A 72,089-nucleotide genomic window follows, 5' to 3' on the forward strand; every position below is an offset into this window, starting at 1 on the left:
CTGGGTAAAAGTTTGTACTAACTGGTGTGAGTCATTACCTTGCTGAGATTTTATTCCTTTTTTTTCCTGCTTAACAATCATTCCTTTAGCAAAAGGGAGTCGGTGATGATGAGCTGCATCTGGAAACAGGGTCGAGACGTTTGATCCTTGGTTATTCTGATTCTCTGGAATCAGCAGCAAATGAAACCAAAGAGGTGACAGAAATCAAGGGAAAGCTGACACTAAAAAGTACAAGGAAGCGATTTCAGAAACAAAGCTTTCAATCTAAATTCAAATTAATTAAAAACGTTCTAGGTCCAAAATCTGCAATGAAATAACCCAGGACAGATGCATCGGGCTATTTCAGCTGAGATTGCTGTTTTCCTTAAAAAAATAGCATGATTTTTTTTTTTAGAAGACTTTGTTTTTTTAAAGGGTTTTTTCTTGATATATTTATTTATTTATTTTTGGCTGTGTTGGGTCTTCGTTGCTGCGCGTGGGCTTTCTCTAGTTGCGGCGAGCGGGGGCTACTCTTTGTTGCGGTGCATGGGCTTCTCATTGAGGTGGCTTCTCTTTGTTGCGGAGCACGGGCTCTAGGTGCATGGGCCTCCGTAGTTGTGACACGTGGGCTCAGTAGTTGTGGCACACGGGCTTCGTTGCTCCGTGGCATGTGGGATCTTCCCGGACCAGGGATCGAACCCGTGTCCCCTGCATTGGCAGGCAGATTGCTAACCACTGCGCCACCAGGGAAGCCCTGGCATGTGATTTTTTGAACTGCATAATACATCTTGCAGGAAGATGACACGTTAAATTTCATGTTTGTTGCGAGGAACTAGGAAAAAAAAGAATGGAAGGAAAGCATGGGGAAGTATCTTAGCAAAGCTAATCCGTAGGATACAGAAATAATAATGTTTGCATCAAATCCCTTGTGTCATAGAGCCATGGCTATTGAAGACTTTTAATCGGCGTTCATGTTGAGATGCAACCATTAGTAGTAGTAGTCAGTAAAGGTAGCAAGGAAGTAAACGGATTTCACAGCTCGTTTTACTTTTAAGCATGAATAAGTTCATATCGTCTTCCTTTCCTCCTGGGGGTGTGGGTGGGGTGGAGGATGAGGAACAGAGGAGAGACATGGATGTGGGGGCCCATTTGAACGAAGCTGAATTTAGCTTATATTTTAATTCAGTTGTGTGGGTGCTCTTTTTCCAAGAAGACAGAATCCAAATGATCTCCGGGGAAAACTTCAGCCAGAATGAAAGCAAAGCACGTTCTAGAACCAACCAGAACAATGAAGCACTTGAGCTGCTCATTTCCAAATCATATCCCCTAATATAAAAAGGGTGATGTCGTAAGTGGTTTTTATGCACTTTCCTCCTTTGCTGCATGATCCCTCCCATCAGCTCTTTCCGATTAGATCTTCCACCTCCTTCAGGACTTCACTGATGGAGTCCTTTAAAGAAACTCTCACTGAAAGCATCTGACATGCTTTTCTTGGACATTTTCTTACAAATAATATAATGACCCTTTTCTTGATTCTCCCTAAGCAATTTCCATCCTTGTGACAAAAAGCTCTCTTGGCAAATTCAGAACAGAATACAGATTAAAAAGGCAAAACAGCAGACTTAAAATCTGCAGCAAAGAAGAGCCAGTGGCTTATGTGTTCAGATGGTTGTGCATCTGAATTGCCTACTAGGAAAGGATGGAGGCTAGCATATGGATGTCAGAGATTGCTGGTGCCCAGAGATACCCAGCCCCCCATTCTGCTTTGCACCTGGGTGGAGCCATGTGACTAATTCTGCCCAATGGACTGTGAGAGGAAGAGAAGGCTGTTTCTTCCAGACTGAGGCAGTAAAGCCTGCAGGGCATCCTCTCTTCCCCTGACCTACAGCCCTCGGACTCATGGGTTCCAAATATTAGACCTGCAAGCTGGGAGTGGCCTGCTCCGTGGCCCGCTTGTAAGGAAGTGCCCAAGAAATTGGTTGGATACAAAACGGTTTTCTATAAATGAGAAATAAATATTTACATGTGAAGCCACTGATATTTTGGGGTTAGTACATCCACAGCATGACCCAATCCCTCGTGACTTATTCAAAGCACAAATATAAAGTTATACAATTTGCAAATTCAGAAATAAAATTAGTAAACCATATCCAATACGACCTGTTAAAAATAAATGTGCAAATTAAAATCAGACATTTTAATTTATTGTTTAACAGCCTTCAGGAAAAAGTCATAATACCCATATGTCACTCGGTGTAGTAAAATAGATGCTCATGTGTGGCTGCCGAAAACTTAAGGGAAATATTTTTGGAATTTTTCACTGAAAGCATTCATAGTTTTGATCCCATATGTACACTTTTGATAATCAAGACAAAAAAAAAATAGCTACAGAGAAAGTGTTATATAAAATGTTACTTCAATGTTAATCAGGGCAGTGGGAAAAAAATCTTAAATGTAAGGTAATAAAGCATTTAAGTAAACTATAATAAATCAGTGTGATTAATATTAATCAGCCATTGAAATACGTTCACCTTCCCGACTATCCACCATTTAAGATCTCGTTCCTTAAATATTTCAGCTCCAAATCTAAGATGATCCCATTTAACCTTTGCTTTTAAAAAGGCTTATGGTCCACTTATTTTCAAAGGCAATTTTAAATGACAGGCAGTAAAACATATTTAAAGCAGGACACTTAAACAGTCGATGGTTGAGTTCAGAAACCATTAATGACTAGGCGGGTATAAAGATGTGTGTGTCTTCCCATGTCACTCCAAAACTCCTTTTTCTGTTATGTCCCTTTTTCATAAGAGGTGACCCTTCATTGGTGCTGCTTTATTATGTGACCTGACCATAACTGAGGGGACCACATGCAACTTCTTGACCCAAACTGGGTCAGTCCATTTCTCTCTGTATAGAATTTGGAATTGAGACCGAGAAGATGTCCATTTAGCTGGAATTATCACATGTAGAGAACACAAGAAGAGAGAAATAAACCTGGGGCCCAGGGAGGGGGTCAGGGGGAAGAGAGAGAAAAAATTTTATTAGAAACTAGAGAAAAACAAAGTTCTATATGATGCTGGCTTAATTGGCAGCTTTTACAAAAGAGAAAAAAAGACATGAAAGTATTTCTCACCTCATACGAGAGAACATACAAATTAAATTTAATATAATATTAAACTATAAATAAAGTTATGGGTTGTTATTGTATTTATTAGCTAATATAATACATTTATAATGTAAACTTTCATAAATGAGATTCTGGGTTTCAATGATCATTTCAATATGCACACAACAAAACAAACCAAAAATCTCCAATGATATTCAGCAGGTATTTTTAGAGCTTGTTTCTGTCTCTTATAGCATTGCATCTATTGCTTTGCTTATAACAGTGAGAATCCAAACTGCAATTTTCCTAAAGCACTAAACATTTTTTTCAGAAATTAAACAGGATTTCATTATGTTTACTCTACTGAAATAGAGGTATGATCATTTGTAAATAACTTAACATATTTTCACAAGAAGGAAGCCAAACTGTTTCTTAATTCTTGTGAAACAGAAAGTTTCATTTCTGTGGGCATTCTGATTTTATCATATCTTATTCCAAAGGCCCAGATATTTCATCAGAATAATTCCATTTTTTTAATGGAAAATTGAGTAAAATGTGTTTTATGTTAGATCACTATAAATAGGAGAAAAATAAAAATTATTTAAATTTGCATTAAATCTGGAAACATTCCTATGTCCTTTTCAACTTTCTGTTAGTCCCATCAGGTAGAGAGAAGATGCTTCGGGATAAGTAGAGAATTTAAGGGGGCATTTTTAAAGAGTGCAAGAATGTGAAGATAACACTCAAATGAGATTTTAATACTGGGATAACTCAGATTTCTTTTTGGAAATGGTGCACTTTACAACCAATCATGTTTCAACCCAAGGATGGCTTTGCTCCAGAACCACTTGGCACTTGAGTACCTTTTAGTTACTCATTCTAATTCATTTATGGATTTTCCTTTTTATGCAGGGTGTTGAGTACTCTTCATTTGTCTTATAATTTTAGACACTTGTTCCTTTCTAGTTCTTTCTGGTCACCATTTGCTGGCCCTTGTCCCTTAATTTTCTGTCTTGTTTTTAGAGTTATTCACTCCCCCCATTATGAGGTCCTCTACAAATCATTGTGGATTTGGAATAAAACTTGGATTCAACCCTTTGCGCCTAACAGTCTAGTTAATTTTGGATAGATTATTTAATTTGCCTCTGTTTATTCAAATGGAAGGTGGGGAAACTAAACAAAATTTGTTTTCATTAGCTGTTCTGAGAGTGAAATGAGACAACACGTAACTAGCAATGTTCAGGGAAAGATAACACATAAGTATGAAACTGCATTTGCTCCATTGGTATTAGCTAGTATCAGGAGTATGTTAGTATTATTATATTAATAGGATATGAGTCAATCGGGGACAAGGCTGAAAACAAATGGGGAAATGGAGGAAAGTTTAAAAAAAAAGGAGGGGGGAGTATTTATGAAAATATATGAGGTTAAGAGAAAGCCCCAGGGATGGTGAAGCACCCTGGGGCTGACTACAGCATGAAATCGTTACCATCCCAAGATGAAGGACTGGTTACAGAAAATCAGATGGAACTGTGGGGTAGAACTGACAAGAGCTAAGGCCCTTGGAAGAGGAAACCAGCTACTCTATCCACAGCTCAGCAATGAGCCAGCCAAGGGAAGAGCTGACCTCATTCTCCTTCACCCTCTGAGCACCAGCTGACGACCCCATAGGCTGAACCCAACGGGACCTTGGAGGACGCGAGAGACTTGTAGATGAAGGCTGCACCCTCCGAGGCTCAGAGCAAGGTGTGTCCTGAACAAGAATGGATCTCGGCAGCCAAAGTAAGCCATCCAGCCCATCTACCTGATTCCTCCTCAGCATCCACACTTATCATTTTCCCAACGAAAACCACGTGGCCGCAATAAAAGGAACCCACAAAATCCATTCCGCAGTCGTCACTGGTGATGTTCATTTGGCCGTAATACCATTTAAATCCCAAACTTCAGTCATCACCAGTTTTATTCACATAAAAGAGAGGAAAGAAACACAAAGCATACCTGCTACAATTCTCACTTCTACAGCTGGTCATGGGTGCCACACCGATAACTCCCTCAAATGTTCTCAACAGCTCTCCTTCCCCAATTTCAGCCAGTGAATTTCCCATCTCATTCTGCCATCGACGTGTATTTTGCAAATATAAACCCCATCATCATAAATTGATCATGATTACTGTGCAACAATTAAATCCCTAGACTCACTGTATCTATCCATGTATATTAACTATGCATAGATAACTCGGGGACTACATCAATATTAACATTTTTCATAAATGCTCATTTTAGCATTACATTACCAGAAACACTGCATCAACCCAAAGAAGTGTTTTTGAGGTGGTGATTTTTAGAGCTGGACAAATAAGTGCAGAAGCTATTTAAGGACAAAAATGATCAGATGCTTCCCAAATTAGACCTCAGGCAGCCAACTGTGCTTTTAGTTTCAGAGGAGCTTTTGAGAAATTCAGATATTCCAGGCTCTAATTTTAAGTTGGAAAGGTAACATATTTAGTGTTGTCTTTTTCTGTTAAATATCTGCGAGGATATATCCCCACTGTGAAATGATGAATGCACTACATCAGATTTTGCAAACTCCTTAAAAGCATGTATTTTTTTTTCCTATTGTGTTAAAAACTCTAACCTCCATCCTTACAACAGTGCCTGGCACACAGGAGGCCCTCAATAAATATTTGTTGAAAATAGAGGCAGGATAAGTAAAACAAGAATGATGAAAGGCAGCAGGGTATATAATAATAAGAAGTGACCATGAGGGCATACAAATGAAGATTGCATACTCTGACTCAGTGTTGAAACAGAAATTTGTTTTTTTTTTTAGTTACTATATAGCAACTATATTAACAGAGTTAGGATTCCAAAGAACCAATAAAAGCATGCACTCTTTTTGACTAGTTTTGTTTATGCAACCACAGTGGAGCTGGGGTTGGGACTATTTCCACTAAAACATGCACATGTTCGCACACATCATGGGTGGGAGAATTAAGTGATGTCGATGTGACTCAGAAATATTTTTATTTGTGAACCAAACAAGATGCATCCGTGGACCAGATGTGTCGTTTACAGAAATGTGACTCTACAGCAGTGGGACCAATACCCTCCCGTGGAATGACCATGGGCAAGCTACATAATGCTGTACACCTCAATTCTCTCAGCTGTAAAACTGGAAAAAAAATGTACCTACATCATAGGCGTTCCTCAGAGATATTGTGGGTTCAGTTCCAGATACCCACAATAAGGCAAAGATTGCAATAAAGCAAGTCACGTGAAGTTTTTTGGTTTCCCAGTACATATAAAAGTTATGTTTACACTATACGGTAGTCCATTAAGCACACAATAGCATCATGTCTTAAAAAAACAATGTACATACCTTAATTTAAAAACACTTTATCGCTTAAAAATGCTAACCATCATCTGAGCCTTCAGCAAGTCATAGTAGTAACAAAAATTAGTGATCACAAATTACCGGAATATAATAGAAGTTCGAAATATAGAGAGAAACACCAAAACATGACAACAGAGACCTGAAGTGAGCAAAAGCTGTTGGAAAAGCAGCACTGATAGACTTGCTCGATGCAGGGTTGCCACAAACCCTCAGTTTATTAAAAAAAAAAAAAAAAAAAAAATGCAGTATCTGCAAAGTGCAATAAAGTGAAGTGCAATGAAACAAGGTCTGCCTGTACAGCGTTGTTGGAAAGGTGAAATAAGACTTAATTTAACTCCTGGCACACAGTTGGTGTTCAATAATAGTAATAGTGTGACTACAGTCCTCCATATCCATGGATTCTGCATCTGCAGATTCAACCAACTGCAGGTGGAAAAAAATTTTTTTTTAATTCCAGAAAGTTCCAAAAAGTAAAACTTGAATTTTCTGCGCAGCGGCAATTATTTATATAGCATTTACATTGTATTAGATACTGTAAATAATCAAGAGATGAATTAAAGTATATGGAAGGCTGTGTATAGGTTATGTGCAAATACTGTGCTATTTTATATAAGGGGCTTGAGTATTTGCAGATGTTGGTAGCCACAGAGGTCCCAAAGTCCCAATGTCCTGTAGATACCAAGGGACGACTGTATTAATGTATTTAAATTGAACACAGTGTGTTCCCAGGTTAAAAACTTAGACTCCTTAACACTATATTTAATAAATACAATTGTCTGGACTAAACCTTTTCCTCTAAACCATTATACCAACATTCAAATCTCTTAAGGGTCTCTCTCTAGCTGGGCTGTGGGGAAGCTGTTCCTGGAGTTTTCCTTTTCTTTGGGGAAAAAAAATACCCACACTTAATAGAGATTGTCATTTGTGGCAGCAAGGTGTGAAAATTCCTTGGCCTTCCCTGGCTTTCTAGCCCAGCCACAAAACCTTTAAATACAACCAAAAGGAAGAGAAGGGGAGGGAAAAGGAAGAGGGGAGGGGAACCAGGTCTTCTGCTTGGGTAAAGTCTCCCTGGAGTGATGCAAGCTCTAAGATGCTTCCTCTTCATCTCCCTGGGTCGGACTGCTGAGCCAGGCAGATTTCCTTATTCTAGAACAAGTGATGGAGCTTCAGGCCTGAAATCCTGGTTGGTTTTGTTTTTCTGATGAGGACACTAAAGTATTTGGAGATATTTGATGTAAGACAATTAAGAGCCTAGAATGCCATTAGCTAGACAAAGGAGCAAAGCCCTTTCCTGGCAGAAACGTAGGCTGTAGAAGATGTTTATTGCCAGCCTTCTGCCTCTGTAATGAGATGTTTCGTGCAGCTTTGCCCTGCAGTTGGGACAGAGTGCCCAGGAAGACCGATTAGGAGCAAATGACTGCAGTCTTTAGTGGAGGTGATGAATTGGAATTCTCTGACATAAACAGAAATGGAAGATGGATTATCATCTTTTGAAAGGAATTTTCATCATGGTATTATAATTTTCAAAGCAAAAATGTCAATTAGAAGGCTGTATACCAGCTTCAGAAAGTCTAAATCTGTTTATGGAAAAAATTAAGTAATCAAGCTATCTCCTGTGTCAAAAGTTTCCCTCAACTCATCCAATTATTCTCATAAAAACTACGCTATAGAAATAGTTTGGAGTAGTGTATGTGAATTTTACATAATGTTTATTTTAAAATCATTGAGAAGTCAAGAACCCTACCTACAGGTGCTTAACCATGTGTGATATAATAATACTAGAACCTCCCAAAGAAAAGGGAGGACTGAAGCCAAGCAAGATCCTGGGGGGCCCTCCTGGGTAAAAAAGTTCCTCTGTGTCCCCCATTTCTTGTTTGTAGAAAAAAGGCTTTAGTCTCCTATGCTTTCCCTGAGTTCCAAAGAGCAGACTCAAGCATTTAATGATTAGAACAATAGAGTCACAGAACTCCTGGTTCCTCCTGAAGGGATGTAGATAACAATCTGATGCATATCTTTGACTTGTTCTGCAAAAACTAAGACCCCCCCCCAACTGGTGGAGGATGGCAACTACAAGCTGATCACATAGACCCCAGACTGGTTAGAACCAGAGGTTGATGATTGAGATTCCTGAAACATTGTTACCTCACCACCAGCCAATCAGAAGAAGGTCCACAAGCTGACCAGGCATCCACTGATGCTCTGCCCTAACACTGTCTTTAAACACTCTTTCCTAAAAAGCCATCAGGGAGTTCAGGTCTTCTGAGCATGAGCTGTCCATTCTCCTTGCTTGGCACCCTACAAATAAACCCTCACTTTGCTGCAAACAGCCCTTGTCAGAGTTTGGCGTTCTGCGCCTCAGACACAGGAGCCCTTGTGTAAGCAGATAGGATAGGGGGTCCCCGGAGAAAGAGAATCAGGCATGGCTTTCTTGACATGAGAACCCATTTTGGCCTAAGCCATTTTGTGACCTAAGCCTGGCCACAATGCTTGCCCTTGAACAGGTCTCAGTAATTAATGATCTTAAGGGAACAAAGGAATGCAGGAACAGAGAAAAGGCAGTCAGACAAGAGTGTGGTGATGAAGCGGAATCCTAGTTCCTCCTCAAGGGAGATACATAATAATAGACCTTTGAGTTCTGCAGGAACTAAGGCCCACACCCAGGTGGAGGACAGAATGATGTTGACCCTCCTGACTTCAGTCAACTAGAGCTTGGACTCTGTCAACCTTTGCCCCAATTCTATGCTGAGTTCTCCTCTGCTCAAGCCCCTTCATGAATATGCATGTACCCTTAGCTTAAAACTCCCCCGATTTTGCTGTTGGGAAGACACTGCTTTGGGAAGGATCCCCCAGTGTTTGCCTTAATTGCTGCAAGTAATAATAAATCCTAGTAATAATAAACCCTTCCTTCTCCTGATCTTCGGCTTGGTTGTGTCTTTTGGCTTGACACCCACCAAGAGGCGAACCCAGTTTTCAGGTAAACTTGCTCGGTTACATAAGTAAATTATTTGGCATATTAGTTTTTAATAGCAGTGGTCCTCTTTAAAAAGGTGACATTTGAACAAAACAAATTTAAGGACAGAGAGACAACAGTAAAGGTATCTGTAGGAAGCACATTCCAGGTGAAGAAAACCATGAATGCTAAGGATCTAAGGTGAAAACATGCTCCCATTGTTTGAGGAACAGCATGGAAGCCAAGGTATTTGGACCCAAGGGAGAGAAGCAGGAGATAGAATCGAAGAATGAATGGAGGGTCAGATCATATAGACTTGAAGGCCATTCGCTGGGGAGGAAAAATTATCCTTCTATCCATCTAGGTTCTTTGGCTGGTCTGATAATTGACGTAAAACAGGTTAACAAGAGAAAAACAAATTTTATACACATGGAGCCCCATAAAATATGAGACCCAAGGGCAAATTGGATAATGAGGCTTACACGCCATCTGAGCTAAGGAATGGGATAGGGACCTGGGACTTCAAAGTGGAGGAGAGTAATTCTCAGGGCAATCAGAGCAGATGTTCGGTGATTAGATGTTTGCCCTGCCATACAGATAGGTCATTCAGGTAAGAGTTATCTCTGGTAATAGCTCTCTCCCTGAGCCAGGCCCCCAATCCAAATTCTTTTGGGTAGTGAAGGGAGAGGTAAAAGTTTTTTCTTGAGTCTGCTGGGTCTTGCTTGCCTTCAGCTCAAAATAATCCACATGCCAGAGCGGCATATTTTGGGATCATGTATTCTGGTCCCCTTGACCAGTGAAAGGACTTTGATTTTACTCTAAGTGAAATAGAAAACAATCACAAGGTTTTAGCAGAGCAAAGGCATGATTCCTCTGATTGTTTTGTTGATAATACACCATAATAGAATAGGCTGGGCAGAAGCAGGGAACATGTTGGAAACTGGTATAGTAATTCAAGAGGTGATAGGCAACCAGTCCAAAGTGGTGATATGCAGACAGAACTGACACCAGAGAGCCTGGCCTGAAATTCACACTTCATAAGTATCAGCTCTTAGTTACTATCATTTTAAGGAAGTGGCTGATGAAATGACATCTCCCATTCATTGTCTTTCCCAGAAAGGCTGGTACAGTCTGTGAATAATATGGAGACATTTACTGGACTGCAAAATTCCTCTTTCCCTGTGAGACTTAGTTCAGTTCAATCCTGAATCTAATCAAGGTAAATGGTGTTTAGATTTTTTTTTTTTCCCTCTAACACCTTTATGATCACTAGTTTTTATGACTCGCTCATAAATCTGCCAGTCTGGGAGTCTGTTTTATATGATATTTTGGCTCTAGACCATTGAAAAATAATGGTTTCACTCCCATCCATATTTTTGGCATCAACTACATTTTTCTATATCTGTTTACACTAATTTATTACTGTTTCCATCCCTTCCTATACACAATTTGCTTTTTCATCATTCTTTTCTCAACTATAGCCTCAAACTATTTTAATTCATTCATCACTCGGTATCTTTCCTTTACTTTAAAAAAAAAAAAAAAGACATGCTGTCTAAAAACTCACTTTAGCCATAACTTTTGGCATAGATAAGGTGAAACATGCAAGTAGTTAATACCAGCTAACATAGGCTAAACTGTGACTTTAAGGTCGATTTTAAGAATTGAAATGCATACATCATTTTATACAAATATAGTTAACAGACATATGAAATGAAGCTAATTATTAAAATTTCCATTCTGGGAAAAGTTATTTGTGGCCAAATTTAAAAAGCAAGGACTTTGTTCTAGGCAAGTATTACCAGTTTAATAAATCTCAATAAATTATATACATATCTCTGAACTTAATGCATTTTCCGGGGCAGGGGTAGAGTGGGAGATGTAATGTTACCCCCTAAATTCAAGTTAATTTTATTCATTCATTCATCCATCCATCCAACAATTATTTGTTGAATGCCTATTACATTTCAAATACTCTGGCAGCACTAACAATAAAATGCGGGACAAACACAGGAATAATTCCTGCTTTCATGGAGCTTCAAGTCTAGTGGAGGTGACTGGGTGGCCGTTAAGAAAATAATCACACTAATGAACATGTCATTAAAAGTGGAGGAAAATACTTTCAGATGGAAAAAAAAATAAAAAAGCCACCATTCTGGGAGAATGAATTTCATAGAAAATAAAACGAGATAAATCTTTGTGTCTGTTCTTATCTAAGAAGTTGGTTGTTAAGGTTAATTTACAAATATTTAAGAAACTGAAAGTGACGAATATATTTAAAATCTCCACTATATTCAGTAGCCTATGATAAACCATAATGGAAAAGAATATATTAAAAAAATGAATGTATAACTCAATTGCTTTGCGGTACAGCAGTAATTAACACAACGTTGTAAATCAGCTATACTTCCATATTAAAAAAAAAAAATCTTGCAAATCTATAGATAGACGGTCATTCAGGATATCATTTCCCAGGTAGGAGACTCCACTCCCATGTACTGGTAATTTTCTTTTAATAATAAGATAATGCCGAAAAGAAGAGCTTACTTTAAGTTTACATTAACATGTATTCTATTTGGGGGTTTAGGGGTTTCCATTTCATTTTGTCCATTTCTGTGACCATTTGCTAAGCTGTCATCCGCAGAAACCTGTGAGAATGCCTCAGATTTCTGTTCATTTTTTTCCCCCTATAGACAAAATATGCAAGGAAATTAAAATGTGCTTATTACTTCTGCCCCAAATGTCCTTGGCAGATCGAAAGTCCTTGTATTAGCGAGACCGCTGGGCTCTGTGATGCACAATGTGCTGAAGATTAAGGGTACAACATAAGTAAGGTAACGTGTGGCTCAGAGAAATAAAGTGATTTCTCTAAGGACTCACAGCTGGTAAAAAGCCAATCGGAAGTTCAAACCCAAGTCTTCCTTACTCCGAAACTCACGTATGTTCCATATTCAGCCTGACATCTTTGTAACAGAAGTACCATCTTTTTCTTTCCTGACTTGAAGTATCAGTAAGGAGCATCTACTCTGATTAACAAACAAAATGACAACTTAATAGGACACATACGATGTACACCCCAAAGGGCACCATCTCTTTTCATCTTAAAAAAAAAACATGCTGACAAGTCACAGAAACTCTTTAAAAATACTTTGTGTTCCATGACGCACCATGGAAGCACTGGATAGGGAAAGTACTAGTTTGACTCAGGAAGGCCTCAGACAAAACTTAGAAAACCATCCAGTGTCTCGGCAGTGGTATCCATCTCTCATGCCTGATCATCTATGCATTCTTTTTTTTCCTTTGAAAACCAGCTTTTTCTTTTTTAGTACTCCCATGATTAAACATGGCCACTCTTTGAGATTTGGGGTTTGCATCTTCTGCATTCTAGCAACCATCACTGACCAACTAGCTGATCACAGTAAAATTCAGATTTTCCAGGGAGAGAATCTAATTGGCCCGGTCTTGCTCAAGGGTCGACTTCAATCCAGGCAACTGTAGCTAGAGAGTAGAAGACGTCCTGTATCACGACGAATAGGGATCCAAGCCCTACAGGAGCAAGGATCGGGAGAGAAAAAGGATGAGAGATGGATAGATACTCCAATAGGTGACAACATGGGGCAGAGCTTAAAAGACAAGTTTTAAAATGTATGAAATAAACAACAAGGTCCTAATGTATAACAACAGGGAACTATATTCAGTATCCTGTGATAAACCGTAATGAAAAAGAATATATATGTATAATTGAATCACTTTGCTGTACAGCAGAAATTAACACAACATTGTAAATCAACTATACTTCGATAAAATTTTAAAAAATAAAATGTGGGAAATAAAAATGAAGAGCACAGCATACAGTTAAACTGTGAGGTCTCAAAATTGTTACAGACATTGCTGTGTGAAACGTTTCCAAGAGTGCAGGAGAATACGAGGATTTGATTAAAGAGAGAAGTAAAATGAAGATACTGCTATCAGGGCATGATGGGAGAAAAATACGCACACGGAGATGCAATGAGCGATCATGGGACCGTGAGAAAGCTAAAGGGAACATGTTAGCGTGAATTAAGTACAAAAGGTTCACTAAAGACATAGCTGACGTTTTTATTTCTATAAAGGAAAAGTATGGCAGATATTAAAAGCCCAATGGAAAACTTAAAATCTTACAGGTTAATAAACAGAACTTGTTCTAAGTTTTGAACTGGAATTAGACAACGCAAATAGAATTTAAAGAAAATAAATCTGGGGAAAAGTGTCCTAATAATAGTGTAGATAGTCCTGTAACACTGAGCTGGAGTCTAAAGTGTGCAAAATCTCAATATTGGAAACATCAGGGCATGGAAAAAAGTTGTCGGAAACTATGTGTAACACAAGCTTGAAATGTAGGACTGTTTGTTAGGATTGTGATACATTTAACTGACCATATCATTAAACGGTAAATTGATAACTTTGAGTTTAAAGAGAGTTTGTGGAAAAATAAATGAGGGAACAAGGAGATCACTGAGAATTTCCAAACTTTTTTTTGTCTTTTCTTAAAAAAAAAAAAGAAAAGGCAGTACCTTTGTGTAGCATACCTTTTGCATAAGCAGAAATGTCTACTAAGATTACCAGGGATTAGGTTGGTGTGTAATTATGAGCTAGTTTGTATATAATTAAGAGAACTGGTTTACCACCTGTTTAGTCCCAAGAAGCATGTGTTTCAAGATACGGAAAATCTTATGTAAATTCTCTTCCTTGAGGCTAAGTATTTTTTGCTTATTTACTCCTAACCCCAAATTTTCCATCAAATGTTGGAGGGTGGAGGCAGTGGAGTGCTGCTCAACGCTCCAAGAAGAAATATGTCTGGTGGAGGGAAAATTCTAATACACACACACACATCCACATAGGATTCCTGTAATATAGTGTGTTTCTGTAATATACAATATACATTCCTGTCATGTATATTTTGATATACAATATAGGTGCCACTGTAATTCACAGCCTGTTCTAATATGTGCACATCCTTTGCCCAGGATCTTTTTCACAACCCTTTCTGCTTACAACAATATCTGGAACATCCATCTCCAAAGAAAATCTCCTGTACAATTCTCTCCAATTTAGTTATTTTTTATCTCCCCTCTGATCTCCTTGGGAGAGAAGAGGTCTGCCCAGGTCCTATTCCCACTTGTGAATAATTGTTCCCCGGCCCCAACCCAATCTTCTTGTGAAGTCTACAATTTCTGCTAAAATATCCTTCAAACTTTTGATGATCAGGAAAGGCCGGGCTCCAAGACCCATTTTCATTTTCCTCCATTGTTTCCGCATTTAGCTCGTATTTTCCTTCTATGCCAAGTCCTCTAATCATCATCTGCATTATCTTTGAGAGTCACGGCCACGAGCTGCACCCAAAACTCAGTTCCTTAACTCAGTTTTGAAACCTCTAGTTCTATTCTGTGTGGTTACACAGTACAGTAGTTAATAGCACAGACATTGGGGCCAGATTTCCCGGTTTAAAATCTTGTTTTTCCTTTAGACTTAGAGATACAATTGATATCTAATGTGTACAATTTGATGAGTTTGGACATGTGCCAAAAATACCTGTGATGCCATCACTACAATCAAGGTAATAGACACATCCAACGTCTCCCAGAGTTTCCTTGTGTTGTGTCCCTTTGTGTGTGTGTGTATGTGTGTGTGCGTGTGTGTAAATGTGTCAGTGAGAGATAAACACAACGTGAGATCCACCCTGTTAGATTCTGAGGTGCATGGCACCATATTGTTAACAATGGGGCACTATGTTGTGACCTTTGGCATGTATTAACCTCCCTATATGGTCCTTTCCACATCTATTAAATAGGGATATTATTATTATAGAACTCAGTGAGCTATCATAACAATTCTCAAAGTTTGGTTTGCAGACTCCTGGGCATCCCCAAGACCCTTTCATGGAGTCCAAGAGATCAAAATACTTTTATAATAATACTAAGATGTTATTTGTCTTTCACTGATGGCGGAAAAGCCATGAGGGGTAAAACTGCTGATGCCTGAGCATGAGGTAAGGCAGGGGCACTAAATTGTATTTGGAGTCATTGCATTTCCATGACCATGCGTGCACATGCAGTTAAAAAAAAAAAAAAAAAAAAAGCCAGTTTCAATTAGGAACATCCTTGAGGAAGCAGTATCATTTATTAATTTTATTAAATTCCCACCACTCAGTATACATATTTTTAATTATTGTGTGTAATGCAATTGGAAACATTTCTAAAACACCTCAGCTGCCTACTGAACTACAGTGGTTGTCTTAGGCTTATGCAATTCTTTGAGTGACGAGCTGAACTAGCTCCTTTTTTTTAAAGAACACTATTGTTACTTGAAAGAACAATTGACAACTATGGTTATTCAGACTTTGGTATTTGGCAGAAATTTTCTTGAAAATGATAAAAGTAAGCCTGTCAGTTTAAGTAACTAAACTGACAGTATTTACTGCTAGTGATAAAATTTGAGCTTTTGTGAGAAAACTAGTATTTTGGAAACCTTATATTGGCCACTATGAGCTTAACAACAGTTAAGACATGTGTTGATTTTGATGGCAATCAACAAATTATGGAACAATAATATCTATGTAACTAGATTTCTCTGCAGTGATATCTTATTCTCCACTGAATGTTTTTATTATTAGTTTGTATGAACTCTATAAATATTGTAATATTTCTCATTGCCCTACATATGGCCAAAAAAAAAAAAGGTTCCCATTTGTTTACCATTTCAGGTGATCCATCCTTTCCTTTAAGTACAGAATGGAAACCTTGCTGCAGAAATTTGATAAATAATTATCTTTAAACATCCACATCTAAGTTTAGATAGCTTATTCTTTATTTCAACTTTATCTTGGTATATAATGTAATATTTATGCTTATTTTTGCCCCTACCAACACTATACTAATTGTCCTAGAATGCTGTATAAAAAAAATCCTTTCCTGTTATCTGACATTTGCTTTATCATATATACTCTTTTACATTATGACACTGATTTAAAACAGATACTCACTCATGCATACTTATTTTTTCATGGTACTTTCTTGAAGAGTTGAACTTATGTTGGCACAATTAAAGGCATTGAAAAAGTGGAATCAACACTTCGCCAGATTTACAGCAGTTGCTGTTATAACACTGAAATTTTGTAGGGTCTTTACACTATACTTCACATAGTTAATTCACTTCACGTAGCTTTCCTAGGGCACTATGCCCTCTGAGTAAAACTATTATTCATACTAATAGCTCAGGACTTAAAATTCTTATATGGTTCAGTAAATATGTACTTTTCCTTTGGCCTGACAGATGTAATAGGCATTGCCCTGGGAGTATGTATATTCTGATACAGCAAAATTATTCTTACTCACTGATCAAAATCTAGATCACCTACAAAAGCTATATAACATTTAACAACAAGAACAAAGCTCTTGGCGGTATTCAGGAAGTAAGCAGTGCAGAAAGGACTTGAGGATTCAAGATGCTGAGAAAGAATAGACATTGAGGTGAGTCAGACATTCTCTGCCTCTTTTCCATCTGAGGCTCATGCATAAGCAGTGGAGTGGCTAAGAGGGAAAATAGGAGCGGCTTAGAACTTTCAGAAGTATTATAATAGGAGCCAAAGACTGGGGTTCAGGGCTACCAAGACAGCAAGGACTTGAGGGACCAAGATTCCAGAGAAAAGGGGCAGAGAGATCTAAATCTAACATTCTGCATTGATATGCCTTTTTGGCATTTGCTTACACCAAATATGTGCAGGGGGAGAGCCTAAGAAACCAAGCATAAAGTAGCAGTTTCAGGCTAAATAGCACAGCTATTGGTAGTCACATTACCATGTGAAATAAAATTTGGGTTTAATTTTTTTTTAATTTTATTTATTTTTAAACAGCAGGTTCTTATTCGTTATCTATTTTATACACATCAGTGTATATATGTCAATCCCAGTCTCCCAATTCAACCCACCCCCACCCACCTTCCCCACTTGGTGTCCATACATTTGTTCTCTACATCTGTGTCTCTATTTCTTCCTCGCAAACCGGTTCACAGCCAGGCTTTCAGTGGAGACCCCATTAAGGTCTACACATCAGGAAAACAGGCATTCTGGAAATAGACCAACTCTCATAAATGCTAAAAACTTGGGCTGCCATAAGAAAAGTAAATATTTTCTGTAAAAGGAGAATATCTTCCAAATCTTCAATAATTGCTCATACACAACAACTGATATCCAATAAAAAAAATCAAGAGGCATGCCATAAAACAGGATCATAAAACAGTCACAGAAAAGAGATGATCCAGTCACTGGAATTTCCAAATAGAAATTTTAAGTTAATGATAATTAATATATTTAGAAAGCTAGATGTCAGGCTAGACAATTTCAAAAAAGAGCTGGGACTTATTTTAAAAATCAAATAGAAGTCCCCAAACTGAAAAGAAAATGTAATTGAATCCAACAGATTGCAGTAGATTAGATAGGACAGAAGAGAATGATTCAATTTTAAGATAGGTAAAATATCAGACTTAGTCAGAAAGAGAAAATATAGAAAAGGACATAAGAGATAAGAGGAACATGGTGGAAAAGCCTAAAATATTCCAAGAATAACAGGTGAAAGAGAATGGGTCAGAAATGACATTTGAAGAAATACTGGCTAATTTTTCAAAAATGATTAAATACATCAACCCACAGATTCAAAAGTTTAGCAGCATTATTTATAATCACCAAAATATGGAAGCGATCTAGGTATCCATCAATAGATGAATGGATAAGGAAGATGTATTTGTATTATATATACAATGGAATACTACTCAGCCATAAAAAAAGAATGAAATTTTGCCATTTGCAACAACATGGATGGACTTGGAGGGCATTATGCTAAGTGAAATAAATCAGACAGAAAGACAAATACTATATGATATCACTTATATGTGGAATCTAAAAAATACAACAAACTAGTGAATATAACAAAAAAGAAGCAGACTCACAGATATAGAGAACAAACTAGTAGTTACCAATGGGGAGAAGGAAATGGGGGAGGGGCAATATAGGGGTGGGAGATTAAGAGGTACAAACTATTATGTATAAAATAGTTACAGGGATAAAAGCTACAGGGATATATTGTACAACACAAGGAATATAGCCAATATTTTATAATAATTATAAATGGAGTATAACCTTTAAAAATTGTGAATTACTATACTGTACACCTGTAACTTACAAATTTGTACATCAGGTATACTTCAGTAAAGAGAAAAACCAAGTTTAGCAAACTCCAAACTAGATGAATAAGAACATCACCACACTTAGGCATATCAAATGAAAACTGCAAGATATCAAAGACAAAGATACATTTTTTTTTAAGATTTTTTTTTTTTGATGTGGACCATTTTTAAAGTCTTTATTGAATTTGTTACAATATTGCTTCTGTTTTATGTTTTGGTTTTTTGACTGCAAGGCATGTGGGATGATCCTAGCTCCCCAACCAGGGGTTGAACCCGCACCCCCTGCATTGGAAGGCAAAGTTTTAACCACTGGACCGCCAGGGAAGTCCCAAGATACATTTTTAAAGTCACCTAGAGAAATGGACAAGTTCCTTTCAATGGAAACACAGTAAGTTAGATATTTGACTTTTCAACAGAAAAGATGACATCCACAAGACCCTCCCCCAGAAGTTCACCTATAAATCTGTATTGAGCAAACTTTTTCACAAATGAAGGTAAAATGAAGCTATTTTCAGAAAAACAAATGCCAAGATAATGTGTCACCATCAACATTAAAGTAAACATCAGGAGTCTTCTTTGAACAGGAGTTCTTTGAAGGAAAAAGATCCCAGTTGCAAGCACTAAGCTTAAGAAAGAAAGCACAAAAGAGTAATTATATGGATAAGTTTAAATAAATATTGACTTTAATAATGTCACATAGGAGATAAAATGTAATTAAAATAAAAACATATGGGACTTCCCTGGTGGCGCAGTGGTTAAAAATCCGCCTGCCAATGGAGGGGACACGGATTCAAGCCCTGGTCTGGGAAGATCCCACATGCCGCGGAGCAACTAAGCCCGTGCGCCACAGCTACTGAGCCTGCGCTCTAGAGCCCGCGAGCCACAACTACTGAGACCATGCACTGCATCTACTGAAGCCCGCGTGCCTAGAGCCCGTGCACCGCAACTAGAGAAGCCACCGCAATGAGAAGCCCGCTCGCCGCAACTAGAGAAAGCCCACGCACAGCAATGAAGACCCAACGCAGCCAAAAATAATGAATAAATAAAAATAAATAAAAATTAAAAAAAAAAAAAAATGATGGGACTTCCCTGATGGCACAGTGGTTAAGAATCCACCTGCCAATGCAGGGGACACGGGTTCGATCCCTGGTCCTGGAAGATCCCACGTGCCGCGGAGCAACTAAGCCTGTGCGCCACAACTACTGAGCCCGCGAGCCACAACTACTGAAGCCCGCGTGCCTAGAGCCCATGCTCCGCAACAAGAGAAGCCACCACAATGAGAAGCCCATGCACTGCAACGAAGAGTAGCCCCCCGCTCGCCGCAACTAGAGAAAGCCCGCGCGCAGCAACAAAGACCCAACGCAGCCAAAAATAAATAAATAAATTTATAAAGTTAAAAGTTAAAAAAAAAACCCAGCATATGATGAAGTAGAATTGAATATGGAAGAGAAACAATGAAGTCAGGATTCTGGAGCCCTTGCATTGCCCCAAAAATGATAAAAGCACTAATCCATAGTTATAGATGTTATTCTCTGCTAATAGAGGGGGAAGATAAAGAAGTATTTGATCACTAAAAGAAAAAAGTAAAACATGGGAAACATATATTAACAGTAACATAATAAATATATAAAATACTCCTCCAAACTGGAAATACAACATTGAAAAACTGGAAGTAATTCAAATTTCTATCAGTAATATAATGGATAATTCAATTAGGTATATTCATAGAATAGATTATGTAACAATGGAAATGAAAAATGATAACAATAATAAATTATAATTTTGAGAAAACTTGCCTGACCTAAAAGATCCCATTTGCCTAAGATTTTTAAAAACAAGTAAAATTAATATGTGAGCTACTAATTAAAATAGTGATAATCTTTGTGCAGAAGTAATTATACAGAGGCAATCAGGAAGTTTCTGAGGCACCAGTATGTTCTATATTTTGATCTGGGTCATGGTTTCGTGGCCTTATCTTATAAAATTTTATCAGACTGAACTTGTGATTTGTACAATTTTCTGAAACAACTCTATACTACAGTTAAAAACAAGAAATTTTACTGAAAAAGAAATTGGTGGTGTATCTCTAAATACTTCACATTCCTTCAAATTATTGCTCAAAATACTAAGAATCAATGTTGTAGATAGCATCTCTCGACAGCATAATCTGTTCTTTTTTTCTGCGTATTTATCTTATCACTCATACAGGTTCTATGATATGGTTTACTGTCTGGCAGACCAGTCCCTTCTTAAATCTCTTTAATTTTCAAAAATGTCATCAGCAAGGGAAAATACATTTACATCTCTTTTAAAAGCTGGTAATTGTTTGGTTTATCTGATAAGCCAGGACATATTTTATTGTTCACAGTGAATGATGATGATCATGAAGATCATGATGGCTACTTTTTTTAAATAACATTTATTGAGCACTTAATGTATACCCACATTGTTCTAATCACTTACGTATATTAACTTGTTATCCTTGCAACCATCCTATGATATATGAACATGCTTCAGAAGATATCAGTGGCCCTGCTCCTTGCTAGTTTTGTATTGATTTAATGTTTTTAGGGCACTTAAAACATGATGTACAGCCTTAAGTAAGAAATATATTTCTATGTGCAAAAGTGATTTTACCGTTATGAAAATTGTTTTCTGAAACTTCTTTCCATTTCTTGGTAACCATTTCCCTTTTTTTCTTAGAAAGTAGATTTTTAAAATTTATTTGTTATCTTCATTATTTTTGGCCACACAGTACGGCAGTGAAAGCGCAGAGTCCTAACCATTGGACTGCCAGGGAATTTCTGGTAACCATTTCTCTTATCCTGCAGTAGCTTCAAAAATGCTTTGCTCTGAATATGAGTTCCTTCATTGGCTTTTCTCTTGTTAGCCCATTTATTTCTTCTTGGGTATGTTATTTTCTTTTTTGTTTTGGGACTAGAGAAGGCATTTGCACATTGCAGGAGTTTTTTACATTGTAGTTATAGATGATAATAGGTGATGCTCTAAACCTCACTATCAGCTGGCTTCTCTCCCCAGCCCCACGCCCAGGATCTGTTGAGAAAACCTACTGCTTAACAAAGCTATTCATAGTGATCACTTTTATAATAACCTTTGCTCAAGTAAAATATTTGCTCTCTGAAAGTACAAAGGAATAAACAAGGGCTTTTTATCAAGACGTTAAAGTTCGTATAATTAGGTGGCTGTGGCTCCCTGGCGCTGGGGACAGATGGGAGAAAAGCCATTAGTAAATTCACAGCCATTGTCACTAATCATTAGCTCCTCCTGTTTCTCTTGTCACCACTAATGGGAATTTCCCAATGGTGACCTTTTGTGATTTTACCTGTGCTTTGTCCTTCTGTGTTTTTCTTCCTGATACTCTTTTAAAAGTATTCTTGCCAGACCTCTGGCCACTCTTAGCTGTCCTTAAATCCCTCCCTTCCCCTTTTTCCTGTGTCATTTATTAATGTACTTAAATCATCTGATTGTGTTTATGATGAACTGAATTCTGGAAACAAAGTTTTGCACCTGTTGTCAGCTCTTTCCTTAATGATCTGACTACATTTCGTGAATGGAGCACTTCATGGTTGTTAAGGAAACCAGAATTTACTACCACATAAAGAAAGACTTATTGTGCATTACTGCTTCCATTTTACTCTGTTAGAAGGTGTGGGAGAGGCATGGCTGGGCTTGGGAAATATTTATTTAACTATTCCAGGAAAAGCATTCATAGATGTGCTGATAGACTGACTCTCCTGAAATCAAGTTGTAGAGTTTATTCCACGTCTATAGAACATTCAAGTCAGTCCTTCTGTTTAGCCAGTTCGATCTGTGCTGTGACAATACACGTACACATTCACTCAGACACGATTTATAGGAATCGGTATTGCAAAACTAGAAATAAGGAAGGATCTTAATTAGTGAATACTTTAACAAGTTCCAAAGATGAGTCTGCCTTGGTAAGAAATTAAGCATATGGTCACCAAACCAGTGGTATCAGAATCATCTGGGGACTTGATGGAAAGGCAAATTCTGGGTCCCTTGAATCAGATTCTGGGGTTAGGAGCCCTTGACCTGTGCTTGAATATTCTGCATGATTCTGGGTACACTTAAGTCTGGGAAGCACTTGTGTTAAAACAAAAAAGGGCGGGAGGATTTTTAGAGAGCAGGTTAACATACAGGGAGTTTTACTGATGGCAGCATACGTTTCCAGAGGTCAGAGTGAGTCGGAGCGTTTGAAGGGTAATAGAACCAAGAAAGACTGAGGCACGTACGGGTGTCTGGGGGACTCGGATGTCTACTGGTGATTGGCACGGATGCCGTTCATCGTGATAGACTCTTAGAGGAAGACAGGAAATTGATTATAATTAGAGTTTTAGGAGAAGCAAGAACTCAGCTTATAAGGAAGATATGATGCTCTGTTCCCTCCCTCGAGTCTGATGTCTTCTGCGACTCAGGAGAATCGGTTAGAGGATGGGATAGCAAAACGAAGAAAACATCGATGAAGAAAACCAAGACTTCTAAGTTCAATGACCTCTTTTGTATTGTACTGATCCTCTCATTGACTTAACCTTTATCTGCAGAATAATGTGGCTGCTTTACCCAAACATTCACAAAATATATGACAAAGCTGGTTCATGGAGTTTCTCTAAACTGGGCATTAGAGTAAATCAATCATGTTTCTTCTTCTAAAAAAGGGGAAAAATGATTTTCAAAGATCAGACTTAGGAATCCCAGCCCTTAATCAAAAACAGAATGCACATATCAACAGTAATAAAACTATAACAGATGGGCCCTATGATAACTCAGTAACTAATTTGTTATCTGAGTAAAAATGTAATTTCTTTGAAAACAGTCAGTGCATCAAAGCAGCACTTAATGACCCAAAAGAACGTGAACCTTTGTCATATCGTTTACTTTTCACTGCTGTAATACCGATTCCTAAAGTGGCTAGCGCTGTTAGTCAATGACTTCCCAGGTGTCTTTTAATTGTGTATCATGATGACTCTAAGTCATACACTTTCATCCTAATTAATGATATAGAGTTGACCCTTGAACAAAACAGGTTTGACTGCACGGGTCCATTCATATGCAAATTTCCCCAATAAACATGTGTATTACTGTAAATGTATTTTCTCTTCCTTATGATTTTTAATAACATTTTCTTGTCCCTGGCTTACTTTACTGTAAGAATACAGTATATAACACATGAAAACACAAAATGTGTGTTGATCGATAGTTTATGTTATCAGTAAGGCTTTCAGTGAACAGTAGGCTATTAGTAGTTAAGTTTTGGGGGGAGTCAAAAGTTATATGTGGATTTTTGCCATGCAGCGGGTCCACGCCCCAATCCCTGCATTTTTCAAGGGTCAGCTGTAGTTTGATTTCCTAAAAAGGACTTTGCTTGAAGATACATTCAGAATGAGAGACAGTTCTATTTAAATGTCTTTCAAGAGCAAAAAGCTATAGTGTTTAAGAGGAACAAATGGTAGAAAAATATCAATAATCTAAGATAGGATGAACGCTGGGTAACGGACATTTTAACAATAAAAACTGAGGATAATGTTTATATACACCTGGTTTCCAACCATGCCAAGTGTGTTCTATGGCAGCTAATATGCATTCAAACCATCCACCAGAACGAGCTTTGAGAGGGCCTGTTTAAAGGGGTTATGCCTATAGGTTCTAGTAGACAAGGTATGTCAAGTCTTTGCCTTATTCTTTGATTTTCTATATGCATATGTCTCTTTATATGTGCACGTGCATGCATACACACATACACACACACTGGATTTACTGTTAGCATGCAAAGCTTTTTCGTGACCATACAGGCAATCTAAATACAGAAGACAATATTCTCAAAACAGATGATTTTACAAAAGGGTGAAATACACTTAAATAGCACAGATCAGGTGACAGTAAAAAGCTAATATGAAATTAGAATTCCCCAATGGCTCACAATGTTTAAGATTCCATTTCTGTTGATTTATTCCTCTTTATTTCAGATGCTATACTATACATTTCCACATAAAAATGTACATTTACTATTTTCCAAATGATTATTTCCATTTAGCAATTTTTTAAAAGAAGCAAAGTAAAGGCCCAAAAGAACTTCTCAACTTGGTCACAGTTACATAGCTAATTACAGGCAGTGAAAGTATGCAGGGCAATTCTACTTGACTCCGAAAGCTTTGCCTACTCTGCCCACTACATCAGGTTACCCTACAATGCACATGCCACAGGGGAAAATCATCATTATCATTAGGGGTAAAACTTATTGAGAATTTACGATTTTTCAGGTCTAAATGCCTCCTATGCACTAATTCATTTAAAACCTACCTATAGTGACTTCCCCAGTGGCGCAGTGGTCAAGAATCCGCCTGCCAATGCAGGGGACACAGGTTCGAGCCCTGGTCCAGGAAGATCCCACATGCCGCAGAGCAACAAAGCCCGTGCGCCACAACTACTGAGCCTGCGCTCTAGAGCCCGTGAGCCACAACTCCTGAACCCGCGTGCTGCAACTACTGAAGCCCGTGCGCCTAGAGCCTGCGCACCGCAACGAAGAGTAGCCCCCGCTCGCGGCAACTAGAGAAAGCCCGCACGCAGCAACGAAGACCCAAAGCAGCCAAAGATTAAAATAAAAAATAAAACCTACCCATAACCAGAATCAAGTAGATCCATCTTATAGATGGTGCAGTGAAGCACAGAGAAAAGAACCTCGTCCAAGATCACATACCTGGAATTAGCTGAGATGGAAGAAAAATTCAGCATCTCCCACAGGAGGATGCTGCAGTTCAGAACAAAGACTCTGAATCCAAACCATTTAGGTTCTAACCAAGACCCTACCACTTACCCCCAGGTGACCACAGGACCACTGATTAACTGCTCTGGTCCTCGGTTTCCTCATCTAGAAAACATCCATCGGACTAGGAACCACTTCAATAGTGTAGTCGTGGAGTTCATATGAGAAGTGCTTACAGCAGTGGTCACCTCATAAGCAGCACTTTGTTTGGGATTAGTTGTTGGTGTTGATGTTGTAGCTATTGTTACTTGAAGGGCCCACTGTGAGTATGTTTTACCTGCAACAACTGTGGTCCCTAAAAGCAGAGGGTGAGACCCTTTAGGAATGTTCTTACACACGGACAAAAATCACTCAATTATACTCAGGGCTATCCCTGCACACTTATCACCTCCTCTGTCAAAGATCAATATTTCCTTCTTTCAAAAAACAACCTGATTTAGAGAAATGCCAGATGTTCTTTCCTACACCACCCCCATTGTTTGTGGAGTTGTTTTATGCCAGGTTTCCTCCACCTCATTATTACAGACATTTGGGACCAGATCATTGTTTATTACGGAGGGCTGTCCTGGGCAATGCAGGATGTTTAGTAGCATCCCCGGCCTCTACCTGCTAGATGTCAGTGGTACCATCCCCTCCCCAGTTGTGACAACCCAAAAAGCCTCTAGACATTGATAAATGCCCCCCTCCACACCACAGACGAAGTCCTTTCCTTGTTTACAGCCCCTTAGATGGATCCAGTAGGTTTTGGAATATTTTCATGTTCCAAATATATGAAATATATTCATATATATATGAATATATTTCTATATGAATATATTCATCCATGGATATTTTTCAAGTTGAGGACACGTCAGACTCACCCATGTATTTGTCAATAGAGTCCAGCCCAATGACTGGCATATAGTAAATACTAAGTACTGGTTAAGTTTTAAATACTGAAGTTGTATTAATTATACGTCAGAATAAAAGTGTGGCTATGTTGACATTAAAATGGAAAGAGCATATTTATGTACCATACCCAGCTTTCTGATCAAAGGTCAGATAAAACGCATTGATTCCTATTTGCAATAGGTGCAGACCTCTTTGGTTACCTATCAGGATTACCGTAGACCCATCCCAGAATTGTGGGAAGCATACATGTAATTTTATTCCTAAACCATCATACCACTTCCCATGATTAGGAGGAGAAAAGCAGCTGTCCATTTGAACAGCTGTCAGTACTTCTGGACAGAATAGCTGAAGGGGAGGGAGAGAAGTTGGTTTAACTATCTGCTACATGTGTGCATTTCTATCCTGGAGACCTGAGTTGAGAGCAGTAACTGTGGTAAACTAAACCTAACACGTGATGGGCTTTACAGTCACCCATTTCAGAGCTAATTGGTTGTATAGAAATTAATTGACAGGAGATGACCAGAATATACCTTGTAATATCATTACACTTAATGATTATGCACACTATTCCCCCCATTCTTGGAATGGTTGGCTGAATTATTGACCCAAACACTCCTTCCCCTCCTGCTCAAGAATTTTATACAATTTTCAACTAGTCAGAAAGTGACTGGGTACAGGATCAATTTTTCAAGGGGCAGGGAGAAGAGGAAGAAAGGCATAAGATGTGTTATCATGAGTCACACTTGATGTGAGCTCTGCTCTTTTTCAGAAGTTAAGAAATTAGAACAGATTTTTTTTTTTTTTTTTTTAAAGAAGACAGGCTGAAACATTTGCTGCTTTGGAAAGGTAATCTAGCGCTGTCAAGCTTATGACATGTCAGGATTCAGTATAGGCATTTTGTTTTTATAATACAAAGATCAGAGAGTCAGGCAGATTTTGGCAAGATAATAACAGGAAGAGTCCCTGCCAAACTTCAAAGTAATTTACATCAACAGTGTGATCGGCCCATACAAAAGGCTCCCCACCCCCTGTGCAAAGCTCAATCATAAAAGGACTTGGTCAATCATAAAAGTGTTTTGAGGAAAGCGAAACTGAATAGGTTAGGTAAGTGATGATCTGAGATATAAAAACCCACTCTGGAAGAGTCTTGAGATTTGGTTCTCTTTGAGAACAAAGGAAAAAATATCATACTTTCAATTTCCAATAATGTGTTGAAAAATTAACACATTATCTCAGTAAAATGTGACTCATCTAGTGTTGGAACTCAAAGAATTACGGAAATGGCTCATAAAGCAGTGTATGTCGAATAAGGAAACACCAAAACCCGTAGAACTTGCATTTTGAATTTTGGTTAGAAACTACACTCATTTAAATGAACTCCAGTTATCTAACTATTAAAAGTCACTTGCGGGCCCAAGTTCTACCGTCTTGCAGGCAAAGTAAATACTTTTACATTTAGTTGTTTTAAGATCAACATCGCTTTATGGTTTTAGAGTTTCACATATATTTGAATCCATTTGAAAATTCAAAGTGGATCATCATACTGTCGCTGTGCTTCAGTGTCATGGAAAGAAATGAAAACGGTGCTGGAAAAGACCAGCCCGGAGGAAAATCATTTCTTGGTGCAGTGCTTTTTCCTCCTATGCATCGAATGAATCCCACCTCCACATCAGGAAACATTCACTATTTTTTATGTTTTTTCTCTCTTGGCTCCAAGGAACCCATTCAGTGTGCCTCCCCTTTCCAGAGAGCTGTTCATATTCTAACCCATTCTGCCCTCTCCATCTCTCCCCGTCCCAATTAAATCCTATTTTGCTATGCTTTAGTCTCCCAAGGCAATGCTAGGTAATTTGATAATTCTAACCTGAGTATCAATGTCTTAGCATGAAAATAATTAGCAAACATTTATTATGTTCAACTAATTATTTAGTGAGTTGTCTTTTTTATTGGTATTTACTCTTGCTTGAGGACTCCTGGTAACCAGGACCTTATGTATTAGCTGTACAATCTAGTGAATAAGAGGCTGCTTGGTATGAATCCTGGTTTTATCTGTGTTAACCCCATGACTTTGGATTCATTACTGGGTCTCTCTGGATTTCAGTTTCCTCATCAGTGAAATGAGATGACGCTAAGAATGCCCATCTTACAGGGTTATTTCATTGAGATAATTCATCTAAGATATTTATAACAGCAAGTGACCATTAATATACACTAAATATGCATCATAGCTAACATAAAATATACACTAAACAATATACCTGATAACTAAAATATACTAAACACTAATTATTCCTTATAACCTGAAGAACTAGGTCATTAACGGTACATTCCAGTCTCTAGGGCTGACAATTCAGAGATATTTTTGCAAAGGGGAGAGTTTATTCCCCATTTCATAACATGCTTATGATAACTTTCTCAACTCTGTGTAAGAATGGTCTCAGCTGTAATCTTCAGAAATATATAGTAGTAACAAACTGGGATAAACTAGATTATCTTAACAAACAACCAAACCAGGCTTCAGTGGCTGTAATTCCAAGAGCAACCATCATATGAGATTGTATGAATAGAGTTTTAAAATCGTGGTAAAGACAAATACTTAAAGATATATTAGATCACTTCTGCCTTATATTTTAATATACAGTCATTACAGGGAGAGAGAAAGAATTAAACCAAAGCATAGATCTAAGTAAAAATGATTCTCATCAACATCTATGGGCTCAAGTTTTTTTTTTTTTTAATAAAAAAAATGAATGAATGAGATGCAGATACACCATTTATAGCTATAGACTCATAATTTCTGACAGCCATAGGCTGCATTGAATTAGTCACCTACTTTCCTTTCCTCCAGTGGAATAGGGGAAGAAAATAGTATCCTTTGCTAGAAACTACTTAAAAATATGTTCCGGTGCCTTAGTTTGTGAAGTGTAGGGAAAAAAAAAAAAAAGCTGTCAAATTTTGAAACAGGACTAAGAATCTCCAGCTTTCAGCCCAGAGCAAGCAATAATAGCCTATGGCTGATCTGTGTGTCCTCTGGTGGAGCAGGAGTTATATTTAAATTTGCATTTTTAAATATACATCTTCTGGTCAGTTCTCTAGGCCCTCAATTGCCTGTGTCAAAGGTTGGGTTCTCCAGAAGGTGATGCTGGGATGGAATTTGGGGTGAGTGATGTTTTTTAGGGATCTGCCTCTTTGCAAAGGGGCAGGGGGCAGGCTTGGGCAGAGGGAGAAGGCAGGTGGGATGTGTCCGGACACAATCTCAGCCAAGGCCCCGGGGAGCGGGCCACTCCGGCCGGATGGGTCATTGGATGAAAGACCTTCAGGCATTGCCGGGCCATGGGCAAGGCAGCTGAGGCAGACACTGCAGAAGCCCATGGCTGGAGGGCTTTGCTGATCACGTTCCCTTCAGCTGGGCTGCAAGTCCTTCCTTGAAGGGTCGTCTGGGTGGTGCAATGCCGTTGGCCACAGGCTGTTACTGATTTGATTCACAAGAATCCTTTTTATCACAGAGTTTTCGCAAGCATTTGCTTCTTCTTGTGAGCATGCAAGGGACTGAACAAGAGCCTTTAAGCCGTTACTACATTAAGAATGGGAGCATTTGGGGATGTTTTTTGTTTGTTTGGTTTTGGTTTTTTTGGCCACGCTGCGGGGGCATGTGGGATCTTAGTTCCCCGACCAGGGATCAAACCTGCGCCCCTTGCAGTGGAAGCACGGAGTCTTAACCACTGGACCGCCGGGGAAGTCCCTGGAGCATTTTGATTAATCTAAACATTTGCTGGTCTCAACAATAGGCCATAATGTTCTTCTAACCATGGACAAAAGAAATGCTTCTAAAAATAACTTCACATTATAAAGCTCCACAGCTATCTTTTAAAAGTTACGGAAGAGGGAGGAAATACCTCAACTCTTCCACTTGGAAAATGCACGCAACAAGTAGTCACTTCTACCCTTGGTAATGATGAATTCTCTGAACGAAGCCAGGTTAGCTTCTTAATGCTTTCTGAGTTACCTCTGTTTCCGTTTAGATAATCTAAATAGTGTCATGACTTACCCAAATGTTTTACTGTAATAGTCTGTGTTCTAGTTTCTTCATCCATATAAAAATCCAAAATGACATGCTAACCTTTTAGTTCCAGGCAAATAGATTCCCAGAGAAGAGATGTATCGGTCAGGGTAATGACCACTAGCTGCTATAACTACAACAATAACACAAAATAACTCAGCGGAAAGTTCAGCTGGAACTTAGCTGCTGGGCTTGGACCAATGATCTAGGAATCCTGGCTTTTCTCTTCTGGAGGTGCCATTCCTTTCCAGGGTCCCCTTGGAGTCCTTTCCTGGATCCTCTACCTTCAACCAGACAACTAGCAAACAGAGAGCAAGAAAAGTCACGTATGGCTTTAGCCCTGGTGTGCATTTAGCACATGTATAGCCATGGTGTGCATTTCTTCTTTCCTAGCCTGAAGCTTAGCACAAGGGAGGTTGGAAAGTGTAGTCTTCTAGTGTGTCCAGAAAAATAGAATAAAACGGATAAGCATTTATTTATCCAGTCTCTACTACAGAGGATTAAACAGTCATCATATGTGCCTGAGTGTTTACTTATTCCCAGCCTGTCCTAAAACTGTCATTTCAAAATATTATTTGGAAGAGAGTGTTAGGAGGAGGTTAGCTGAATCCAAAAGAGAATTTGGTGTCATAAAAACATGAATGCTTCAGTCTGCTTCGGGGCACTATTTCTAGTGGAACTAGCTAAATTTGGGATCAGTGCTTATTTCAAAAGGAGCGAATCGTAGGGTTTGGAAATGATGTAGTTGTTGGTATAGGTCATGCGGCAGCAGGTTTAACATCTTCCTCTTGGTGGATGCCAGGTTAAGAAAGATTCATACTTAAGGACAGAAGAGATCCTAATTTTAGTCACTACAGTCTTGATAAAGTGGGGTACATAGACATCTCTATTATCCTGTTAATATTGCTTCCCCAGGCTTCAAGCTCAAAGAAACCAGTGAGTCATCTATTTCCCTCACGACTGTACACCCGGAGGCAGTGGCGTACTGGAGCCGGCCTCCTACTGACTTGTCGGAGCTGATTTTGTCCCTCTTGTCCCAACTCTACATTCAGGGCTGCCATGTCAGCAGCTTGAAATCAGCCCCAGTGTATCTGCACCATAACAACCGCCCAGCGTTACAAAGGAAGGATTCCTCCTCCCTGCCAGAGATGAGTTACCGGCACACGCCTGCCAGTTTACTATATATTTGGCAACAGCATGATGGTCTCAGGAGAGACTGGCTTGTGCTGTGGTTCCAGACATTCTCCAGATCTTATTGTCTTAGCCACCCAAGTGTATTTTTAGGTCACATTTCGTGCACCGCATAAGATGGGTTTGCTCAGTGTGGTCTGTTCCGGTAACACCTGGGTTCACAGAGGAATCAGCTTGACATGACCTTCTGTCATCCCTGCCACAATGAGAAAGGAGGTCTTGAAGCCTCTACCCAGAAGTGACATGACCCAGAAGTCATGTCACTTCTCTTAATTGGCCAAAGAAGGTCATGGGCTACACCAAGCTCAAGAGGGCAAGGAAGTGAAATCCTACCGTGTTCCTTAAAGTGAGGTGAGTGTGGGAGAAGGTCATCAAGACAACGTGACTGCCGGTTGACCTGCAAGCTGGACCCAGGCAATCAGAGGGTCCTCACCCCCTCCCCTGTCCTTGGAATGTCCATTCTGCCTACTGTTTCCATCATGGAAGCTGTTCCCAGGACACAGCCTTGAAAGAGTAAGGGGTTGTCAAGACCATCTGGACGGTATACATGACCGAACCCAGTTCAGGTCGCTATATAAACTTCTACGATTTAGTGGGTAGGTGCAGAGACCTACTCGCTTGTAGCACCCAAGACAAACCTTGTATGTAAGTTCCTTTCCTTCTTAAACCTGCCACCTACCAGTCCGGAGTGGCTGCCGATTTCTTGGGTCTCTCCCTGCCCTCTGTGTACAGGGCCCATTTGCAAACCAACGGTGAACTAGAATTATTTGATAGATGTTATTAATGATAATTCCAATAGGGTTTGGTAAATAAGAGCATAGTCTTAATCAGTGTATTAGGGTCCTTCAGAAAAACAGACCCAATAAGAGGCAGATATAGATATATATTTATATATATGTATAAGGAGATTTGTTATTAGAACTGGCCAAGAAGCCTCCGACCTGCCATCTGCAAGCTGGAGAACGAGGAAAATCAGTGTTTAATTCAGTCTGAGGCTGAAGTCCTGAGAACTGGAAGCCTGCTGGTATAAGTTCTGGAGTCCAAAGGCCCTAGAATCAGGAGCTGCAACGTTTGAGGCCTGGAGAAGATGACATGCCAGCTCAACAAGAGAAAGCAATAATTTGGCCTTGCTTTGCCTTTTTTGTTCTGATCAGGCCCTCAGTGAATTGGATGATGTCCACCTCTGCTGGTGAGGGGGATTTTCTTTACTCAGTTTACTGATTCAATTGCTAATGTCTCCTGAGTGTGCCTATGCGAGTGTTTTACCAGTTGTCTGGGCATTCTTAGCCCAGTCAAGTTGACACATGAAATTAACCATCACAATCAGATAAATCTAGAGTCAGATGACAGTTTCACCTCTAACCTGCTGTGCAACTTTGGCCAATTCAGCTGCCTTCTCTATGCCTCCAAGTCTTTAACTCTAAAATGCATTGTAATCAACTTAATTGGCAGTTATGCTTCCCAATCTTTTCTGTGCTTTGGAAAATGGAGAGAAAGGTGGTATTTATTCCAATCACTGGATTGAAGAGCTGCTGCTTGTGGCCAGAGGCAGGTCGTCTGGGACTTCTGGCTTCCCAGAGGCCAGTGAAGATCGGTATCTAAGCATATGTGTACTCATTCTAGGCCATGGCTATGCTCCTGCACAGAAAGAGCCTGATAAAGCCTAGTTTCCACTACTCTTTCTTTTTTTTTTTTTAAACTGGTTGCTCAATATTAAATGAACAGAGGGATGTACACCACACAAAGACTGAGGTTGGTACTATTATTCACCTTTTACCGGTGAAGCAACTTCAGGTCATGAGGGCTAGCCATCACCCAAGTCCCAGATGTGGGAGAAACATTGTAAAGAGTTGGATTATGAACCCCGAGGTCAGGTTCAGTGCCTTATGACTACGCTGTAGCTGCCACGCTTCCTTACAAAGAGGGAATCTAGAGATTTCATGTTAAGAAATCAACTTTCAGTTTCAACACCTGCCCCCTTTCACCAAGGAAGTACCCTGATGCTCTTGCAGGAGACTTGGATTGACTTTTGCTGTAACACAATTTAGAATATACCTGACATGTTCAATGAGGGAAACACCTATATCTGGCCTGAAAATATGAGAAAATGGCTCTTCCCCTTTCAGAGAAGTTTTAAAGAGATGGGTTGAGTTCAACATTGCCCAGCCTTTTAGAAAAGTTTAAACCCACTCAAGGGAAACAGTGCATTGTCTTGACTTAGCCCCTGTCACTCCACTTAAATTACTTAGAACCTTCCCTCAGCAATCCACAAAAATCAATACAGCAGGGTTTTTTAATTCCACTCAACTCTACATGACATATGCATTATTAGGGATTATTTTCTAAGTTGTCCTGAAAGGGAGAAAACAACCCATAAGAAAGTGATCACCATGGTCCCAATTAAAAGAAGGGCCAGATTTATTAGATGGCTATTTTTAACAAAATCCCAGTGGTTTCAATAACCTATAAGCTCAGCTACCAGGAAGTGATCTCACCGGTTGCCCCAGTGAGAATGAATTATGTTTGTTATCCCAAGAGGACTTGTATGTTTTCCATTGCAGTGGGACATTATTTCTTTCTCTTTTCCTCAAGTAAAAAAGAAAAAAAAAAACAGAACGAAAAGAATTTTAATATAATTTTACTTGATTAACCTGATTGAAATAAAGATTAAACCTGTCTCTAAGATCCTTTAGAATAATTGTGAACTTGATTCCCTTTCTACTCTGTACCTTAGCACAGCCCCAAATCCCAAGGGTAACAGGAAATATGGACTAAAACAAAGTCTATCTTCAAAGCTTTTAGCACCGTATCTGCACCATGGGAAAGGAAACATTTGATAAAGGAATTAGAACAAAAATCTTAATGGATTGGTGGGAGAAGGAAGTTTCAATTCTGCCTGGTTACTTCCCAAGGTCACTGTGAACTGTGCAAACTTCATTTCATCTGCAGAATCACCTTATAGGTGGAAGAATATGATTTCACTTCAAAACATGCAGGGCGTTATTAACTGAATTTAGATTGCTTGTAAGATGTCACTCAGTCAAATAGATTTATACTTTTCTTTCTGCATTTTTTTTTTCCAGAGCTAGAACTTTACTGGCATAGATCTTATGAACATAGTAACATCTGATTCATGAAACATGGGCTTTAAACACCTCCATAAATGAGTCAAATACATTGAAATGCATACCAATGACATTTACAAACAGAATTCAGTATAAAAGGAAAGAGTGATTTCACTCATACAAGAAATCATCCAATATTATGCTTACATCAAGAAGCAAAAGAAAATAAACAATAAAAAAATATAGAAAAATGCTGAGAAAAAAAGAAGCAAAAGAAATAGCCTTTCAGGGTATCCATGTGTGTATTCAAAACAATCATTCCATTTACAATCTTTAAAACTGCTTCACAAATTAGGGAGTTTTTTTTTGTGTTTCTGCCCAAAGGATGCTCCTGCTTCTTATTTGAAAACAGGAGTTGGCTTGAGTCTTTGAGTTTCCTAGGGCTGTTGCCCTAGAGCAGAGTAAAACGTGTCTCAGGTGACATGCTGAGTGTAACACAGATACATTATCTCACAGTGAACGGGACAAACCCTGGGGTCAGTGCTTGGTAAGGGCGGGCAAGGACAGAAACAGAAGGGTCCCACAAAAGTGTCTTCCGGCTCACGCAAAGAACAAAAACTCAGTGGCAGGCAGCAGAAAGAGGCCAGAATCCTGTTCTGTCAATGACCAGTCATAACCAGTGAGAAAGCAATTCTTTCAGGATTCCTTTTTTTCTTATCCATGAAATGGATTAGTAATACTTAGCTCATAGTACATCTGGGAGCATTAACTGGGCTGAAGCACTTAGTACAGTACTTGACACAGCAACTGTAGTGGGCAGAATGATGCCCTCCCAAAGATGTCTACGTCCTAATGCTGGGAACCTTTTATGTCTCCTTACGTGGCAAAGGGGAAGCAAGGTTGCAGACGGAATGAAGTTTACTAGTGAGATGACTGTAAGAAAGGGGAGCTATCGTGGGTCATCCAGACGAGCCTCATGGAATCACGAAGACCCTTAAATGTGGAAGAAGGAAGCAGAAGAGTCGAGGTCAGAGGGCTGTTGGATGAGAATGTCTTGCTTGGCCATTGCTGACTTTGAAGTCGGAACCACAAGCCAAGGAATGCGGGCAGCCTCTAGAAGCTGGGGAAGGCAAAGAAACTTTCCCCCAAAGCCTCCAGAAGGAACATGGCCCTGCTGACACCGTGTATGAGCCCAGGGAGACTGACTTCAGACTTCTGACCTTCAGACCTATAAGATATTAAGTTTGCCACAAACTTGATGATTTAAAACAATTTAAGTGGCAATAGGGAAACTAAGACAGTGACTAAGCAGCAAATGGGATGTATTGATTGTGAACAAAGTCAGTTCTGTGTAAGAATGACAAGTGGTATCCAATGTGACTCCTTGTGAGTGGATTATCTTTGGAAGGTTGTACAGGATATTATAGAAAATCAAATTTAAAGTGAAGAGAGTTGAAGGAATTAAGTAGCAAGGGGGAGAAGTATGCCAGCCAGATCACACCAGTATTCTCCAAACTCACAGGCATTGGATGAAAGTTCCACTTTATAAGACACTAAATTAATCAGCTAAAAGCTCCCTTTTTTGATCACTTAAATATGCCCAGTTCTTTATAGACGTTTAACTTCTATTAACAACCTTATGAGTTGGCTATTACGTTTATGTTACAGATTCAATTTGAGGTTCAGAGAAGTTAATTCATCAAAACCAGTACAAAAAATAATTGACAAATCCAAGTTTCAAACCTGACTCTCTCATCCAAAAGCTGTAATTCTGTGATATGACAATTACGACTTGAAGTTATAACATTATTCATGTAAATCAACAAACTTTTATTATACAGTTACTATACGCTAGGTACTATGCTAGATGTAGTTGTAGTAAGCTAGAGAGAGGCGCCCAGTATTTGCGAATAACCAACATCGTAAAATGTGATGAATGCAACGTTGGGGTGAATAAAGGGATATGAGGCCATCATAGAATTATCTGACCTCCTAAATGGTACAGAGAGTAATAGAAGGCATCCTGAGGTCAAATCCAAGACATGGAGGATGGGTAGGAGATAATCAAGCAAAGTGGAATGGAGAGAAGAATAGACTTGAAAGTAACAAAGAGTATGGAATGATCAATAGTTGAGAATATACGAAATGTAGGAGTGACAAGAAATGGGGCTGAAGTGGTAGTAGGTGGGAGTTCAGGAACAGAAGACTGGGTTCCCCATCTTATCCCAAGGGCAATGTAAGCGTTAACATGGAATGACGTAATTGGATTTGCATTCTTGGTAGATTATTCTGACTGGTGTGGGAAATGGATTGGCAAGAGTTAGCAGACATTTGGTCCTGTCCATAAGACATCTGGTCCATGTCAAAAGGTCCTTAATATTTGGTTCTGTCCAAAAAGACCATAACACATTTAGTCCTGTCCAAACCCATTTGGTATGGACCAAATATACTCATGAACATTTTGGATGGAGTCAAATTTCAAGGACCTTTTGGAATGGACCAAGTGTCTTATGGATGTTTGGGACAGGACCACATGTCCTGCAAGGTTGGCAAAGGAGAATACAGTTAGTGACACAGCTGCCACAGGTAGTCCTACAAGGTAATGGCAAGGGGGGTAGAAAGTGTCATGTGTGAGAGAAGGCTGGGAAGCAGAATTAACAAAACTGCATGGAGGGGGGAGTATGTTAATAGGAGTTGTAAAGAGTTACGCTCATGTCTCTGGTCTAGTTGATTTATACAGAACAATGAGGAAGAACAGTTTTGGAGGGGAATAATAATGACTTCTTCTGGGGCAGGTGGAGGTTAAGACACTTGAAAGGCTGCAGGAGACAGATCCAGCAGTAGTCAGCCAAATATATAGGACTGGCTATGAAAACAGAGTTGAGTCGGATATAAAGAGCTGGTTCTTGTTGGCGTATAGACAGTAACTAAAATCCGTGGAGTGTATGATACCTTCTAAGAATTAAAATGAGGAACAAGTAGGTCCAAGGACTGGGCCCTGAGGATCAGCAACATGAAGAAACGAGCATAGGAAAAGGAACCTGTGAAACAATCAAAAGTAGGAAGGAAGGAAATAAATGAGAGAAGCCAGAGGAAGAATGTGTATCAAGAACCAGGGAGATAGTGCTTGGTAGAGTTTGAATTCAGGGAGAACGTGTGAATATTTTCCATGATTATTTATGTCAAGTGTGTTCACACTTACTGATTCCTCTGCCTGGAATGTTCTTTCTGCCTCTGCATCTACCTCCTCCAGGCCTGCCAGGAAATTCCAACTCATCCTGAAAATTTGCTTCCTCTGACGTATGTTAGGACCTCAGGCTCTAGTTTTGTTAGCACGCTGTTCCTTTTCTCCAAAGAGCCATCGGAATTGCAGCAGGTTAGAAATAACTAAATACCTACATACCTGGTTACACCTTGCTCCTTGCTCTACCTTCAGTACCTGCCCTGTAGCATCCGGCATGTTGCAGAAACTCAAATGGGGCTTGTGTGTTTCATGTGAAGAACCAATAACTGCTCAATAAACATGCGTTATTTTGAGGCAATAGAGACGTTAACTGCAAACACTCTGAAGCCATATTGCCTGGGTTCCCATTCCAACTGAGCCACGTCCTAGCTATATAATTTCAAACAATCATTTAACCAGGTAATTCTGCAAATAGAACTGAAGATCTGACTCTACCTAGGAGTTGTGAATTTTCTCCGTAGGATTTTGACTCATTATAATTTTCCTCTAAAGTGTTGGTGAATAAGTGAATCCCCCATGAACTGACCCCATAGGTGGTGATCTTTGTTCTACCTTCCGCACGCCCCTCCCCCCAGAGCTCCGGTGAGGACTGCATGAGGTAGTGTCCGTCAACATGCTTAGAAGTTATTAAAAACAAAGCTCAGCTATTGCAGAGCAATCTCCCTAGTAGCACCCAAAATCATCTCTCATCCCTGTGTTTACGGTTGGTTCAGCTTTAATGACAGTTTCATACTCTGTTGTTTAAACAGCCATTCTGAGACTTGGAGGGGAGAAGGTGGAATCAGTAATTGCTTAACTGTATGTGTATAGTAAGGCTTGGCAGTTTCAGTAATAGTCATGATAAGTCGTGGAGAAAGAGAAGTCCCCCTGGATAGATCTAAAAGTCTAAGACAGTGTCAACAATTACCCAGTTGTGTTGGCTTTGGGGTGCCATGCTGTGTCAGTAACACAGTGGGAAGAGGCCGTGACTTTAGGAATATGTGACCTCTGTTTTGGATCAGAACTCGATTCTTTGTCGCGATCTAGTGTTTCCCAGGATGCTCTGCTTATTTGTTGACAAACAACAACATACTGCTGGCATAAATCCACACTGACCCTAGCTCAGTATACATATGTCACTTGAGTCGCTTATCTAAAATAAGGCTGATGACTCTATAGGCAACTAATTATGTTCTCAGTTGTGAATTCCCTGTGGGCGACAGCATGAATATGTGAAATACTGACCACGGGAGGAAAGAAAATCTGTGACAGTGAACTAATTTTATCTGTGATGCCAACTCAATTCTAAGTGGCATGTGCTAACCAATACATCTGTCTGCCTCATGTGTGCAAACGTGAGGCACCTTCCATGCCCAAGGAAAGAGGGATTGTAAAGAAACCTTGTGCTATAAGCTCACGCACTCTGTACAGGGGTCGACCAGAAAACCTTTTCTGTAAAGCGATAGAGAATGAATATTTTAGGTTTTGCAGGCCACAGTTTCTTTGTCACAACTATTCAGCTCTGCCACTGTAGTGCAAAAGCAGCCATAGGCAATATCTAAACAAATGAGTATAGCTTTTTTCCAATAAAACTTGACAAAAACAGGTGGTAGGCCAGATTTGGCCCGTGGACTGATTGTTACTCTTGTGAATATTCGCATTTTACATAGAATATAATTCTTATAACTGTGGATATCCATGGATACAGGATGCTTCAGGATATAACATTTTCGAGTGGACTGAGAGGTTTTTAAATAAATCAGGAGCAGGCCCAAATTTCAGCATCAAAGTTATATTTCCTAGCCAACTTCTTTTACTCAAAAGTAGCACTTCTTGGTTAAACTTGTGTCCTGATTTTCATTTTATAATTGGTCACAGAGTGGCATATTGAATTTGATGAACTTGTTTGAAAGGGAAGTCAAGGAGAGTTTTTTAAATGTTTACTATTCAATTGAATAGGTCAGTCACTGTAGATAATTAACCAAGTAAAAATCTCTGTACCTGTTTGCTTTCCCTTTATCGTTTGCCTTCCTAATAAGCAACTTGTCAATTAGTTTAGAAGATTTAAACCTGAATCATCATTTAAAGTTTTTAACAATTATATCAGCATCTCACTTCTAAGGGCAGGCAAACATCATTGCCATCTTAGCCACTGAGATAGACAGAAGATTCATTTCTACCATCTTCTGCCATATTAGAAATCTCCTTTTTGTAAAGTTATTCAATTATCATTACTGAAAGGAAATGACTGATTTAGAGTCACTAACCCAAAGCACTAGGAATGATCTGGAATACCACCCAGAGCCTTCAACTTGTTACATGAAGTACTGTGATATTGTCAGTAGGGACATAGACGGAAAATACAGACTTGCCTTTCTGCTCATTTATTTTTGTTTTTTGTTCTTGTCATCACTTTCGTTGTTCTACCCTTTGAGAGAACTAGAAACATAAAAGGTAGCCATGTGAAGGGACAAGAAAAGGAAGTTAAACAGAAAGAAAGAAGAACTGCAAAGAGGTTGGGTCTACGGAGTGCCTAGTGCCAAAGGTTCTTAGGACATATTATTGGGATCATTTCTAATATGATTCAGTCTTTCAAGTTTCCATGGCAAGAGGATTTTCCTCTTTCAGGAAACTGGAGAATGACCATAGGAAAGCTAATTCTCTCTCTTTTGTAGACAGGTCAGTCATGAAGCGAGCTGGCCCCTTTCCATTATTTCAGGGAATCTAGTGCATGATCTTAATTCTGCTTGAGCTGTAACCTGATACACATAGTGGGGATGCAGGTTCTCTGACGCTGCCTGGGATCAGAGCAGCTGTAGCTTTAGACTAACACCTGACCCTGATTAAGAACTTCGGTGCCCTTTAAGTGCCAATCAGCAGAAAGGATCTACACCAGGAGCTGAACTCCTAGGTGTTACGTCCTAAGATGTTGGTAGTTCTTTCCCCATTCTCCAAGAGCCATCGCTCTTTGACCTGGATCCGAAACCCAACTCAAGGCTGAACCTGGTTAACTTCATGGTAGCTACGTAAGCAATTTTACAGAACTTAGAAAAGAATCACAGAAACAATCCCCCTTTCCAGGAGTAAAACCAAACATCTGAAGGTAACCAATTCACTGATGTCTACTCAAGGGGAGTGGGCAGGAAAAATAAGGACCTTAAGGACCTTAAGATAGAAGTCTCCCCCTCCCTCTTCTTTATAAACTCTTTCCCAGTTAAGGGTGAGAACATGAACTTCCTCGAAGAGAGAGAGACCTGGGTTTGTTTCAGGGCTCTGACCCCCTCCTGGCACATGGCCCTCGGAATGCAGGTCACATTTCTCAGTTAAATGTTTGAGCTGCTACTGTGGCTGACCTAATACTATCTTTGTGTTGTGGGTCATCAGGTGTCTAGAGCAGCCTGTTCTGTTCCTTGGTTTTCACAAACAGTGGCAGGAGAAATTCATGGAATCAGTTAATATTTTCAACTACTATCAGTTGCCATGTTGTCATGAAATAAACGCATTGGCCGTCATAGGCAGCTACACAACCAGGAAGTTACAGGTGAGCAGGAGGAATTGCTGGGTGAGACTAGATCTTGGAAATTATGATTTTTTGAAATAAATCAAAGCATTTTCTGTCCATTTAACTCCACTCATGGTATTAAGCAATTTCAACAAATACATGGATTTAACTCTGTTGTACTCTGATCATTCAACCTTCAAAAACTCTTTACATAACTGCCATGAAAATCTAATTTTCTTCACCCCCAGATCCATTTTCATCCAACTGGGGAAACTCACATTGATAGGAAGAGGTGTTTTTGCCTCTGACTGGGCAATTTAGGTAACGGGAAGAAGAGTGGACGTCTCGATGGCAAATCATGAGTAGAGAAAGAGGTAGATGGTTCTCCAAATGTTCCAAGCAAGTGGATTGTATCACATTCTAAGGTCAATGACTTGGACTAAGTGCAAAATGAAATGTATAAAACTGCAAAGATACATTTCCCATGCTGCTCCTTTAACTGGAAGCATCACAAAGATGGCTGTTATTAAAAACAACTTACTTGGTTATCTCCCGTTTTAGGCTAACATGGTCTATGATGCCACCAGGGTTTCCTTTAAAAGAGCCCCGGGCACTGCATCTGGCATCACCTGTACCTCACTCCACTCTTGCTTAACTGCAGACAGGCATTATCCCCCAGCAGATGGAAGACTTGTCTGATGTCAGAGTCTTTATTAATGTGTCTCTGGTACATGCAGATGTTTTGGTGGGTTTTTTTTTGAATTTTATTATTTTTTTTTATACAGCAGGTTCTTATTAGTAGTCTATTTTATACATATTAGTGTATACATGTCAATCCCAATCTCCCAATTCATCCCACCACCACCTCCCCACACCCCGCTTTCCCCCTTGGTGTCCATACATTTATTCTCTACATCATGCAGATGTATTTTAAAAAGCAAGATAATCATGGATGATACACCATGAGTCTGTCCGTTCTCTGGAATAATGAGAACTACAGCTGAACCACAAACAATGAGCAGGAATGGCCATCTGAAGAATTTCCTGATCAAACTTGGATGTGCTGAAATCTACATTTCTACAAACTAGCATCGCTTTCTATGTAAGGGACACATTTAAACAAATCAATATTTTCCTCGGACTAGAGCACCTCGGTAGGATCCCGTCCTCCACCAGATATTCAGAAAAGACTTAAGTTAGTTCTTATTTCTTCCCCATGATGGTTAAATATTCAGATTTTTGTACCCACTCAATTCGTTTTATATGATGCCTACTGAAATGGCTTACCTCCTTTGTAATAGGTAATGAATAGCATATGTATTTAACAGGTCCAAAAGATTTTATTGTCAACAGAATTTATTATCCCTAATGGATTAAACACCTTGATTTTGAAGAGCAAAGTATAATCAGGTTTAAAGCTACTAGGAAAAATAAGTAGTTTTCTATAAAAGTTAGTTAAAATCAGGTTGTATTTAGACACTACTTATACGTAGTTGCGTCAATTTTCAATCAGCGTTAAAATGGGAAGAACTTAACACTGTACCATTTCCTGCTCCAGCCTCAGGTGGACCTTTCCCTCCCAGAAGTACACACACACGAGCATGCACATACACCACCCCCCACACACACCCAACACATATACACACACTGTTTCTGATGCTTTGAACAGCTCTCCATAGGTTCAAACCTACTAAATACTCGTGTTAGCAAGGTTCTGCATAGTCAGGAGACCTTAAGAATAATCAGATAATGAATTAACCTGACCCCACTACCTCGAGAACCTAATCATAGATATATTTCAGTGAAACGCAGCTAAGCTGTAGGACTACAAAGAATATCTCTAATTCGTCACTATGGCACATATTCTAAAAATTAGATTTGAATATTGCATGTTTGCAGTTCGGGGGGTTATTGCAATGGCTTACCAAATGAAGGCTTCATGGTCATTCTTTTCATCCTCAGATTTATTCACTGCACTGCCATTGGAGTGGTCTTTATAAATGCAGGATTTGGTTAATGAGATTCCTTGCTTACGAATTCCTTCTAGTTCTTAACTGCATTCAAAATTAAATACCAAATCCTAAAACATGGAATCCAAGGCATTTTTGCAGACAGATTCTGCTCTCTCTCTTTAGGCTCACGCCTAGCCACAAACCCTGCTCATCCACCAATCTTGTGTCTCTTGTGGACAGAAATACCAGATAATTTGCAGCAATTCAAACATGCCATTTATCAACTCTTGCCATATATGTTGAGTACTCCCTGTACATCTTGCTCTGTGGCGGACCTGAGCTAAATAAACAAGAAAATATGAGAAGGGACCCTTGACTGCTATGAGGTCCCCATGCTTCTATGGGAACATTCTGACATGGCCCAAGACATACATTTTTGGATTCTTAATTTTTCAAAATTCTACATGGGTGCATGTAGAAGAGTTTCCCTCAATACGTTCTAGGGATTCATATCTTCGCTCTCGCCACCACCCAAGGTAGAGGGAAAGATTGACACAAGGGATGGGAGAGGCTAAGAGATGGAGTGCAAATGCACCATTTGAATTCACCTGACACATGTTTACCATTGTTCCTAAAGGACATCAGTTAATTCGAAAGGTTATCTGTTCATCCTCCAAGAATCTCTTGTATATCTTGAGAGACTCATCTGCCCTCCAAGTTCTTTAGGTTTTTCCTTAAAGTTATAGATTCCAGAGTGAAGGATATTTGTTCTACAATATGATTTATTATCTTTCAATCCAAACAGTAATATTACTGAGTCCTCTCAGATTTCAATACTACACATGCACAATATTTAATATCATTAAAGTCTTATGCAATAAACTTTGTGAAAAGAATGGAAACCTTCTTAGAAGCTAACTCAGTTTGAATAGGATTTTTGAAAAATATTTTTATTACTTGTAATTTGTAAAAGTAATGTATTCTAACAAAAATTCAAACAATCCAGAAAAAAAGTAATTGAAAATTATCTAAAACTGGAATGGGGTTAAGGATAGTGAAAATTAAATATATTTTATGTACCTCACTTTGTCATAAAAGAATTTTTGCACCTTGATGGGGACATTATAATGACTCTTGCTTTAACTGGGTACCGGGAGTTATGTATAATTGTAATTGGGTTTTCACATCTGAGTATTATATGGGGACATCGCCAAAGTGCTCTGAGAAGCACTGAATTGCTCTTTCTGGGGGAAAAGAGGGGAGATAGAGTGGGCTACAGAAAAGAGTAACTGTTAATCTGCAATTTGAGGACTATTTAGAAATTTAACAACAATCTGGGAAGCAGGAAGAACATTCTATGCAGAGGTAACATTCCTGTACAAAGACCCTAATATACGAAGGAGTCACATTTTAATGGAAAAAGAATGGTTTAGGAAAAATTGAACGTTGAGCCTCATCAAGGTCCAGATGATATATTTCTGGCAGATCAACTTTATAAGTGGTCTGGGTTTCAAAGGAATCAAGTGAAAAGTAGAATAGTCAATCTTATAAAAGTCAACTCTACTATCCAGAACAGTTTACAGTATAAAATCTCACTGTAGTAGACTGAAAAGTAGCCCCTCAAAGGTATCCACATTCTAATCCCAGGAATGTGTGAATATGTTACCTGATATAGTAAAAGACTTTGCAGATGTGATTAAATTAAGGATACGGGGCTCTTGAAATGATCCTGGGATATCTGGGTAGGTCCAATGCAATCACAGGAGGATCTTATCCTCATTTTATAAGAATAAGAGGGAGGCAGGAATGTCAAAAGCAGAGAGGAGATGTGAAGATGGTAGCAGAGGTTGTACCAAAGTGCTTTGAAGGGGAAGGAAGGGGGTATAAGTTAAAGAAGGTGGGGAACCACCAGAAGCTGGATAAGGCAAGGAACCAGATTCTCCCCTAAGATCTCCAGAAGAAATGCAGCTCCACCATGTTTGCTTTTAACCCAAAAGATCCATTTTAGACTTCTGAACTCCAGAACCGTCAGTCCATTCTGTTGTTTTAAGCCATTAACTTTATGGCAGTTTGTGATAGCAATAGGAAGTTAACATATGCATTGTCCTGGATACCACTGTGGTTCTCCATTTTGTTGATTTTACCGTTGCTTTTGCCATTGCTATTCTTAGAATAATTAAGAAACTAGAAAGTACACAAATGTAATACTGATGATGTCTTTTCCCTTGGGTTTTCACTTTAGTGAAGTGAGATACATCTGTTAAAAAATTCCCCCAAGAAATGATAGTGATCAATAATAAAGATCTTTGAACAGAATAAAGAACCATTTAGGCTATAGAGCCCTAAGTAACTTTCACTAGTAAAATTATGATGGTTAGCACAACTGTGAAGAAATTAACACAGTGTAGGTAGAAGTTGTCAAAACAAAGCAACTGAACCATACACAGACTAGCAACTACTTCCTAGTTTTTCATGCAGAAATCCCTTTGGGGAATTGCCCATTCATAGTCTCTCTTGAGATTAATGGCGCCTACATTTTAATTGTTTGCTAGCTGTTGGTATATTTTTCAAGATGACAGGGAGTCAATACTCTTAGAGACAATAATTTGTTCAAATGTGCAAAACATATTGGACTTAAATGCAGGAGAAAAGTGGAAATATCTAGTTATCATAGCAAGATTATGTTGAAAATGACTAAGTACATCATAGCCGAAATACCAGAAGATTGTAGGGTCAAAGCTTAACCAATCATTGAAACTCTTTCCTCAAGCAGTCCAGACTGTGTCACTTTAGTGATCTTTTCCAAGTACGCTGGCCAGTGGTGTGGTTTGCTCAGCTGAAATAAATTGGTCTGAGCAAGTAATCAAAAAGCTCTAGAATGACTGGGTGCTTCTTTTGGAAGCATCCAGCTTGAATATAGACTTCTTCAGGCTGGTCCATGTATTTGGATTCTGCCTTACAGATCAAGGACTCAGCCAAGAGTATTCCCTAAAAGGCTGAGACCCCCTGTGCTTTGTAGCTTCCCGGAACTTTTTTGTTCTGCCTTCAAAATTCACTATTTTAAACCCACCCATTCACCGACAGGTTGCAATTCAATTTTTGTATTAGCCAACATAAGTTTTAGGTGCCATTCTGGGATTACATTAACTCCTCTGCCTATCTGGATGATTTAGACTTACCCTGCCTTTCAGTTCACCCATACTCTTGGGCCATAAGTTAACTTGCCCTTTGCTCCCTATTTCTTAGCCATGGTCAGCCATTCCCACTCTACCTCTTGGAACACGAGATGGGGCCAAGCTCTCAACCCACTGTTGCTCTAGGCAAGAGATCAGACCCCAGTTACACAACTATCTTTAGTTAAAAAAAAAAAAAATTGATGGTATCTACTGGTGACATAGGTGAAAGATGGGTATTTTCTCTCAAAATTCAGTATAACTAGATGAGAATGATTCTAAGACTTTAGGTCTAAAGCGTGACCCCTACAAAGACAGCCAGACTCTCTAAGGTATGGTGTGTCTAAAGGAGAAACATGGAGGCCTCTGGCCTGGTACAGGTTGGTCTGTGACGTCACATCTGATTAGTGGGACATTAAAAGTGAGATTCCAGTCTGGAGGTTAGAGCCCAAGTCAGAAGTACAGCATCTCACATCCCCGTCACCAGGTATCATTAGTAAGGTCTGGAATAATTCCAGAGGGTATCTGGCTGGAGTATGAAAGCAGAAATCTAGTCTAATCACCAAGTCAGGATGTCAGGCTGGGACCAGGTTGTGATTCAGTGGGCAGGGAGATGCCCACAGCCCATATCGGGGTGTCCTATTATCAGGGATATAGTCATGACTCTAAATCCCTCCAGCTGGTTAAGATGAAGCTGAGGACTCCTCCTCTGACAGACACAGCTTGGCAGTTCCAGGAGACGTAAAGTGCACACGGGGCATCAGTGATTTCAGCTCATCAGATGCACAGTCAACATGCTTAATTAGGACCTGGCAGAACACACAGATAAAGGACAATGGTCTGAAGCTGAATGACTAATGAATAGTCGTGGAGGAGACCTGGAAGGACACTTTGGCCCCCTTTGAAAAAATTAACATTTTACACTTTCTCGTACATGGCAGGTCTCTGGTTTGGGACACTTTGTAACCAGGGTTGGGGGGGGTGTCCAAGAATCCAGGCTGACAATTTCACGCATCTCTGAGTAGGGCACAATGCCCATGAAAGGTTGCATAGTCCCTGGACCTCCCAAAAGAACCTAAAAGGAAGCCCTAGGATGTCATTACCCTCGAGGGAACTGGTGAAGGCCCAGGGGAAGAGGGGACCAGCTCCTGGGGGAAGATCCTCTGAAGCCAATAGTAAATCAACTATAATTAAGAAGCTACGACACTGACCTGATAGAGTTTTGCTAGTAATAGGTGGGGTTTCTTTCTCGGGAAGTGTTTCATTTTCTGTTAGAATAGCAATAAAGAGGGCAGGAGGTGGGACAAAGAGGAAGAGGAGGACCTAGGAGTACACGTTTGTGTTGTTGCAGGTCAGAAGCCCGGAGAGCAAGAGGGTGGAAGTACTGAAACAGTGGGCTCAGGAATCTACATGGAGGCAAAGGTCTAGAATAGTAGTTATTAGCATTGGCGTTCAGTGCCAGCTTTCTCAGGATGTGATACTAGACTGTCTGGATCACAGAGTCCTAGACGTCTGCATTTTATGAAGCCCTGCAAGGCTCCTTCCCATACAGTGAGGTTTCAGGTGTCTTGGCCTGCTGAAAAGGGGCTGGAGAAGTGAATGGCGGGATGGGGTGGGCAGATAGCAGGGAGCATGGGTAGTTGGGAGAAGGAGAGGTGGTTTAGGGTCTTTTTTAAGCTTACAGTTCCATGAGTGATATAATCTATGGCTTAGGGAGAATGAGGTATGACGAAGCATAGTGAATTTCAAGTCACAAGTCCTGGATTCAAGGCCTGGTTTGCCATTTATTGGCTGTGTGGCTTTGGCAAGACACCTGTCAGGTATCAAAGATGATTTTAAGGATGGAGTGAACTCATCATACAAGGGTTGTGTGGGTCAAAAATATGTAAAGTGATAACAATTTTTCTCCCTGTAATGTCATATTTCTGAACACATTTCTTTAGTACAACAGATATAGTCCTATAGAAATATATTTGACCAAAGAGTCACATGTGAATTAGGAGAAATTTCATATGGTAGGGAACTACACAATTTACAGTGCTTTCTATGGATCTCTGCATAATTAAGGCAAAGGCTAGACCAGAATATGATTGGAGAGACTTCAGGGCATTATGTGCTACACATTTTAAAGCCTGACGTAGAATATTCCCCTTCTTAGCAGCTCAGGTAGGCGACCCCCGTGACTTCTGAAGCACCATCCAAGAGCTGATGGGCTACTATGCCCAAGAGTCTCTCTAAATAATTGTCTGTGGTCCAGCTCCAGAAAGCACGATGGGGATGTCATCGGGATGTTCTCCAGAAGGGCATTGGTTCTCCAAGTCTTATCACACTTTCAAAAGTAATAAGACCCACTTAACAAGATCCCCTTTATGGAAAGGCAAAGCACATTCGATTCATTATTAGTAGATATTTGTTCAAATACCATCAGTAACAGGTGTTGCAACTTGGTATTGTATGCAGTGCCTCAGATTTAAGTCATTGAGCTCCACATCTAATATTCCTAAGGGTGGACATTTTTGGTAAGACCTTCAACCCACTGCTGTACATCCTGCCCCTCCACTGCCTTCTGATAGATTGGGGTTGACCCCCCCCCTGGAACTTTGCCAAATTCTTTTTAGCTTACTTGAGGAAAATATAAGGAAAAGGGAGAAGCTCATGAGTCTGCAGGAGAGAGAACAGAATTCAGTAGCTGCTATCAGAGATGACATATCTTTGGAGAAACCATAATGATAATATCACTTAGGCTTTACATGCTTCAATTACAGAAACTCTGCTGAGTGATTTATATACATTGCACATATACACTTCAGTAACTGTACAAGATAAAAAAATGAAATAGAAGCCAGTACAGAAAGGTACAGGGTGACATGCTCAAAATCCCACAGCAGTGGACAGCCGGGATTTCAGCTCAGAGAGTCTAAGTTCAAAATAAGTCTTTAGTCATTGCTATACTGCTTACTGCTAACTACTTGTAATGACTTAGAATTTCTTCAAAAGCTGAACGTCACTTCTCTCTGTTGGTACAATTTGGCAATTGGACAGCTGGTTCAAGGAGATGAAAAGTGTGGTTAATCCAATAATTAAATTGTGGGCTTTCCGGGCTAAGCAGTCATCGGTGGTATGAAACAGAATTTTTTTGGAAAGTGTGTGTGTGCTGTAGCTCCAGTTTGCATGGCCTGGACTGGTGAGAGACAGAGAGAGCAAAGGAAGAATTTTAGTTCTAGGAGTAAACCGCTGTTAACCACCAACAGTTGGTTGAAATTATGTTTGCCCAAGGAATACATGCCAAATATAAAACGAACTGTTGGACTTGTGTAATTGTATTTGATTGCAGGAGGTGTCATTCACCCATCTCATTTAGAGTGGGAGGGGAAAGCACCTTTGGTCTTAGTTAAGACAAAAACATAATCTTAACCATGAAGTTGTAAAGAACTCCACCTTTAAGCTACTGGCGTTTGGGGATGTCATTCTTCTAATCTTTGGAGAAGTCAATTTTATCCAGTCATAGTGTTTCAGTAACAGCTGCTTTCATTACTGAGGGCTTTCTTCATGGCAGGTGTTGTGCTCAATACTTTACCTGCACTACCTTGTTTTAACCTCATGACAGACCTGTTGGGCTCATTTCACAGATTGGGAAATGGAAGATATATTAAATGACATGTTCAACGTTACATTTCTAATAAGTGGCAGGGCCAGGTTTGAATTCCAGACCTCCTGATGTGTCTCTACTTAATGAGCATACCATGATGTCTCCACTTACGTTATAGGGTAAAGACGTTAACTGGGAGTCAAAGCATGTAGGCTTTGGTCTCAAAGCCACCCACCATTGGTCATCGGCCACCCACCATTGGTCATCGGCCACCCACCATTGGTCATATCTGCCACCCACCATTCAGGAAATGCATACATGTTACTCACCTCCCATATCAAAATGCAGACAAGCACTGCCCTGCTTCTCTCACATTTTCCTTCCATTGAATGAAAAACTTCCCTACGTGAAGGGTCTGATTAATAATGACAGACTCAGGGGCTTCCCTGGTGGTGCAGTGGTTAAGAATCTGCCTGCTAATGCAGGGGACACGGGTTCGAGCCCTGGTCTGGGAAGATCCCACATGCCGCGGATCACCTAGGCCCGTGAGCCACAACTACTGAGCCTGCGCGTCTGGAGCCTGTGCTCCGCAACAAGAGAGGCCACGATAGTGAGAGACCCGCGCACCGCGATGAAGAGTGGCCCCCGCTTGCCGCAACTAGAGAAAGCCCTCGCACAGAAACGAAGACCCAACATAGCAATCAATCAATCAATAAATCTAAAAAATAATAATAATAATAACAATAATAATGACAGACTCTCAAAAATATTTTTCAACTTAAACCAAATTGAATGATTTTTTTGGTCTTCCAACATGATCAGACTAGAATTGCATTTTATGGAAAATAGTATGGCTTTGGTAAATAAAGATGCGTTGGGAAGAACATTCCAGAAAAGATGAATGATGTGAGCAATGGTACAGAATAATGTTGAAGCCCCTCCCCGAGAATACTGAATAAGGATAGAGTTCAGTGTATCCTTGATAAATGTCAGGCAAAGCTGTTTAGATTTCTCCTGCAAGCAAAGTGAAAACACCGAAGATTTTCTTTTTAACTTGGCGGTGGTGTTCCACGTGAGCGTCTGTTTTTCGGTGGTTAATGCCTAGGATCAAGTAAGAGGGGGAAGAGGTCAAGTCAGGCAGACCAGTAATCACAATGCTTACTAGTTGAGGTCTGAAGTGATAAGCTAGAGACATGTCAATGAAAGAGGCTGGACAGATGGAAGGGAGAGTATGGGGTCTCTGTGCAGGTTCTAGGGGCTGAGCAGCTATTGTAAGAAAGGAAGGGATAAAGAAGACGTCTGGACTTTGATCCTGAGTGCCTAGGAGAAAGAGGATAAGTGGGGAAACCCAGAGTAGAGATCTCCATGAAGAGGAAAGATGATGGTGGGAAACTCTGGTGGAGATGGCAACAGGCAGCTGCATATGGGGAACAAAAGCGGCGGAGAGCACTTGGGTCCCAGAGGAAATAACGTGAAGCCATCTAGGTTTTGGGACACTTGACAAGGAAGCCATGAGAACAGCTGAGATTCCAAGCCAATCCAAGGGTGAATGACGCATGGTGTTCAGTTCCGTGTGTCTCTGTATTTGGGGGATTGGAGAAAGAATATTTGCCAGGAAGCTAAAACAGGTCCTCATTAAAACAATTAATCTAAAACTACAGAATGGTACATACATGCCCTATGTATGTATAACCAAAGTGAGGGATTTGAAGAAACACATGGTCAAATATGAACTAGACTTTTGTACTTTTATGGCCGTTGCTAATACCATTTTGTTTTTCTTAAAATCTGAACGGGCTACTTCCTATAGGTATACAGATTGTTAGAAATATCTGCCATGCCCAAGTGCATTTGTTTTTCCCAGTGAATAGTTTTCCTTTATACCTATTTTGGCACTGTTCGTCACATAATTTCTCTCATCATCATCTCATTTTGCTTCCAGAAACATATTCTCAAGTGCCTGGCAACGTAATAAATACTCTCTGTGGATGCTACCCAACTCTTGGTTATGTGCAGAATGGCTGAGCTGTAGTGTGCTACCGACTACTATTTCTAATACCTCTTGGAATCACACCCCCATTAACCATTTATAATGTACCAACTGCTACTCAACATGTAGGAATGCAATTGCGTTTCATTGCTTGTCAAAACAACAGGTCTTTCTGAGATCTTTGTTTTTTGGGGTTTTTTTTGGTTTCTGGGAGAAAACATTATTGAGATCCGTGGTCACTTGCCAAGTGCAAGCTAGCAGTAGTTGTTTTTTTCCTATATGATTTTATTATATTGAGGATTTGCCTCGGAACAAAATGTGCTACAGAAACTAATAATATATATTTTTATTTGGTGACCTTTTACCCCATTCCACCTTCAGTGTTTATGTAAAGTTTACTAACTCCAAATGAGGGAATTTAAAATGTCGTCAGAAAGTCAAACAGTGGCTCTGTTTTGCATTGGGAAGATGCAAAACGTTATCTGAGTGAGAGGTCAAAGCCACTTTTTAAAAAATTTAAACTAGGATAGAGATAGATAATGTCACAGTTAAACATGGTCTACCACTGGTCATAGAGTGATAAATACTAGTCTGTAATGACTCAGGCCATTTCTACTTTATGTAGAAGGTGGGATTCAGCATGTTATAGACACTTAGAGTAATAGATAAGGTCAGCTGAACATTAGAGCTCTTTATTAGCTTTGAGATAAATACTTCCATTCTACTGTTTCCTTGAATAGATCTAATGTACATTTGTGCCAGAAGAAAGTGTTTCAGAACAATGTTTTTACTAGGTCTTCAACAGAAGAAAGATTTCGCTAAATTCAAAGTTGTCAATTAGATCTCATCATCTCAAGAATCATTATAAACATTGAGCAAACAAGCAAAATCAAATAACATTAATCATACTGGGGAAAAGCCAACAATTGATTAGGATAATATTCTATAGCAAAAGTCCAAAGATGTAACCTTGACAATGTATTTGTTCAATGGTAGGTATTCGTCAATTGATGCACACACATAGTTTGGACTTACGGTGTCAAATATGGCACTGGTTTCTAGGAATACAAAATAACTCTGACATGCTTTGTATTTTATGTAGGTGAGAAGGGATAAAGGAAGGCTTCCCTATAGAAGAATTTCAGTGAGGTTTCAGCAGATAATTAGAAGCTTTTCTGGTGAGAAATAGGAAGAAATAAAATTCTAGAGAAATGAAACTTGTGTAAAGGCTTGAAAAATTGTTTTTAACTGTTTTCATATTTAGAGTCCCAGGATAGTAGGGAGAATTATGAGGGAGTGGCAGAAGGAAAAGCTAAGAAGGGTGGCTCTAATATTTTAATAAATTACTCAGGGTGAGATAAAGTAATTGCCCCACTCATAAATTTCATAAATTATGTAGACATGAGGGACATTTAAACACAGTTTCCTGGACAAGGAATGTCTGTCATGCAATGAGTACTTTACTCCTTTGCCACTGCTGCAATGCATGATTTTAATACATGCTGCTACAGCAAACATTTCTTCTAAGCCAATAAACTCAACCTTGAAGTTCAGCTTCAAGATCATGACACCTGTTACTTAAGTCAATGCAAGCGTGGTCAAGTTCATGGCACTTGCTTAAGGAAAAGTCTGTAGCAGAAGGCACCTCAGATTCTTCTCCCAATTACAAAATAATCCTTTATAAACTTGACTATTTAAGATCTCAAATTAAGAGCCTGAAGACTCCCCTATGATCACCGCAGCACTGTTCACAATAGCCAAGACATGGGAACAACCTAAATGTCCATTGACAGATGAATGGATAAAGAAAATGTTTTATATCGTGTGTATATACACAGACAAACACACACACATATACACACACAAACACACACACATATACACACAGTGGAATATTACTTAGCCATGAAAAAGAATGAAGTAATGCCATTTGTAGCAACATGGATGGACCTAGAGATTATCATACTAAGCAAAGTGAGTCAGAAAGACAAATACCATATGATATCACTCATACATGGAGTCTAAAATACGACACAAACGAACATATCTATGAAACAGAAACAGATTCATAGACATAGAGAACAGACTTGTGGTTTCCAATGGGGAGGGGAGGTAGGGGTGGGGGATTGAAGGATTGGGAGTTTGGGATTAGCAGAGGCAAACTATTATGTATAGAATGGATAAACAGCAAGATCCTACTATATAGCACAGGGAACTGTATTCAGTATCCTGTGACAAACCCTAATGGGAAAGAATATGAAAAGTTATACATATATACGTATAACTGAGTCACTCTGCTATACAGAAGAAATTAACACAACGTTGTAAATCAACTATACTTCAATAAAATTTGAAAAAAGAGCTTGAAGACTCTCTTGGACCTATGGCTCAGCGACCTGCTCAAGTGTCTTCTCCATCACCGAGAGCCCTAAGATAGCTCAGGTTAATGCTACAGAATAACTGTGAAACACCCCTCATCCCTCCCTATAATCCAGGATCTTGACAGGGAGGCAAGACACTTACACAACTGAAAAAGCACATGTAATTCAGACTTGACTATGTGTAATTAAAATCCTAAATGGACTTGAACAAACCACCTGGGTGGACAGAATAACAGCCCCTCAAACAATGTCTATGCCCTAACAGGGCAAAAAGACTTCTCAAATCTGACTTAGATGACAGGTCTTGAGTTGGGAAGATTATCCTGGGTTACCCTGGTAGGCCCAATCTAATCATGAGTTCTAAAATTTGGAAAAGGCAGAACCGTGAACCTAAAGATGGCAGCATGAGAAGATGAGTAGTCCTATTCGTGATCTGAGACGAAAAGGCCACAGGTCCAGGGACCTGAGCGAATTCTCTGGGAACTAAGGGCAGACTCCAGCCAACAACCAGGAAGGAAGCAGGGACCTCAGCCCTACAACCACAGGGAAGTTAAGCCTGCCAACACTTGAATGAGCAAGAAAAAGGATTCCTAATAAGAAGGAACAAAGCCCTGCTGACACCTCGGTCTTGGCCACATGAGACCCACGTCAGACTCCTGACCAACAAGATTATAAGATAATAAGATTATATTGTTTTAAGCCACAAAATGTGTGGGCATGTGTCACGGCAGCCTAGACGGCCAATACACCACCAAAATGAGTGGCAAAAGTAATTTAATTATTCAACTGGCATTTGGGAAAGGAGAGGGAAGGATACAGTTTTTGGGAAGAGCTTCACCGACATGAAATTTGAGCCGGCTTTTTTAGGATGAAGGAATTTGAATGACCCAGGTTTAAGAGGGGATAGCATTTCTCCCCAAGGCAAGTTCAGAGATGAGTCTGATCAGAGGCCTCTGCTTAAAGCAGAAGGCTTGGGTGGGGAAGGACTTGGAATTAAGTCTAGGTTAGAAGTGTATTCTTGAGGACTCTGCATGCAGGATGAGAAATGAGAGGCATCAGAGGAAATTCTTGTTTCAACCCACCCTTACAGAGTAGCTGCTTGAGTTTCTCTGTTATCCTCGCAGAGGCTGACCTTGTGGCATCCCACTGCCCTCCTGCCTCTTCCACACCATCAAGGGTATCAACCACACAAGAGCCAAGACATGGAAATAACCCAAGTGTCCATTGATGGATGAATGGATAAAGAAGTTGTGATATATCATGGAATATAATTGACCCATAAAAAGTGAGGAAACCCTACCATTTGTGACAACAAGGATGGACCTTGAAGGCATATTATGCTAAGTGAAATAAGTCAGACAGAGAAAGGTAGATACCGATCTCATTTGTATACACAATTGAACAAACAAAACTCATAGAAAAAGAGATCAGACGTGGGGTGTCAGAGACAGAGGGGGGAGAGGGACTTGGAGGGAAGTGGTTGGGGAGATACAGATTTCATTGTAAGATAAGTGATTCTGGGGATGTAATGTACAACAGGATGACTATGATGGACACTGCTGTATTATACATCGGAAAGCTGTTAAGAGAATAAATCCTAAGAGCTCTCATCGGAAGGAGAATTTTTTTTTTTTTTTTATGTCTATATGAGATGATGGATGTTAGCTGAGCCTCTTGGGATCATCATTTCACAATATGTGGAAATCAAACCATCATACTATATGCCTTAACCTTATATCGATACAATGATGTATGGTCAATTATTGCTCACTAAAACTGGAGGAAATAAAATAAGAGCACCAACCACAAAAATAAGAGTGAACATTTATTCAGTGATTACCAGATACCATGCTCTGTACTAAGAGCTTTATTCACTTTGTATGCTTTAATCCTCACAACAAACCCTCTTTATAAATGGGTCAATTGAGGATTAGAGAAATTTAATGATCTTGTACCAGGACACAGGGCTAACTAGGGGCAAATCCGGTATTCAAATCCAGGCAGTGAAATCCTAGAGCCCAGAGTCTTAGCCATTTTGTACAGTGCCACCCATGATGATCAGACATGCAATTTGTTTTTCCTGCCTGGAGAATATTTTATGAATGTATATTTTATTAGGTCCCTATAGGCACAACAGAGGTTATGCATGCTAAGGGCTATGTAATCAATTCTTTTAAAAGTGAAACTGAAAAACAGATCGAGTTATTCAGTCAGGTGAGATGTCTAGAATGGCCCAAGCATGATTCATCCAAAAATTGTTTATATATTATAGCCAAAAACTCCAGCTGGCTACAAAAAGGATGATTCAGCGATCAAATAGGAACCTAAACTAAGTTGCATCTGAGTCTAAAAGAATGCCTGGTATTTCATGCCACGATAGAGCCTGCCATGCCCACCATTTGATCCAGAGTGAGGAACAGCTGGGGCTCCTGGAATTTAATAGGTTAACAGAATTGCTTTTGTGTCTGTCTGCTGAAATGCCTTCCTTTGCTCCCATAACTCTTCATACACTGTCGTGACTTGAAGGTAACTGGACATCTGAAAAGAACCTAATAACCCTGCACAAAGCTGAAAGAATGAGAGAACTAGTGAGTGAATACACATTCAGAGAACTGAAGGGCAGCATCATGGTGTTAGCTAAAGCTCTCCAAGAAACTCAGTCATGCCCTTCTGTCCTACGACAGGCAGCCTGCCGGGTAGTGCTTTATCAAGTTGAGCTTTATAAGTTAGAAGCTTGCACTTTTGAGTGAGAATTAGTAAAGCGTGCATTAGTTTGTAGAATGGTAAGTGCCAAGGCACCTAAACAAAACTCATCTATTTTTGTTTAAGGGTAAGAAAGATGACACATGTTAGAAGAATTAAAACGTGATAAACTGATCATTGGAATTGAATTCACTGTTAATGGCAATTAAGTTGCAAAAAATAGAAAAGATGTTCCTAATAATGTTTTATTGATGGTCCATAAAAGTTATCCCAAGTCATTTCTTACCTACTTGAGAGCCAACATTCTTCCAGGAGAATAAATTTCTGTTTTGTTCTTATTGTTTGATTAGATTTAAAACTGCTTTTGATTAGGGAATATAAGTATACATATGAAATTTCAACAGATCAACCCTCTCACTCTCATCCATGTTACTTAATTTTTATTCCTTTGCAGGCAAATCAGTTACTTTTAGATTGCTATATAGAGCTATAGATCTATAAATCTACATACCTATATATATAGACCTATCTACATACCTAACCATTCACACAGGGAGTTTATTACTATAAAAGTCATCAGTGGGCGATGATGGCTAAAAATCCACTTTTCCACAGGTAAACAGATGGAAAGCATTTTAAAACAATTTCTTAAAACATTAATTTTTTAAAACGTGGCTATGAATGAAAATAAATGCAACAAAGGGAGTGTAGATTGTTAGTCTTATTAGTTGGGAAGGACAGCTGGATGGTAGTGAAAGCATAGGCTCAAGAAACAGACTTCAGGGGCTTCCCTGGTGGGGAATCTGCCTGCTAATGCAGGGGACACAGGTTCGAGCCCTGGTCTGGGAAGATCCCACATGCCGCGGAGCAACTAGGCCCGTGAGCCACAACTACTGAGCCTGCGCGTCTGGAGCCTGTGCTCCGCAACAAGAGAGGCCGCGATAGTGAGAGGCCCGCGCACCGCAATGAAGAGTGGCCCCCGCTTGCCACAACTAGAGAAAGCCCTCGCACAGAAACGAAGACCCAACACAGCCAAAAATAAAATAAATAATTAAAAAAAAAAAAAAAAAAAGAAACAGACTTCAGCCACTACCTGGGTCACCACTCTGTGCCTTGGGTGTCCCATCTGTAAAATGGGGATACAGTGTATACCTCGGAGGATTACCAGGACAATCCAGGTAACCCGTTTTGCACAGTGCTTGGCACGTATTAAGAACTCAAACTGTAGAAGTAGGAACGAAAAATTGATGGGGAAGAAGGAAGAAAGCTGTTATGGGTGTGAGAGTGTGTGCACACCTGCAGGTACTCAAGCCCAGAGTAACTCCAAATAACCTCTGTCTTTAGAAGTATCTTAGGTGTTTGCTTTCAGAAAATGAGGGTATTTATTCTTTTTTAAGCTCAGGAAACATGGCCCTGGAGAGCTCATTTACAAATTTGGAACTTGAGACTGAAAACTTGATTTAAATACATTTCTCACTTTTTCCCAACAATGGATTATAGTAATTGATAAAGCCATATCAGAGTTTTCAAATCTCAAAGACTTAGAATCTAAGTGATAGGTCAATAAGCTATTGGTGTCCTCTAATTCCAACTTTTGCCCTAATAGATTGCTCAGGCTATTATACTCAGGCTATTATGAGTCTTTATTCCTTATGATTCCATTGGACATCTTCAGCTTCCATACTTCTTTGGCATCTGTTACCTTTCTTTATCTGCTCTCTCACATTTGAGGAATATAACAGAGGATATTCTTTTAAAAGACCCAGCCTTCTCCTTCTCAAGCACCATGCACCAACATAAATTTTAAAAGGCCAAGGAAGAAATACTTGCAACTACAGCAAGTGGACACCAAAACGTGCATCTCTGCCATATCCACTGTCATCACCACCACCAGTTAAGCCCCAACTTCTCTGGTATCACCAAATGCCCTGCAGGGGGGGAGAGGTTGGGAAGTGATGACAGAGGCAGGAGAAACTTAACCTGTTGGCAAACAGTAGAGAGACTTGAAAACAGAAGAAAGCAGCTATATCCAGTTCCCCACCACCTTCTCCTCAAAGGACCTCACTCTAGGCAGTATCACCTTCGCTCCGCTGACAACCCCCTGACAAGGATAAATAGATGTCAAATATGCTTTTGCTCCTAAGACCTCTCGGCATTGGTAGGGAACACAAATGCAAAACTCAGGCTAAGTTAATCTCCTGCTCTAGCACTTAATGAAAAAGCCACAGAATATAGGCTTCCAGCCCAAGCTGTTGGTCTTGCTCTGCAGGGTTACCAGCACCCTCTAAAAAAGTAGGCTGACAAAACGAAGAAAGCCATTTCTGTTAGCATTTTCACACCCTATGAACCACATGTTCTGTTTATAAGCAAACATGACTCCAGGGTTATAGGATCTTTGGGGGATACGTGACAACGAAAAGACTTCTGATTACAGGATTATGGTCTCCATGTTAAAAATTTGGTTGAACCTGTAGCAAGTGAATCAGGGCCTTGCTTGGAAGAGATTAGACAAGCATGTAGTGACTTTGAGCCGTGGTGTCATTCCTAGAAAAATCAGCACTTGCCCCTGCCAATCTGAAACTCTAAATTCCCGGGCCCAGTGTAACACAGGTTCAACAATGAATCCCTTCTATTTGAGAGGGGTGTTGTCTGCTTTGCAGAAGAAAAAGATGGTTACTTGGGGGTCACTTTTGCCTTTACAAAATTTAATGATACCAAAATGAAAAATTCTGCCCAGGACAAAATCCCAAATTATACATATGGGTTAGCTACACTCAGTGTATTGCAGTAGTTAACAGTTCAGCGCTAAAATCCAATGATCTCTCTCTGCTTACGGGATGGCAACACTAGTAAATGCTCTGCTGAGCACATGTGAAACTTAAAGAAAAATCGTGTTTATAAAGTTCACAGCATAAGGCCAGATACCTATTATATACTCCATATATAAGTGATACTTTTTCTAGCTGTCTTGTGTCCCTATTGATTGCTTTAAGTCTATGTTCATATGGAAGGTATTTACCGTATATACTCTGGGTTCTATGTGGGCAGAAACTTTACGGAAGGGAGAGAGAGTGTAGCAGACTCCAGCAGAACTAGGAGGGCAGTAGAGAGATTTTAAGGGCCAATCGTCTATATTTTCTCCATGTCTTTGAACGTAAACACTTCTCCCTCAAGAAGGAAATAAGCCTGAGGGAATTAGAGCTAGGAATCTGTTTATATTCATGTTACAGAGAGCTAGGAGTGGAAAGAGCCTATAACCCCTAGCAACTGACAGTTCCTTCTTTGAGATTCCTTTCACCAACTGGGTTAAATCAAATGTTTCCGGCTCCTCTCTTGCTGTTTTAGGTACTAATCCCGAGTCTCCAAATAATATTCTGAGTCTTTCCCAGCATGTATTCATCAAGGAAGTAGATGTAGAGTGAAAACCTTGGAGGGAAGCTGGCTGTGTGCTTCACTGGCATATGCGACATGAACCCTCCTTATCCACCGCTTCCCCGCTGAGCTTGGAGATGTAGCTCACGTGTGGCCATTCACATCCAGGGACAGGGCTGAGTAGAAAACACATTTGGCTTTCTTTTATTATCTTTCCTGTCCTGGAAAGTTATGTTTGCAAATATCATAGTCCCTAGCTTAAAAATGACTGAAAACCAACCCGAAAATATGTGGATTATAATCTCAAGCTGCTTTGGGCTTTCATTTTCTTCGAGAATTAGGAAGCTTCAGGCTCTGTGTTTTGTTTTTCTCTTTTTCACATAATTCATTCAGAAAAGAGGCACAATGTGATATGTCTTAGTCATGTACAAAACTCTCCTCCTTTTGTAGAAAAGAGGAAATATTAAGATGCACAGTTGTGACGGTTGGGAGACGCTTGTTATGGGTGTGCCCTAGCAGAATGTTTTTCTTCCTCAGTGGCACTGCTTTTTTGTCTACTTTCGTGGGTTTGTGAGACACGTACCTAAGGGGAGGACCCTTGAAGGTCATTTCTCTCAAAACAACCGAGCTTTCTCCATTCGGCTTCTGTCTGGCTTCCCTCTCTTGCTCTCTCTTTAAACTGAACATGACTGAAATTAAATGAATCCACCTGTTCTGAAAGCCTATCTCCTAGTCCCCAGTGGGTGCTATTTGAATTTTATTACTTTTTAAAGATTCACCCATGCTTTCGGTAACATGAAAGTAAATGACCTCAGAGTGGCAGCTTTTAGGTTGAAAAGGCTTAGACTCTGAAGCAGCAGCTTTTGTAATCCCTCTCCACTTGAAAGGCTGCAAAGCCTCGCTGGATGTATGTTTCACAAGTTCTCTTCTCCTGTGAAAAATGAGGATGTTTATTTCTTTGCTGAAATCATAAAAAGACCCAGGTAGAAAAAATTTTCCATTACACGTCTCCTTTCCTGTCGTGTCATTGTGGGTAGAATAAATGGTCAGGATCTGATCGCAGTCTTGTAAATGGGAAATAACTCCTGAGTGATGGCAAACGTCACAGCTACCCACCCCCATCCGCATGTCTCTGTAGGCCCCGGGAACACTTCCCACAGGACACCATGCTTCCCTTCACGACTCTAGGGTTGCTCTGCAATGAGATGGATGCATGGGATACAGGCATTTGGGATACTCAGCCTCCAGAGAGTTCTGGGCTGTGCTGGGGGTGGAGAAGGTGCTTCAGTGCCGACGCACAGCTCGGCGGTCAGAGGTCCAGGATGGACAGCTGCTGCCTAGGGTTTGCCTCGTAAGGGCTGCTGTCTTGTTTCAAGAGAAACCTCAGGGGGAAAGAGCAGGCGACACGCCTAAACCTGCCTTCAAAAACTTGTCTTTGCTTCTGCATCCTGCAGAGCTGCTGAGTTTCTAACTGGGGATGCAGACGGTTCTAATTGTCTCCCTTCACATCTTGCCTGATGCTCTACAAACACAAAAAGTCAGTTGGTTTAAAAAATGGTGGGTTGAGTGGAAGTAATTGACTGCCCCCAGCCCCGCACCATGACAGTGAGAACAAGGCCTGACTTGGCCAGAGGGTAGTCTTATCTGAAGAAAATACCCATGCCTGTAATCAGCTACCTAAAGAACAAGTGAGGTGCTAGTCAAGACCTCAAATTGTGAGGAAACCTCTGACCACATAACAGAACATAAAATCAATGCCATTTTCTGCTAATTGAAACCAAGCACAAACGTATTTGGTTTCAAGATGTTCTAAAATGTCGTGCGATTATTTTGGTGTAACTACAGACCAAAATTTGCATTGACCTGCTTTTACAAATGAATTTTATCCATCTTTTCTGAGCTTTCACTAGTACTGAGGGCTTTCACGAGTACTCCTTTTGAATTCCTCTAGCAAATTCCCCACAATTACTAACAAATATTTCCAATTGTCTCCTGTTTCCTACCATTGACTGATCATCTCTCACTTTCAATACATTTTTGGTTCTTTACTGGAAAACATCCAGGTCACATCAGTTATTTATTGTCGCACAACCACACTCGCAAAATTTAGTGGCATAACAACAACTGAAAAACATCATTTAATTTGCTCCCGATTCTGAGTTGGTTTGCCAAGTCTTAGCTAGGAAAGCCTCTCCTTCATCCGGTGGATGCAGTTTGGTCTGGACGAACCAGAATGGCTTCCTTCACACACCTGGTCCCTCAGCTGAGCTGTAGCTGGGATGCTGAGACCTCTCCTCCTCTTTCGTCTTCTAGGTCCTTCCTCTTCCCGTGGGCTTTCACCCTTCAGGACATCATTCACTCCATCTGGTCTCTCTAGCAGGGTAACCATACTTATTTACATGGTAAATCAAGACTCCAAGCAAGAAAAGGCCAAATCTGCCAAACCGCTTAAGCCCGAGGCCCAGAAACGGTGTATATAACTTCTACCACCTTCTAGCAACCAAAGCAATTCTCAGGCCAGGGAATACTGAAGGGAAGAGGAAATAGTCTTCATCCCTTGCAGAAAGAGCAAAATCCACATATAAGGGTGGGAGGAATCACTGGTATCTAGTCTTTGCAGACAGCTGACCACATATATCATACCACGAGTTCTAGAAATAAAAACAAGGGGGCCAGGGTGGCAGGGGAGAGGAAGGAATACATGTAGGAATTTAGTATACCTTAAATTGTATGATGCAAATCATTGGGGAAACTGATCTAGTTAATAAATTGTGTTGAAGCCATTAGTGAACCATTAAGAGAAAGAAACCCAGCTAGCTGAAAGAATGCAATGGGATAAATAAAAATGTACAGAGCCATAAGAAATACTTACTTTTTATCAGAATGTGGAAGAGAGATTAAACAAACAAAAAAGACATAAAAGTAAATTCTGTCTGGTCTGACAAATCTTACCACATACAAACTTTATAGGTAGTAGCAAAAGCTCTCAGGTTCTGCCTCTACTTAAAATGAGAATACAAGAGAATGTTGCTCTCACCCTAAGAATGAGGGCAGGAAAGCCAGATAATTTATAAAATCATAACCTTTTTTGAGCTTATCACAAAACAGAGGTTACACGGCAACCAAATGAACAGAATTCCAAAGGGTAACAGCAACTCTAAAGAGACATCAAACAAAACATTTTCACCTGGGGCAGAATAAGGAATGACGCGTCAGCCACCATAACAGCAGGTAAGAAAGCAACCAAAATTTTAGCAAGTTTCCAAAATCCAATTACAGGCCAGCATGACAACCTAGAATACCTGGGAGCCCCAGACCTGAAGGAAGTACACATTCGCTCGCAAGCTCTTTTTCATGGACCTCCACGGTGTTCATCAGACACTGGGGACAGGGCTTGAGACCCAAGAGAGCCCCTTTCAGTGGCACTCAGCATGAAGCCACACCCACTTTCTTGGAACCTTCTTTCCTATGGAGTAAACATCTTAAGTCACTAGGGAACGGGCAGGCAACCTTTCTGTCCCAAAGGGTCAAAAATTCACTGCCTCATAGAGAAACAAAACAAAAGGCACCAGCTACTGAAGGACCAAGGATGGACAGACTTCCCTCCTGCCCACAGTCACAAGCAAAGGTAAACCTCTGCGTAGAAGCAAAGAGGTTTGCCCCCAGGTAGGGGCAGCACCATCCCCGGCTGGGGGAGGGGCAGAGACACTCCTGCTGCCAGTCTTAGACAGTGGTACCGGGCTGCTGGGGAAGAGAGAGAAGCAAAACCCTTCTGCTTCTGGGGGAGAGACAGGAAGGTTCCTCCTCACGTCCCAGTGGAGGGGTGGGAACACTGACAGTGCCCCATCCCTAAGTGGCCAGCGCGCCATGCCTGCCCGAGGCTGGAACAGGAGGATAGAGAACTCCCCTGCCCACCAAAAGCCCTGCAGCAGGTAACAAGTAACAGCAATTCATCACTGGGCGATGAATAAGAACGTAAAAAGAACTCTTACCTGTTGATGTCGTGCAGCACCCGCAGAAAGCTTAGGTCGGAGCAGGCACACTGAGAAAAAGCCTCATGCCACGCAGCCTCTGCGCAGGGCACTAGGTCATGCCGGCCCAGCACAGAAGGAATTTAAAGTCTCTGTTCACCTAAGGCAATTAGCAACAGCAAAGCCCAATCTGCTTGATTACCAACTAGATTGACTCAAGCACCCACACGAACAATCTGGAAGAAAGATAGGTGTGCTCATTTAAGGGCATACATGCTGGTATTTACCTCAATCTCTACTGTTGTATGTAACTTATGTCCAGTCTTCAAACAAGAATGATAGAAAGAGGAAGGGAGAGAATGAGGGGGGGAAGAAAGAAGGAAGGAAGGGAGGGAGGAAGGAGGAAGGGAGGAAGGGAGGGAGGGAGGGAGGAAGAAGGAAGAAAGGGAGGGAGGGAGGAAGGAAGGGAGGGAGGAAGGAAGGAAGGAAGGAAGGGAAGGAAGGAAGGAAGGGAAGGAAGAAAGAAGGAAAGAAAGCAGAGATAAAGCAGTAAACAGAGCCAGATTCAGAGATGAGACAGATTTGAGAAATATCACATAGGGAATTTTTAGAAGTATGATTAATATGTGGAAATACTTAGAAATAATTTTGACAAAATATGCACAATATCTGAAGACTAAAAACTATAAAACATTGATGTGAGAAGTCCAATTTGAAAAATAAGTCACATAAATGGAAAAATACACTCTATTTATCGATCAGAAGGAAGACCCAATATTATCAAAATGTTATTTCTCCCCAAATCAGTCTATACACTGAACACAACCCGAATCAAAATCCTTCTATGTTTGTGTGTGTGCGTGTGTGTAAAATTTGACAAACTGATTCAAAATTTTATACAGAAAAGCAAAAGACCTAGAGTTATCAAAACAATTTTGAAGACTAAAGAATGTGTGACGGTTTGTAAGATATAAATGATATGTTTGTTTGGAACATATAAAGAGAGGACAGGCTGTCCATGTAAAGACAAACGTTTTCTAGACACCTGAGAGGTGAAAACAGGAACTGAATTTTGCAAAAGAAGTTGAGGCTGAACTTGGGAATTTGAGAGCTATGAACCGACGAGTGATGGCTAAAGATACTGAAACCTAATTGAAAGGAAGAACTTAGAGAAAGATGAGTAGGGGCGAAGCACCCTTGGGAAATGACCAAAGCTAGGGCTGCCAGAAGAAAGAAGGCTCCCCAGATGAAACAGGAAAAGAGAAGTCAGCAATTAAGAACAGAAACCGAAAAATGCGGAGTGAGAAGCGGAAGGGGAGAGTTTCAACAGGAAGAGGGGGTACATTCTGTTTACTTCTCAGAGAGTCACGGGAAATATGTTTAGAGAAAATGCAGTCATTGGGATTTAGCAAAAGGAAAGCTTCAGAAACTCCTGGAAAGAGTCACAGTTTCTGTAGAGGGGAAAGAGGCAACTCACAAGAAGGAAGGCGAAGGAAGGCAATTGTGTAAATCAGCTGAGTAATGGAATAAAGCAGGGAGCTGAGGGGATGGTCGAACCAAAAGTGAATTATTTTTTGATGAAATGGTAATAAACTTTAAAAACAACTAACAAAATATACACTGTGTTTTATTCATCTCTGTGTCCATTGCACTGTTAATACCACAGGGTCTTGCTGTTTGGATAGCTATTTCAACAAGTATGTAGGAGTCTGAACAGCATTGATCTATTCATTTTTGGATGCAGAACTTAAAGTCATGAGGGGTGAGGTAGCTTGATCCAGGTCACCCAATTTAAGGAAGCCTGACCCCGACTCCTGGTCAGAAAGTTGCATTCATTCCCTGCTGCCTCTGAAGAATAAACTCTGTCCTCTTTTGGAATGAGCTGATTGAACCGTCCCCATTTCTGAGATCCTTAGAGACGTGACACCTACCGGGAGGAAGATATCCGTGCCTGACATTCTTTAGGTGTTGAGGGGTCCCCTCCCCGACTCGCCGGGCTGTCTTTACCAAAGCAAATTCTGGATGTGTGAAAAGCCCGGATAGGAAGAACTGTTTAAGTCCATCCTTTAAAAAGCCGAGAGCAAAGGTAGAAATCTATGGGGAAAACTTTCTGGATGAACAGCTATCTTAGTTGATAGACATGTAGCTCCAAAGCACAGGGAAGCTGAGAAAAGTTTGAAGTGTCTCCAACATGTCACATGGCTCTGCCCGGGCCAAGCCAAAGCTGCGAGGGTGCCCCTCACATGACGCTTGAGTGAGTGATAACTTATAGCAGGTGGGAGCAATGAGAGAAAATAGAAAGGGAGCCATGGGACTGAGGTGTTTGTTTTGTTGTTTTTTATACTCCCCTGTTTGTCCTCATTAAGTCCTTTGAATATGAAGCTCTGTGTCACCTCCTTTATGATTATGAGAAGTGGGCCATTCAGGACTTTCTGTCAATCTCATGGTAAAGTACCCGCCTTTCTTTTTTCTTTTACCCCATAGGATGCGTTGTCTAATATATTTCAATTCCCAAGTTTCCCCCTCCTTGTAAGACTCTTTCTTTCTTTTCTGAGAGGTCATTGCTTAATGCCTCAAAAATCTGACTTCTCACCATCATTTCCTCTTTGGTTCACCGTGGTTAAGACTGTTTCTTTTAAGTTCTCTGGTTACAAAAAAACCTGGAAATAGTAAAATGTCCTGTGGTATTGTTTTTCCTTTAACTGCAATAAATATGTTCCCAGGGAGATAGGTGTTGATCTGTTGTCTTCTTTATACGTGCTAGAATTCCACGGACACTGATTGAAATTAAGGAATACCAATATGGTCTTGTCTAGTTGCCCTAATTGAGAGACGAAAAGGAGGGAGTGATTGAAAATGTATATGCCTAAGATTTCTAGCATTTGGGGCTTTGGAAACTGTTTTTGCACTTAAATGGGAATATATCTGTGGTCCTTGTGCTGGGGGATATGGCTTATAATAAGATATTGAAGATAATTTCTGATCACTTGGCCCATGAGTAGCCACAAAGCTGTCTAACCATCCACCCCAACCCCTCTTCAACAAGAGGTGAAGGTTATAACTTGAGAAAAACATCCCCGATGTCTTAGCCTGAAGGAATCAAGACCTACAGTGTCATTTAGGAGGAGGAGCAGTAATCAGTTAAGTATTAGAGTTTCAAATCCTTACTGGGATGGATATTGAATCTAAATTTAGACCAAATACAGAACAGGCTTTCACAAGACCATCCGATTTAGCAAACTATCAATACTTCAAGTGTCTCCAATAATTGGAAGCATGTTGGAGAAAGACCAACCGGAAAGACATGCCTACAGAAAACCCACTATTTTCTTCTGTCTGTTGGAAAATGTCTATCTCTGAACTTTATCGCCCCATTATTTGTCCACTATTTTTTTTTTTTTTTAGAGCTTAAATTTCTTTATGCAAATCAGTACTTCTCTTTTTTTTTTTTATTAATTTATTTATCTTTGGCTGTGTTGGGTCTTCGTTTCTTTGCGAGGGCTTTCTCTAGTTGCGGCAAGCGGGGGCCACTCTTCATCGCGGTGCGCGGGCCTCTCACTATCGCAGCCTCTCTTGTTGGGAGCACAGGCTCAGTAGTTGTGGCTCACGGGCCTAGTTGCTCCGCGGCATGTGGGATCTTCCCAGACCAGGGCTCGATCCCGTGTCCCCTGCATTGGCAGGCAGATTCTCAACCACTGCGCCACCGGGGAAGCCCCTGTCCACTATTTTTTAAAATATAAATACGAGAGTGTGTTTTATCCCATTATCTGCTCATCTATGAATTCATCTTGTGTTTATAAGACTTTGGATTTTGAGAGTGTTTTCAAGCTCCTGAAGCTCAAAAGCTCTGAAAAATAAATGTATTTGTTTGTTATTGCCATGGATTGTTAACAGATGTCATTATACTCTCCGGTGAAAGGTTTAGCTTCTGAAGATATGTAAATCTGGGTTCAAATAGACTGAGCTACCTAAAATTTTTGAGAAACTACCCTTCTAAGTGTGAGTTTCCTCATCCAGATGATAGGCCTCCATGTGGTGCCAAAATCATACGATTGTTGTGAGAATAAGCTGAAATTACCAATTTCGATGATTAATGAGTGACATGTAGTAAGCACTCAATTGATGATGAGGATTACAGCTAATTTTAGTTAATTAATAAAATATAACATTACTAGATTATAGTTGAATCAAGATTACAGTACAAGGATCTCTTCATTCGTAATCATTTTTTGAAATAATAAACTTGATTCCCCCTTATGTTAATCTACTGTACCCAGATAAATATTGAAAGCAGAAATATCATTTTGAGCTTTATGTAAGGACATCAAGCTATAATTAATCAACAAGAGTGGGAAGTAGATTTACAGCCACCAGCCCTGGATTTTGATAGATCAGGCGTGTGCAATTACAAGGTATTGATTTAAGCAAGACACACTCAATATAGCCTCTCTTTATAGCCTCGGTCTAAATTACAGCATTTTGTAGTGGATTTATGGCTTCTGAAGACTAACTCCACTGGAAGAAGTGATTGTTTCTTGATGTCTCACTGGAGTGAGGTTATTAGTTTTGTACAAACAGCACCATGTTCCTGGTGTCATTCAGCGAAAACTGTATCTGTCACTTGGATAAAATCTTATACACACAAATATTGCCCCACAACTTTGCCGGGCACAAAGTGGAAGATAAATCCAACATAAGTCACAACAGAATCAACATTCCAAATGATCTCACCAGATGGGAGCAGTGACGTTTAAGAGAACAAATGTAAATTCTAACATTCCGATTCAAAAATAGTCACTGAAAAGATACAAGATGGGAGGAATCAATTGAGGTCGTTTCCCAAAGAGAAATCCAGGAAATACTACAGTTATCCAAGAGGATAAGGCATCTGTCCCCCCACCAACAGTGCACCATCGTGTTCCTTCCTCCTTCCCAACTGCATACAGGAACGCATCCATCTAAATAAATCAATTCATAGTAATGCGTAAATCACCAAGTAGTTGAAGTAATCCAAAACACGGAGTGGATCTAAAGCAGATATCCTTTCTGACTCCTGTATTCTCTATTTTTAATGAGGTCAACATTTACACACACACACCCACCATCACCCAACTTAGAAACCTTTTTGACCCTTTCTCTTACAAATAGTTAGCGAACAGTTTCTTTTTCTTGGCCCCATCTGCCCAACTTTTCATCTTAATGTTGACGCCAATTCTCATTCTTTTGGGGGCTCCTACCGCCCAAGCTGTTATTCTGTCTCCACTTTCTCCTCTGTAGGGTCTCTTTGTTATGCCTCATCCTTCTGAAATGCACACGGGATCCTAGCATTTCTCTGCTTAAAATTCTTCCATAAATACCTGTAACCTAGAAATCAAGTCAAGGTGCTTTTCCCGAGCATAGAAGCCCCCTTTTAACCTCCTCGGTAGCCATGTATTTCTATGTTCCATCATGTTGAACCCTTGAGCTACTTCCCTCAATATCCCAAGCTTTCACAAGTCAGTGTCTTTTGCATGTTCCTATCTTTGTCTAGCGTTACCCTCATTTCCTACTTCTTATATTTTTCATGCTTCAAATCTAAAGGCAGAAATCAAATCTGTATGGGAAAATTAGCTGATTTATCCTCTGTTCCCTTTTCAATGTATATGCTTTGTCTCATACGTGTTCATGTATATGCCTTTTTCTCAAGCAATGATGAACATCTTACAGTTTTATATCACAGTGGTGTACCACCAGCCTCTGTAGACTAACCGACACACTGGTGATATAAAGATGTGAAAAATGAATGCATTATTTGAAGGAATGGGCATATCAGATAATTAGCATAAAGTGATTCTTCAAGCTGAATTGTGAAATTTGGAAGTCGTCATTGATTAGATAATTTCCATGCTATAATCCTGTAAAGTAATGACATTCCTTTGTTTTGAGTAAATAAAACAAGACTCGGGTATAATTCGGTGAAGAATGCTTATGACTAGGTCCTTAGTATGTTTTCTCTTGGCATCTGACTTTCTCCCTAAATTCTACAATAAGAAGCATGCATTTATCTCCCACATTGGAAAGCCTTGACCTAATTTTAAGGAAATCCTAGAAGAATCTGTAGCCATTAACTTTGGGGCTGATGTTTCAGAGAAACAAATCAATCAATATGTGTCAGACTGTCACAAAACTGCAGGCACATTTCCAGGATAGGAAAGCAAATGGCCACAATTTCACCCACGACTTACTCCCATTCTTGAGCCAATAATTGCTAGGGAAATACTATTTTTAATTGAGCAAGTGATTCACGTCTCTTGAGTACAGAACATGCATTCCACGCGGTGCAAATCACCAGCTGACGATAGCTCAGAAAGTATGCTGGTCAGCATCTCTATCAGAGCTGGGTGTCCCAAGTCCTGAAATGACATGACATGTACCCAGTTGTTCTTAAGAAAATTTCTCCGAACGGTACATATTGATACATCGATCTGCTGTTGGAAAAATGCCTTCTTTGGGGGCCTTAGCATTTTAATCCTCTAAATGGCAATCTCCCAAGAAATAGGTCACCTCACCAACACGGCAATACCACTGGATTGGTTGGTTTCCAAGGATACTGAAGGGAAGGTAGACACATTGTAAAATGGAGCCTTTGCCTAAAAATAAGAGAAAATTATAGAGATGGGGAAGTCACCGATTAATTGCATTCACCACAGCCGTCCATTTAGAAACTGAGGCTGTGAGATGATAAATTTTCAGAGGTCCCTGATATTTTCTAATGGTGAGTTTGAGCCTCAACTTACTCTGGGTCCTGTTCGATGATTGTATCAGGAATTTCCTCTTTGAAAACCATGATTTTAAATAGGGTTAACCTGGTCGGGAGGAGGAATTCTAAACCGGAGGGAGACTAAACTGCTACAAACTACACTGCTACCCATCCTGAGTTGTGTTTTCGCTTACTTGAGCCCTGCCCAGCCACTGATCCTTGTGCAGAGCTGTCTGAACCACACTCGGAGGGAAGACTCACAAAAAATAATTGAAGAATAAACCTTCTGCCCAGGCCAATTGGGTAAATTGCCTTTGTGCTTTTCCATGACTTGCTTTTGCCAGATAGAATACTTGGCACTCAAGACAGTGGTGTTGGACCAGATTTTGAAGCAATGGGGTTTTTGAAAATGATTTATTTTTTCCCTCTGTCACAGACAGTTACTCTGGCACAGATGGCTTCTCTGAATGATGAGCCCAGAGTCTTTTCCATCAGATTTTGCCATTGTAAAAATCTATCTGCTGTACTCTCTCTGACTTTTTTGCTCTGCATATCCAAGAGAAGATGTAAGAAAGTTTAGAATGAAGACCAAATTTTCGCCCCAAACATGTGTAGCTCCAAGGCCTTCAGAGATGGCTCTGTGACTGTGATAAGCTGAATACTTCTTTCCCTTCCAACCCTGTTCCTCCTATGAAATTCCATCTCCAACAAATAATGTTAATAGGGGAAAAAAAACAACTAGACAAGAATGGAAAATTATAGCTGTCTTTCCCTGGACTAATAAGCAAGCTTAGATTGGGTTATATAAATGCTCAGTACTTGTTGTGGACCTTTCCC

This window comes from Eubalaena glacialis, chromosome 19, assembly GCF_028564815.1.
Source record: "Eubalaena glacialis isolate mEubGla1 chromosome 19, mEubGla1.1.hap2.+ XY, whole genome shotgun sequence".
NCBI classification, from domain to species: domain Eukaryota; kingdom Metazoa; phylum Chordata; class Mammalia; order Artiodactyla; family Balaenidae; genus Eubalaena; species Eubalaena glacialis.